Source organism: Zea mays, chromosome 2 (genome assembly GCF_902167145.1).
Source record: "Zea mays cultivar B73 chromosome 2, Zm-B73-REFERENCE-NAM-5.0, whole genome shotgun sequence".
Classification (NCBI taxonomy): domain Eukaryota; kingdom Viridiplantae; phylum Streptophyta; class Magnoliopsida; order Poales; family Poaceae; genus Zea; species Zea mays.
In genome coordinates this window covers 210,541,667-210,612,361 of record NC_050097.1, presented here as the reverse complement: position 1 = coordinate 210,612,361, position 70,695 = coordinate 210,541,667, and the positions used below count along the sequence as shown (strand labels likewise).

Below are 70,695 nucleotides of genomic sequence, written 5' to 3'. Positions count from 1 at the left end.
CCAAAAAACACAGGTGAAACAGAAATATCATATTAAATAATATAGAGCAATACTAAATAAAGGATCTAGACAGCCTAAGGGAGCTTTTGGAACTCCAAGTCTCCAACTACCAATGAGTTTAATGCAGAGAAGCAGTACCTCCACGATAAGAGATTTTGGATCAATCTCCTTATAGCCCTTAGTGCCTGATTCCTACCAATGGTGAACTTTCCCAACCAACTGCCTAGGTTTTTTAGCAAGGAGCGCTCCTCGGAACTAGATTTGATAAGGTCTGATCTTAACAAGACCTGCAGCAAAAGTATCCAAGTTTAAACAAAATGGCTAGCAAAAAATAAAAAAGGGCAGACGAATTGGAGAGAACAAAAACCTTGCAGTTCTCATATGTGGCTTTCAGTATTTCCTGAGTGAATTTGTAAGTAAAGAGAAGATAATTGTCAGAATTGGTGATGATTGCAGAGTCACTATTCCCTAAAGCCAATTCAATCACAGGTTTCTTCTAACAGGATACATCAGACATACCGAGGATCATCCTCAAGGTGTTCTGAAGGAAGTAGAAGCATGAAGTTGCGGAAATGGCCATATGAGATTGATCCTTATGAATCAGCATTTAGATACCGTAGCATGGCAGCGGCATTATCTTCATTGACTGTCGTCGGAGGGAGGCAGGGAGCTAGGTGAGGTCGCGCGGAGCACCATGCGCGGGTTCACCGCTGGAGGGAGGCAGGGAGTTGGACGAGGTCTCATGGAAAAAGCTGCTCTTGTAATATCTCAACCTCATTTCATATCTGTCTGCAGTTTAAGTTAGATGGAAAGAAAAATTTATTACTGCAGAATAGCTTATATTATTACTTGCACATTGCACTATAGCTGATAGTAGTCAAATACATAAACTTAAATTTCTCAACAGTAGTTCCTTTTTATTATATCTGAGAGCATAGTAGCTCTTTCGCTAATACATCGATCACCCCTATACTAATTTCTCAGGTCGGAGCAGCAGATTATATATTCCATGAGCATGGAAAGAAATTATAGCAAAAAATAGCATGGTCTTTTCAACATGTAAATCAAAAATATTATAGTCACAAAAAATAGAACATACCATTCGTCCAGAAGGCGAGCTTGGAGAAGTTCCACATCCTTGGCTGAATCTTCTAATACCGAGGAGCTCCATCCGCAGATTTGCTAAGGAAGTCTTTGGCAAGATCCTGAAAGATAGCAACAATGGTCCCATATTGCTTTATCCAGTGAACAAATCGAAGTAACTTGCTTTCACTTGCAAAAAATTACCGTCACAAATAATAAGTTAATCTAGTTTCGGTTAAGGTAACTGAATTGGTCTATTTCCTTTTGATGCAGGTGGGACAACAGAACGTCAGTAGTCATACCAGATGAGGAAATTTTCTACCTAGTGGGGTTCCTTTCTTCAGCGTCGTCTCTCTCAGGTTACGGCAGCATTGCACATTCAATGAACCTGAACAAAGAGATAGTGGAGTTCTGTGAAGAGGCTGGTATTGGGATGATACAGTATCTGGCACCCTACACCACACAGCAGCAGTGGAAAGCCCACTTTGGAGCAAGGTGGGAGACATTTGAACGGAGGAAACACAGATATGATCCCCTAGCCATCCTAGCGCCAGGACAGAGAATATTCCCAAAGGCGTCACTGCCATTGCCTTTGTGACAGTTCCTGCTACTTGAAGGATTCTGTAGAGCATATGTTGTACAAAAGTGTAGGTAAAAAGTATCCCCTGTAAAGACAATATCTACGGAAGGTAGCTAGCCTGAAGAACACAACATAGCGACTTTTTTATAGTGGCCAAAGATACCTCAGAGCAGTACTTCAAAGTGGAGCAATGTCACCTGAACTCTGACACCTTTGGAGGCAATCACTGGAGGATCGTAGCGGTCCAAGAAACATGTCTGTTGTTACAGTGTTGATAATTGAGACGAGCTGTGATGATGAACTGATCACTAACCAGTATCCCCGTTATCAACAGTGCAGAAAGTTGCATGAGGGTAGTAGTGCCTTGATTAACAAATAACATTGCCTGTTATTTCACTTGTAACTAGCATCTCATCTCACTCAGCAGTGCCTGCGTAAATGTAGCAGGTTTACATTACTTTCCATGAGTCAGAATATTATATGCTCATGCAAAAACAGTAAAGTCTCTTATCAATCATGGTACTCAGAAACAGAAAATGTTTTGGAATTCTCTCAAGTTGTCCATTCAACCTTAGCAACTTGCGGTGTGAATTTGAATAACAAATAAGAAATCAATATCATAGATACTGAAACAGAAGGTTGGCAAGTGGTGGTGGTGGTGCGTAGTGCATGCAACAAATCAATTTTAATGCTGAGATCATTCCTCTGGTAACACACAATAGTACAACGAAAAATCAATGTATGAAACATAATATCATATATAATTTAATTGCAAACATGTGAATCAATTTATGAAAGAAGGCAACAAAATAAACTGACAATATCCATTACATGATCTTAGTAATACAAAATCAACATAATCAAAATACTTGCTCAATGGAGTTCACATATTGATGAATGATGATTAATCATATATGTCTGAATAAAACAGTTACCTGCACTTTGGATGAACTGGATGTATATTTTTTGTGATATCCATTGTCCATCCCAAATTGAACAAAGAAGTTCGATGACTTTGGGGGTGCAACATGTCCACTCATGACAACTATAAGTAGAGAAACAGGACCAAATGGCAGTGTGTTCTCAAGTCAATGAAGTTTAGACTAAATAACGCGTACCTTTGATGTAAGCTTCAGTACAACGATGAGGATTCCCTGCCACTCTCCACGCTCCCACCTCGTCGGGCGCCACAATCCGGATCGACACCTAGCCCTATGTACTATATGCTGAAACTTGGAGAAAAATCTAGATGCATATGTGATGTCCATCAAATATATGAAAGTAGGATGATATCATTCATAATTACCATTATATATCTCATAAATAAACATTGTGAAATAGCTCATGCATAAGCGTACTCTATATCCAAACTAAAATACTAATTAACAAACTTGGTAATCAATTGTTTGCGCTATCGTTGTGCCTAACTAAATATATATGAAATCAAGTGTCTAGTATACTCACTCATATCTACGACGATTTTTATAGTCTAGACGACTCTAATAGTATCCTTATTTGAGATGGTTTCAGACATAGACGTGTCTAGAATACTCACTACCATCTAAGCCAGTTGTTAAAGTAGTGATGACTCAAATACTATCCTTATTTGAGACGGTTTACAATAACAATATGTCTTAAATCAATATAAGACATTTGTTATGACATAATTGTCTCAAAAAACTTTTCTGTTTGAGACGGATTTTCAAAAAAATGTCTTATCTTGCTCAACACCGTATGATATAAGACACTTCTATAAAATATACTTATATCTGTCTTAAATTGTACGTCTCAATTAGTCATATATGTAGTAGTGGAAGTATGGTTTGATTTTGTCTCTGTGTTCTCTTCGTTTTAGTGATTTTTGCTTCAAATGTTTATTTGTGTCTGTGTGGCCACTATAATATAGGTCCTAAATGCCACCAAGGAATCAGCACCGACCGCCGGCAACACTACTCAGGAAAAGAAAGAAGATAACACGAAGAAAAGGAAGGAGATTGCACCTAGATCAGAAGTATGGTCTCACTTTGTCAAGATTTGTGTTGATGGACACTTGAAGAAAGGGAAATGCAAGTATTGCAGCCGTGAGATCAAGTGTGACCCAAATTTGAATGGTACATCTGCCCTACGTGCTCATTTTAATATTTGCAAGTGCAATCCTCATAAAAATAGAGACCCAAATCAAAGCAATTTACAATTATCTCATGGTGAAAACGTTGCAATCTATAAGTTTGATCCTGAAGCAATTAGAAAAGCATTTTGTGAAATGGTCATTGAAGATGAGCAACCATTTGCATGTGCTGAAAAGGCAGGCTTTAGAAAGTTCATGTCAATTGCTTGCCCACGTTGGAATGTGCCATCTAGAAGAACCCTCACTAGAGACACTGTGTCTACATACTTTGAAGAGAAAGCAAAGCTCAAAACCTTTTTTAAGCAACAATGTGAAAGAGTTTGTCTTACAACTGATGCTTGGACTTCTCAACAACAAGATAGTTATATGGCTGTAACAGCACATTTTATAGATTCTGATTGGAAATTGCACAAGAAGGTTATTAGTTTTTTTATTAGTGAAGGGTCATAAAGGTGATGATATTGGAAAAACATTATGAGGTGTTTGGTTGAATGGGGGATTACAAAAATCATGACAATTACAGTTGATAATGCTAGCTCTAATGATTCTTGATTATGTTCGAAGACAAATGAATAATCAAAAAACTAGCATTGCTATGGGCAAGTTTCTTCACATGAGGTGTGCTGCACATATACTTAACTTGATTGTTTCTGATGGATTAAAAGAAATGGATGACTCAGTTAAACGTGTAAGGGTTGCTGTTAGGTTTATTAAGAATTCACCTTCTAGGTTGGCATGAAAGTTGCCTAGAGGGGGGGTGAATAGGCAAGTTAAAACTTTTTCAACAAAAACTAGAAGCAAACTGGGTAAAACTGAATTGATCTCAAAATTCACCTAGTTAACTTTGGAAATGAGATGATCTAAATGATCCGCAGGGTTCAAAGTAGTAGATCTGAGAAGGGCACTTCTCAAAATCCACACACCAAAAAGATATAAACAAATCTTCCGCGGGATGGTGAGAGAACGAAGAACACAAACCAACACAATGAGCAAGAACACAAGAGACAAAAGATTTATCCCGAGGTTCGGTCACACCACCAAGGTGCCCTACTTCCTCGTTGAGGCACCCACAAAGAGTCGGGTCTCTTTCAACCCTAATCCTCCCTTTGCCGACCACAAAGGTCAAGTCCACACACTAATCTTTGCTCAAACCAGCGGGTAATACAAACTTTCTTGTGGTCTTCCACAAGATTTGGAGACTCACAAGAGACACCTAGTCGTCTAGGAGCTAGAAACTCCAAGAGTAATGAATCCACAAAGAACTCGATGTAGTACCAAAGCTCGAATCAAGAAGAGCAAGAGGGATTTAGAGATGAAGCACCAAAATCGTAGCTCTTCAATCTCACTCAAAGATTTCTCTCCAAAGATTTGAAATGGGAGAGGCAAGAGGTGTGAGAGAGAGAGTGGGAGGTGTTTCTCAGGTTGGGAATGAAGTTTTGTGCGTGCTCTTCTGTGGGGAGAGAGGTAGGAGTGAGTATATATAGGTGGGGCTCCAAAACTAGCCGTTTTTGACTTTTCTGCCCAAAAACCGGTTGAACCGGTCCCAAAACCGGTTGAACCGGTTTTCAAAAAGCTGCGCACAACTTTTTGGCTGACACAGCAGACTGGCAGAAAAAAAAAGTGAACAGTGCAAAAACCGGTTGAACCGGTTTTAGAACCGGTTTCCACCAGACAAAAACCGGTTGAGTGTCCGGTTGAGTGTCCGGCTGAACCAGTATTTTCAAAAAGGTGAACAGTGCAAAAACCGATTGAACCTGTTTTTTCCAAAGAGCAATTTTGGCCAAGATAGACTTTAAAAGGTTGTACTACATACTTTCACTAAGGATTAACAAGGGTAAAATGGAAGTTTTGGATCAAGGATTTTTGAGCTTTAGTACCAACACCAACCTTCTTTTTGGATCCCCCTTGATAGTACGACGATTCCTATACTCAAGTTAAATAAAATATAATTAAGTAAACTCCTTGAGTCATTGGTGTCTCAAGTGAGATTTCTCCATGGTGTTGCTTCATAAGGATCACAAACATCTTTGTCTCACCTTTTGAAGCAAACACAAATCGAGCCTATGACTTGTGCCATTTCACCATATATGAGTTCAAATCATGGCTTCAAGTCACCTTACTGATGCATCAACATGTTGTAACTCTTCATAGCTGATTAGTTCATCGACTTAGTGCAAGTACTCTCTTCTTCACCTTAGCCATGGTACCTTGGTCTACAAGCCGTCGCTTGGCCTTCACCTTCGCTTAGTTCCTTGAAGCCCTTTCCTTGCTATCTTCACCCTATCAAGCCATTCTTGAGTCACATCCTATTGAGCATCCATTGAGAGAATCATTTCTTCAATATTGTGAACCTTGCTTGAATGTCATCTAGATATAACTGCTAAGATCAATCAAGCTCTAGTTTGATTCTCATATATTCATATATGGACTAATAGTAATATGGTCAAGCCAATTCACGATTCCTCATATCTTATTCACTTTGGCTTGACCAATCCTCTTAGGGCCTGTTTGGTTCAGCTTTTTTCTGACCAGCTTTTCTAAGAATCTAGCTGTGGAGAGAATCTGGCTGTGGGAAGAATATGAGTATTATGTGGATTACGTGCGGAGGAAGATAAAGTGGTCCAAAGGGTTCAGGATCTAGAAAGGAACAGATTCCTACTATCGTGACGATTCGACCGATTTTGTGTTCATATTGATTTTGGAAGGTTTTTACCAAAGCGATTCTTATAGAAGCTGGCTGAAAAGCTGGAGCGTTTAGCGATCTGCAGCAGCTTTTGGTGGCGAGAAGCTGGAAAAAGCCGAAACAAACAGGCCCTTAATCACTTCAACCTTTATTATGATCATATTTATGCATAGTGATTTCTCAGGACTTGTCCATATATTCAAACCAATATAGAGACCATATTATATCCATTTGCATTGTCTCACTGGTTATTTGACCTTGTGTTGAACCTTGTTCACTGATCATTATACACTATTCAAGTATGTTCATCATACTGAATTCCCTGTTCAACACTTAGCAAACTTGTTAGACCTTTAAATGCGTTGTTATCCAAATCACCAAAACTCACAAAAGGGATTAATGCACTTTCAATCTCCCCCTTTTTGGTGATTGATGACAACACATTTAAAGCTTACATAAGATTTGATAAATAAGATTTTGAATCCTATGATATAGTTTCCTCCCCCTAAATATGCGCATTTCAGAAAATACCAGTTTTGTACTCAAATACCAAAAGCACATATTTGGGTCAAAGTATGGAGATAACTTATATCATACTATTCATAGGGTGCAATGCGTCATAAAATAAATGTGATGCTCATGACATAGTATGCACTCATTAACTTTCTACATCTTATGTTTTTCTTATGGTTCCCCCTTTTTGTTAATTATTTCTCCCCTTTTCAAAAGTCTTCTTACACTTAGTTACATAAGACTAAAGGTAAGCTTTAATGCACAATTTCTCCCCCTTTGTCATAAATTTCCAAAAAAAGATATAAAGAGTTTAAAGGGTAGAAATTATGATTAATCAAGATTTGAACACACTATCATGAAAAGGGTCCTTATATGGCACAAAGGTAATGGAGAAGTGACATAAAGTGATGTACCTTTGCATTTTACCTTTTCAAGGGGAGTTCCAAACTTGTGTTGGATTTACAATTCATTTGCAAGCTCTTGTTGGTATAGTTGTGACATAGGTCCAAGATATCAACTGAATATTGTCATACTAATTGAAAGATAAATCTTGATACCTGGAGCCTAGATGTCACCTAGCATTTTCTTATCATAACAAGAGGCAACATGAAAATTGCACAAGTATGGATTATACAACTAGTGATCATGTTCGAAAAATATCAATTGAAAACCACCAATTGATACAATTTGATAGATAATCAGATCACTAATTGCATATTACACTAAGTTCTCCTCAAGTTTTAGTGCACACATATATATGAATTCAATTGATACCTGTTGAGAGTACTTATTTGCAACTTAAAGTACCATTGGCATAAAAGGAGTATCAATTGAACATAATCATGCAACATAAGAAACATGTGCACTATTTAATCAATTAAGTTCTAGACAGGAGAATCTATAAGCTATGCTACTTCAGATATTTGTAATCCAAAAAGATGTGATACATATTTACCAATTTTAGATGACGTTGGAGTAGCATATACAAGAGAAACTCATTCTCTTATGAAATGTATAGAAGATACATTTATTGGAGCAAAGAATCTTTGATACCCATCAAATTTTGCAGTGGAAGCGATTGTCTTTGCTTGAAGATTCCTTTCTAATTTGAGACTACACACATAATAGACTTGAAAATAAAGTTAGTCTCAAAGATTTAAATTATAGACCATTCTCCCCCTAAATGTATGCATACAAGTGATGAATACTTGTTTAGCTTATGCACTTGGACTTGTGAGGCCAGGGGATTAAGTTCTACAATTTGAACCTTGGTACAAATAAAGTATGAAAATATGAAATTGCACCAATTTAAAGAATTACTCATAATCAAAAGGTATACTAATAGACATGATATGCAATATTTTAAGCCAAGATTCAAGTGCAACCTTATGATGTGACTTAAGATATTGCATTTACATGCATACACTAACTTGTAAGAGCCTAGATACACAAATATAATACAATAGTTCATGGAGTGACACACCTTTGTTCCATGCCATATGGTCTTCATTATAATCATGAATTTCTATCTTAGCTTTTGATAGGCTTGACATTTCAAAGAGAAACTTATCCTCTTTAAACGATCAAGAGAAACTCATTCTCTTCAAAAAACTACACAAATTCACTAAAAGAAAATGTTAGTCTTTAAGGACACAAGATATAGAATGAGCTCCCCCTAAATGTATGCATCAAGTACTCGAATTACTTGTAACATGCACTTGATTCAATTAAGATTCTTATAGGAGTTCATCATATATCTTGGTCAAGGCATAATATATTTGAAACAATTGAATTTATGCTAGAGAACACATATCGTTCCCTAATAGAACTAATCCATGGGGTGACATGTGGTAAATATTTGATCATTTCCTTGGAACCACTCGTACTCATTTGATGTTCTCCAAGGTGTGAGACTACACAACATGAACTTGAAAGAAATCATTAGTCTCACAAGATATAGGCTAAACTCTCCATCAATTTGTGCATGCAAGAGTACACAAAGTACACTTATGCACATCAACAATACGAGGTTAAAGGAGATGTTTGCACTATATCTTGGTTTAACATAACATGCTTTACATAGATGATGAAAATTATACCAATTAAAAGTTTAAGAACTAAAAGTATATCAATTGAAATCTTGAAGGGTAGAGCATGCTAATATGAACCTCAAACCTCATAATGAAGGATATCATATAAATATGTCACTGCATCTTCATTATTTGGTTGACAAAAAAATGTAACTCCCTTCTTGAATCATTGTGATCTCTTTTCTCTTTACGATTTCATCCAACCAAGTGATCTTGAACTTCTTTCATCTTTTCTTGATTCGATCATATTTGATATGAGATCAATTGAAACTCAATGATTGAAACAACCAAGACTCTTATATCCGTAGATTTTGAATCCATCTTGAAAGCACTTGGAAGGACCTTATTGAAACACTTAGAAAAGAGAGCATTAGAAACACAAGGGAGAGTTTCACAAATGATGATCCTTATATACGGATGACAAATGAATCATCATTATTGAAACCCAAAAGGATAGACTAAATTCCTTTAAATAAGTGCACACATATAGTTAACGTCAAAGTTATATGCACTATTGAACATTTTATATTGCGGGGAATTTATCCTATACTATGGTACATTCCACTAAGGATAAAATACTAAAACAACTGAAGGAGAGGAAGTTTTCATACCTTGGCCTCTTATCAACTTCTTCTTACTTTAGTTGAATAGTATCCTTTAAGCTTGTGATTTATCCAATTTAAAACAAGCACCATCTCTTAACATAGATTTTCTATGGATAAACTCGACACAAGAGATGGCATTAGTAGCACAAGCACTAGTTTCTTATTTAGCAACCCTTTATATGTGGAAGACAAGCGTGTTGCTAAAATAGAGAAACATCATAATATGGACTAAATTTCCTTGAACCCTCATGCACAATATATTTTGAATGACATGGATAATATGCATGGTTATTCAATGAAGTCTAAAGGGATGACTTAATCCATATTATGGTGAGTGTCTAATATAGAAGAATCAAATCCAAATTGACTAGATAGAGAATACGTCACATAATTTTGGATTGTTCACCATATGATAATATTCATTCAACTTCCAATTAGACCTTTATTTCATAGTCAACAACTGATGTATATCCTCAAGTGCTTCTTCTTCCTTAGTGGCTACAAAAGTCACAAAAGATATAAGATTTGAAAATAATATGCACTTGAGATTCAGTTGTTACCACCCTTGCTACTATCTCCAAATATGATTTATACATCCATTATCGAGCACCCAACTTGATCCATTGAAGGAGTGATCCTGTAAAACAAGTTTAAGCTTCATATCTTGGTACCCAATTTGAATTGGGTCCTTTGAGATTAGTAGTAAGAGCCTTGAGTACCCACACAATCCTTATTGTGGCCTTTCTCTTTGTGTAGGCACCCACATATACTTGACAACCATCTTACATGGTTTCAAGTCAATATTTAATCACACAGATAAAAGCAAGAGTTAAGAATAGGAGCCTTTTCTCCTTTTCTTGATACATTGTTGTGTTGCCTTCTCGATGATGAACCTAGCTTGACCTTGGGTGCACCTAGCTTATCAAGGTTAGTCACACAAGCATTCATAACATGAAGACATGTTATGCATGGAATTTACAACTTAGTGATCCAATTCAATGTGAAGCATATAGATACCGATTTAAGTAGATTTCTAAGATATGAAAATATGGGTTTCCAAATTTTAGAGAGAATGGATCACTAATTGTACCTTTTACAGTTTAAAAATCATATCCATGTTAGTGCATATGTATGTCATGAATATCAACAAAAAGATTCTTATGCACTTTTAGATTTAACGATAAGGGAATTTTAAACTGCATCAAGAGTAGCTATTTAGAAAACAAAGATTACAATTCATATGAATGAGATACAAATTTACCATTTTGGATTGTCTTAGTATAGCTTACTCAAGGGAAACTTATTCTCTACGACACAAGATATATATAATGTGCTCCCACTAGATATGTGCATCAAGTATTTGAATGACTTATCAAATGCACTTTCAATTCAATGAAGATTCTCAAGAGGAGTACATTACATATATTGGTCAAGGCATGAAAAATTTACAATGAATTAACTTATGCCTAAGAATACTTACCACCATATAGAATGTACCATTTGTTATATCAATTGAAAGATCTTACTATATGAGATGGTGTCATCTAAGTATTTTTCTTTTCTTCGATTGTGGAGACTTCCTTCTTTAGCTTGTTATCTCTTTTCCTTTTAAAACTAGTAAAAAAAGCACTTTGAAAAGAGGTATTAGTAGTTTAACGAAGTATTTAATGAATGATGATATTTATATATGTGTCGGCGTTTCGAGACCGGGGGGTCCCTGAGCCAACGAGTGAAGTGTCGCCGCGTGCCCCAGCCCAGATGGGTCGACGCGAGGCCGAGCGCGAAGGGGGGAAGTGAGGTGGCCGGAGATGGGCGTGAGAGAGGTGGAAATCCCGCGGCCTTCGTGTTCGTCCCGCGCCCAGGTCGGGTGCGCTTGCAGTAGGGGGTTACAAGCGTCCACACGGGGGAAGGAGCGAGCGGCCTCACGCGAGCGCCCGTCTCGTCCTCGTCCCCGTGCGGCCAACCTTCTCTAAGAAGGCCCTGGTCCTTCCTTTTATAGGCATAAGGAGAGGGTCCAGGTGTACAATGGGGGGTGTAGCAGAGTGCTACGTGTCTAGCGGAGGAGAGCTAGCGCCCTAAGTACACGCCATCGTGGCGGCCGGAGAGATTTTGGCGCCCGGTTTGTGTGATGTCGTGGCCGTCGGAGGAGCGCTGGAGCCTGGCGGAGGGACAGCTGTCGGGGCCGTCGAGTCCTTGCTGACGTCCTCTTGCTTCCGTAAGGGGGCCGAGAGCCGCCATCGTCAGGGAGCGTGTGGGGCGCCATCATCGCCTATCTGGCGGAGCGAGCTAGATGGGACGCCGGTCTTGTTCCCCGTAGCCTGAGTCAGCTTGGAGTAGGGTAATGATGGCGCCTCCTGTTGACGTGGCCGGTCCGCGCCCTAGGTTGGGCGATGTGGAGGCTCCTCCGAGGTCGAGGTCGAGTCTGTCTTCCGTGGCCGAGGCCGAGTCCGAGCCCCTAGGTCGGGCGAGGCGGAGGCCGTTGGCTGAGGCCAGGGCGGAATTTGAGTCCTGGGGTCGGGCGAAGCGGAGTTCGTCGTCTTCTGGGGCTGAGCCCAAGTCCGAGCCCTGGGTCGGGCGGAGCGGAGTTCGCCGTCTTCCGGGGCTGAGCCCAAGTCCGAGCCCTGGGTTGGGCGAAGCGGAGTTCACCGTCTTCCGGGGCTTAGCCCGAGTCCGAGCCCTGGGTCGGGCGGAGCGGAGTTCGCCGTCTTCCGGGGCTTAGCCCGAGTCCGAGCCCTGGGTCAGGCGGAGCGGAGTTCACCGTCTTCCGGGGCTTAGCCCGAGTCCGAGCCCTGGGTCGGGCGGAGCGGAGTTCGCCGTCTTCCGGGGCTTAGCCCGAGTCCGAGCCCTGGGTTAGGCGGAACGGAATTTCCTATGGTGCGTGCGGCCGGGCCTGACTACCTGTCAGCCTCACTCTGTCAAGTGGCACCGCAGTCGACGCAGGCGCAGGCGACGCTGTCTTTCTGTCAGACCGGTCAGTGGAGCGGCGAAGTGACGGCGGTCACTTCGGCTCTGTCAGCTGAGGGGCGCGCGTCAGGATAAAGGTGTCAGGCCACCTTTGCATTAAATGCTCTTGCGATTTGGTCGGGGTTGCTTCTTGGCGAAGATAGGGCCTCGGGCGAGCCGGGAACGTGTTCGCCGCCGGAGGGGGGCCTCGGGCGAGGCGGAGATCCTCCGGGGTCGGCTGCCCTTGTCTGAGGCTAGGCTCGGGCGAGGCGTGATCGAGTCCCTCGAATGGACTGATCCCTGACTTGATCGCACCCATTAGGCCTTTGCAGCTTTATGCTGATGGGGGTTACCAGCTGACAATTAGGAGCCTTGAGGGTACCCCTAATTATGGTCCCCGACAGTAGCCCCCGAGCCTCGAAGGGAGTGTTAGCACTCGCTTGGAGGCTTTCGTCGCACTTTTTTGCAAGGGGACCAGCCTTTCTCGGTTGCGTTTTGTTCCGGTGGGTGCGCGCGAGCGCACCCGTCGGGTGTAGCCCCCGAGGCCACGGAGGAGTGGTTTGACTCCTCCGAGGTCTTAACGCCTCGCGCAATGCTTCGGCTGGTCTGGTCGTTCCCTCATGCGAGCTGGCCGTAGCCCGGGCGTACAGTCGGGTCCCAAGTTCTCGGGCTGGTATGTTGACGCTGTCAACGGTTTGGCCGGAGCCGGGTTTGCGAGAGCATCCCCCGAGCCTCTGCACAGGGCGAGAGGGCGATCAGGGACAGACTCGACTTTTTTACATACGCCCCTGCGTCGCCTTTCCGCAAGGAGGAGGGGGGGAGAGCGCCATGTTGCCCTCGGTGGGCGCCGAACATGGTGTCTCCGGTGAGCTGCAGGCGGGTGATCCGAGCGGACGTCCGTGCCCCATTCGTTAGGGGTCGGCTAGAGGCCTAGAGGCGCGCCCAAAAGTACCTGCGGGTGATCTGCCGGACCCAGTCCCCTGGCGACGGGGTCCGAGGGCTCGATGCCTCCCTCTGATGGGATTCCGTTACAAGATCATTCCCGCTGGTCTCGAAAATGTCCTAGGGTACCTCGGGAGCGCAGCCCGAGCCTTGGTTATGTATCGAACGTACCCATGGTCATCCCTCGCTCTGTGTCTGAGGCGGCTGTGAACCCTTCGGGGGCCAGCCTTCGAACCCCTAATCAGTAGTGTGCGCGGAGCCCGAGTAGCCTGAGGCAGCCGTTGAACCCTTCTGAGGGGCCGGCCTTCGAACCTCTGACCAGTAGTGGGTGTGGAGCCCACGTGCTCTGAGGCGGCTGTTGAACCCTTCCGAGGGGCCAGCCTTCGAACCTCTGATCAGTAGGGAGGCTCGGAGCCTGGTTCCTTCACAGGGAAGGATCCTTTTCGGGGTATCCCCCTTTCCCGGTCCCTGTTGCAAGAGAGAGAAAGAGGAAAAAAGGAAAAGGATATGAAATCGAACGACGCGACGTACCTTTTTTGACGCGGTCATTATGGCGAAGGCGAAGCGTCGCTCGCTTCTCCTGCCAGAGGCGCCGCCTGTCCCGCCGCGGAGTTAATGCGACGGGGTGAGTGGTTCGCAGGGCAGCCGTTGCGCGTGCGCGAGCCGTTCGAGGAACGGAACACGGGCGCGTTGTCTTCACGCCGTGAGAGAGGGTTCTCTCGCTGCCCCCGGATGGGACGTAAGCTTGGCTGACGACGTGACCGCTGCTCCTGCCCGCCTGCCACCGCCATTACTGCCGACCCGTTTTCGGCCGCATTGACCGTCGCGCCAGGCTGGAGTCGCTGGGTCGTGCGCTGGGTCGCCTCGAGTCGCAGTATTGGTTCCACAGTCGAGGAGGCGCGGTGGTGGCGCAGGTGGCGGTGCAGTTGCATGCATGAAGCATTCGGCGCGTCGGTTGCATGACGCGTGGGTCTGGGCCTCCATGCCGGGCGTGTTGGGAGTCGGAGAAGCGCGCCCACTTGGCATGGTTGCATGCCGCCTGCATGGCTGCCCGCCCTTTCGCCCGCTGGTCTGGGCAAAAGTGGAGAGCCGCTTGTAACCGCTGGGCGGTTGCACGCACCGCGCACGGCGGTTTGGCTTCTTCTGCTCTGGGCCGGCTTGCATGACGTGTGGGACCCAGCCCCCACGCCGTAGGGGGAGGACCTTGGAGCGTGTTGGAGAAGACTCAGCCCACGACGGCTGGGGACGCAAGTAGGGAGAGTTGCCTTTAAAAGGAGGGTGACCCTCTTGGAAGGCGACCGTGTCTTCGCGCTCCCTTATGCATCATGTCTTTCCATCTTCCAAGCCCCCGGATGGGGGATATCCGCCGTCTTTCCGCTTCGTCGTTGGAGGAACGCAACTCTACGGGAGTTGGTACCTTTCAGCCGTCGTTCGGCTTCAAGGATTTTCATCATGCAGTCTGGCTGCACCCCTCCACCGACGGTCACCCAAGACGGTGACCTCCAGCCCCTGGATGGGGAGAGGCAAGCTGGGCTGCGATCTTGGTCCCACCCTCAGCTTCAAGGATGTTCATCATCCCCGCTGGGGTGGAGGCTGGGTTGAGCCGGAGCTCTACCTCCCGCGCGGGTTCGTGGGTCGGCCTCTCCTTCGGCGTTCGAGGGAGAGGGCGCTCACTGGCCCTGCGGGCGGGTCGAACTTCGACAACGCGGGGCTGGTCGACAGCGGGCGTCGTCAGCCTCAGCACGTCGGGCTCGTCGGCTTAGCTCCTGGTGCCCCCTCCTGTCGGAAGGCGGCTACCGCGCCGTGTGCACGGGAGGACTGCCCAAGATATCGCGCGCTGCCAGGGCGGCGTTCGTGTTCTGGGGCAGTTCTACCTTTGCACCGGTACGGCGCCTCCACGCGGAGGTCGGTGCCTCACTCGCCCGGGAGGATCTGAGTGGGGATCTGCTGGAGGGCTGATGGCCCCTGTCGTTAGTGCCGAGGTGGAGGCGGCTCGAGAAGTCCCCGTTGCCGACGGGATCACCGCCACCATCCGCGCTTCGAGCCTCTGGCTCTTTGTACTTGTCCTCGCCCCTCGAGCGTCGGCGTGGGCGAGGGCAAGATTGCAGCAGCATCCGCCCTGAGGCCCTCGCTGCTGCAGTTCGGCCACCCGGAGCGGGGGTCGTTGTCGTTGCTGGCGTAGCGGACGACGGCGAGCCGCCCGTCGGTCTTCTGCTACTCCGCAGGCCCCTCCCCCATCGAGTGGGGTCGTTCGTACCTGCGGAGGTGGAACCGGAGTTCCATTTGTAATGGCACTTCGAATGCCAGTGTTTTTGTTCATTGTGGCTGTCGAGGCCTGAACATGTATGTAAATTCGGCACGGAGCCGTGTTTTTTCCCCATTTTCGAGCACTAAGACTCGCCTGTTGGTTGTCTGAACCACTTCACCAAGCGTGAGTTGCCCCGTGTAAAGGTGACGAGTGAGGTATCTGTATCCCGGAGGCGTAGGAGTCCCTCGGCTCGGTCAGCCTTGTTGTCCGAGGCTTCCCTTGCTTAGTTAGAGGAAACCCTCGGCCGCTCTTCGATGAGCCGAGGCCAGGGGTAGCGGTGCCAGCGCGAACAGAGGCAGAGTTGGCTCGAAAAGAAGACCAGGTCGGCCGGAGCCTGGCCGGGTCGTCCGTTAGCGGGACCGACGCCGGAATTGACCTGCCGAGGCCTCGGGCCGGGCTGATGTCCTTGGGGGACAGCTAGCCGAGGCCCCGGGGTGACCGGCCGAGCCGCCTGCTCGGGCCGGATTCTTGGAGAAGACCCTGGCGGCGATGGCCTGGGCTTGGTGATGACGTTGTCCTTCAGAGCGGAGACCCTTGGACTGCGTCACCGTCCGAGGCTAGGTCGGACCTCGCCAAAGGTGTTGTCGACGCCGAGGGTGCTGCTGCTCCCTTTAGCCGTCAAGATCCGAGCCTGCAGGATTGGATTATCTTGCAGCGTGTGTTTTCTGCGGCCGCCGAGGCCGAAACACACCCTCGCCGTATTGTAAAGCCGCGTCTCCTTTCCTCTTGTTTCGAGTATCTGGACTTTTTTTGTCGGTAACAGAACTATTTGTGCGAGCGAGAGTTGCTTCTCACGGAAGGTGATGAGTGAGGTATCTGTATCCCGGAGGCGTAGGAGTCCCTCGGCTCGGTCGACCTTGCCGCTTACGCGCACTCTTACCCGTCCATGGGGTTCTGTCACCGACGCAGTCGAGAAGGCTCGAAGAATCGCTCCGGCAGAAGAGCTTCCGAACGTGATGTTCGGCCCGCGGAATCACTTATCCGAACGTGAGTTACTTATGGCAGAAGGTGATGAGTGAGGTATCCGTATCCCGGAGGCGTAGGAGTCCCTCGGCTCGGTCAGCCTTGGCTGCTTACGTGCACTCCGTCGTTTTCAGGATCCACTTTCGAAGTAGTCGAAAAGCACGAAAGACATTCCGGCAGAAAATATCTTTTTTCGAGGAAAATTTTGACGCAGAGGGGGTTCCCCCCTTTTAGCCCCCGAGGGAGGGTCGAGCTTTGCCGAGGCAAGGTTGACCCTTCCTTGACGACTAAACTTTGCGTGAGAGCGAGGTATATGAACAACTTGAAAACATCTTAAGGGTAGAAGCGACGTAGCTGTTGGATGTTCCAAGCGTTGCTGTAGACCTTGCCTTGACTGTTGGCCAGCTTGTATGTTCCGGGTTTTAGAACTTTGGCGATGATGAACGGCCCCTCCCAGGGGGGCGTGAGCTTGTGTCGACCTCGGGCGTCTTGTCGCAGCCGAAGCACCAGGTCACCCACCTAGAGGTCTCGGGACCGGACCCCTCGGGCGTGGTAGCGTCGCATGGACTGCTGGTACCGCGCCGAGTGTAGTAAGGCCTTGTCCCGAGCCTCTTCCATCTGGTCCAGCGAGTCTTCTCGACTAGCTTTGTTGCTTTGGTCGGCATAGGCCCTCGTCCTCGGGGAACCGTATTCCAGGTCTGTGGGCAAGATGGCCTCGGCCCCATAGACTAGAAAGAACGGCGTGAAGCCCGTGGCTCGGCTCGGTGTCGTTCTCAGGCTCCAGACCACCGAGGGGAGTTCCTTCATCCATCACTTGCCGAACTTGTTGAGGTCGTTGTAAATCCGAGGCTTGAGTCCTTGTAGAATCATGCCGTTGGCACGCTCTACTTGCCCATTCGTCATGGGATGAGCCATGGCGGCCCAGTCCACCCGGATGTGGTGATCCTCGCAGAAGTCCAGGAACTTTCTGCTGGTGAACTGGGTGCCGTTGTCGGTGATGATGGAGTTCGGGACCCCGAAACGATGGATGATGTTGGTGAAGAACGCCACCGTCTGCTCGGACTTGATGCTGTTCAGGGGTCGGACCTCGATCCACTTGGAAAATTTGTCGATGGCGACCGACAGGTGCGTGTAGCCCCCGGGTGCCTTCTGCAAGGGGCCGACGAGGTCCAGACCCCACACAGCAAAAGGCCATGTGATGGGTATCGTCTGCAGAGCCTGAGCGGGCAGGTGGGTCTGCCTTGCATAGAACTGACACCCTTCGCAGGCACGGACAATTCTAGTGGCATCGGCCACCACCGTTGGCTAGTAGAAACCTTGTCGGAAAGCATTTCCGACAAGGGCTCGAGGTGCTGCGTGGTGGCCGCAAGCCCCTGAGTGTATTTCTCGGAGGAGTTCCTGACCTTCGGTGGTGGAGATGCATCGCTGGAGGATGCCTGAAGGGCTGCGGTGGTAGAGCTCCTTCCCTTCTCTCAGCAAGACGAACGACTTGGCGTGCCGCGCCAACCGCCGAGCTTCGGCTCGGTCAAGGGGTAGCTCTCCTCGGTGGAGATATTGCAGGTACGGGGTCTGCCAGTTTTGATCAGGCGTGACCCCGCTTTGCTCCCCCTCGACGTGCAGCGCCTTGCCCTCGGGGGCCGAGGGTACCTCGGGCCGAACCGAGGGTGCCTCGGGCCGAGCCAAGGGTGCCTCGGACTGTGCCGAGGGTACCTCGGGCTGGGCCGAGGGTGCCTCAGGCTCGGGCGCGTCGTCGATCTTGACGGAGGGTTGATGCAGATCTCGGGAGAAGACGTCCGGGGGAACCGTTGTTCGCCCCGAGGCTATTTTAGCTAGCTCGTCCGCAGTCTCGTTGTAGCGCCGAGCGATGTGGTTGAGCTCGAGCCCACAGAACTTGTCTTCCAAGCGCCGAACCTCATCGCAGTAGGCCTCCATCTTCGGGTCGCGGCAGTGGGAGTTCTTCATGACTTGGTCGATGACGAGCTGCGAGTCACCGCGAGCGTCGAGGCGTCGGACCCCTAGCTCGACGGTAATCCGCAACCCGTTGACCAGAGCCTCGTACTCAGCTATATTGTTGGACGCCGGGAAGTGGAGGCGTAGCACGTAGCGTAGGTGCTTCCCGAGGGGCGAGATGAAGAGTAGGCCTGCGCCAGCTCCTGTCTTCATCAGCGACCCATCGAAGAACATGGTCCAGAGCTCCGGTTGGATCGGAGCTGTTGGTAGCTGGGTGTCGACCCATTCAGCCACGAAGTCCGCCAAGACCTGGGATTTGATGGCCTTCCGAGGGGCGAACGAGATTGTTTCGCCCATGATTTCCACCGCCCACTTTGCAATCCTACCCGAGGCCTCTCGGCAATGGATGATCTCCCCCAGGGGGAAGGATGACACCACAGTTACCGGATGAGACTCGAAGTAGTGTCGCAACTTCCGCCGCGTCAGGATCACCGCGTACAGCAGCTTCTGAACTTGTGGGTAGCGGATTTTGGTTTCGGACAGTACCTCACTGACGAAGTAGACTGGCCTCTGAACGGGCAATGCATGCCCCTCTTCTTGCCTCTCGACCACAATCGCGGCGCTAACCACCTGAGTGGTCGTGGCGACGTAGACCAAGAGGGCTTCTCCGGCAGCTGGGGGCACCAAGATAGGCGCCTTCGTAAGGAGCGCCTTCAGGTTCCCGAGGGCTTCCTCGGCCTCAGGGGTCCAAGTGAAGCGCTCGGCCTTCCTTAAGAGGCGGTACAGGGGTAGACCTCTTTCGCCGAGGCGTGAGATGAAGCGGCTCAGAGCCGCGAGACATCCCATGACCCTCTGTACGCCTTTCAAGTCCTGGATGGGCCCCATGTTGGTGATGGCTGCGATCTTCTCCGGGTTGGCTTCGATGCCCCGCTCGGAGACGATGAACCCCAAGAGCATGCCTCGGGGCACCCCAAAGACACACTTTTCGGGATTGAGCTTGACACCTTTCGCCTTGAGACATCGGAATGTCACTTCAAGGTCGGAAAGGAGGTCGGAGGCTTTCCTCGTCTTGACTACGATGTCATCAACGTAGGCCTCGACCGTGCGGCCAATGTGCTCGCCGAACACATGGTTCATGCACCGCTGGTGACATAGCAGTACATGCCGAAGGGTGTGATGAAAGAAGTCGCGAGCTGGTCAGACTCTTTCATCCTGATTTGGTGATACCCTGAGTAGGCATCAAGGAAAGACAGGGTTTCGCACCCAGCAGTGGAATCCACGATCTGATCGATGCGAGGTAGAGGGTAGAGAACCTTCGGACATGCTTTGTTCAGACCAGTGTAGTCTACACACATCCGCCATTTCCCCCCTTTCTTTCTCACAAGCACAGGGTTGGCAAGCCATTCGGGATGGAATACCTCTTTGATGAACCCTGCCGCCATTAGCTTGTGGATCTCCTCGCCTATGGTTCTGCGCTTTTCCTCGTTGAATCGGCGCAGAGGCTGCTTGACGGGTCGGGCTCCGGCTCGGATGTCCAGCGAGTGCTCGACGACATCCCTCGGTATGTCGAGCATGTCCGAGGGACTCCACACGAAGACGTCGGCGTTCGCGCGGAGAAAGTCGACGAGCACTGCTTCCTATTTGGGATCGAGCCCGGAGCCGATCCGGACTTGCTTGGAGGCGTCGCTGCTGGGGTCGAGGGGGACAGACTTAACCGTCTCCGCTGGCTCGAAGTTGCCGGCATGACGCTTCACGTCTGGCACCTCCTTAGAGAGGCTCTCTAGGTCGGCGATGAGGGCCTCAGACTCGGCGAGGGCCTCGGCGTACCACGCACTCCACGTCGCATTCGAACGCGTGTTTGTACGTGGGGCCGACGGTGATGACCCCGTTGGGGCCCGGCATCTTGAGCTTGAGGTAGGTGTAGTTGGGGACGGCCATGAACTTTGCGTAGCAGGGCCTCCCCAATACCACGTGGTAGGTTCCTTGGAACCCGACCACCTCGAACGTCAGGGTCTCCCTTCAGAAGTTGGAGGGTGTTCTGAAGCAGACGGGAAGATCGAGTTGTCCGAGGGGCTGGACGTGCTTCCCGGGGATGATCCCATGGAAAGGCGCAGCGCCCGCCCCGACCGAGGACAGATCGATACGTAGAAGCCCGAGGGTCTCGGCGTAGATGATGTTGAGGCTGCTGCCTCCGTCCATGAGGACCTTGGTGAGCCTGACGTCGCCGATGATGGGGTCGACGACGAGCGGGTATTTCCACGGGCTCGGCACATGGTCGGGGTGGTCGGCTTGGTCGAAGGTGATGGGCTTGTCGGACCAGTCTAGGTAGACTGGCGCCGCCACCTTCACCGAACAGACCTCCCGACGCTTTTGCTTGCGGTGCCGAGCCGAGGCGTTCGCCGCTTGCCCGCCGTAGATCATGAAGCAGTCGCGGACCTCGGGGAACTCTCCTGCCTGGTGATCTTCCTTCTTGTCGTCGTCGCGGGCCCTGCCACCCTCCGCGGGTGGCGCGGCCCTATGGAAGTGGCGCCGAAGCATGACGCACTCCTCAAGGGTGTGCTTGACAGGCCCCTGGTGATAGGGGCACGGCTCCTTGAGCATCTTGTCGAAGAGGTTGGGACCTCCAGGGGGTTTCCGAGGGTTCTTGTACTCGGCGGCGGCGACAAGGTCCGCGTCGGCGGCGTCGCGTTTCGCTTGCGACTTCTTCTTGCCCTTCTTCCTGGCGCCGCGCTGAGCTGACGCCTCGGGGGCATCTTCCGATGGGCGGCCCTGGGGCTGCTTGTCCTTCCGGAAGATAGCCTCGACCGCCTCCTGGCCGGAGGCGAACTTGGTGGCGATGTCCATCAGCTCGCTCGCCCTGGTGGGGGTCTTGCGACCCAGCTTGCTCACCAGGTCGCGACAGGTGGTGCCGGCGAGGAACGCGCCGATGACATCCGAGTCGGTGATGTTGGGCAGCTCGGTGCGCTGCTTCGAGAATCGCCGGATGTAGTCCCGGAGAGACTCTCCCGGCTGCTGTCGGCAGCTTCGGAGGTCCCAGGAATTCCCGGGGCGCACGTACGTGCCCTGGAAATTGCCGGCGAAAGCTTGGACTAGGTCGTCCCAGTTGGAGATCTGCCCCGGAGGCAGGTGCTCCAACCAGGCGCGAGCGGTGTCGGAGAGGAACAGGGGGAGGTTGCGGATGATGAGGTTGTCATCGTCCATTCCACCCAGTTGGCAGGCCAGACGGTAGTCCGCGAGCCACAGTTCCGGTCTCGTCTCCCCCGAGTACTTTGTGATAGTAGTCGGGGGTTGGAACCGGGTCGGGAACGGCGCCCGTCGTATGGCCCGGCTGAAGGCCTGCGGACCGGGTGGTTCGAGCGAGGGACTCCAATCCTCCCCGCTGTCGTAACGTCCCCCACGCCTGGGGTGGTAGCCTCGGCGCACCCTCTCGTCGAGGTGGGCCCAAAGATCGCGGTGATGGTGCTCGTTGCCGAGGCGACCCGGGGCCGCAGGCGCTGTGTTGCGCGTGCGCCAGGTGTAGACCGAGGCTTCCCGCATGAATCGGGAAGTCGCGGCATGATGTTCCGAGGGGTACCCCTGCCTTCGGAAGGCGGAGCTCTCGGCCCGCCGGACCACGGCGCCTTCCAGGAGATCCTTGAGCTCTCCCCGGATTCGCCGCCCCTCGGTGGTTGATGGCTCCGGCATCGCGCGGAGGAGCATTGCTGCTGCTGCCAGGTTCTGGCCGACCCCACTGGATGCGGGTGGCGGCCTGACCCTGACATCGTTGGCGATGCGGTGCTGGAGGCCCTGGGGTAGATAACGCATTTCTCCGGCCGGAGGTTGGCCCGCCCATGCCTGCCCGACGTCCCGGCGGATTGGCTCAAGCGCTCCTGCTCCCTCATCGAGCTTGGCCTGCACCCCGCGGATTTGCTCGAATTGTGGGTCATGACCCCCCGCTGGAACAGGGACCACAGCTAGCTCCCGCGGGATGTCAACGCGAGGGACCGGCCTAGGGAGATCACCGTCCTCCACATGCCGAGATGGTTGCCTTCGGAGGGACCCCCTAGATCGACGTGGAAACATTCGCGGCTCGGGCCGCACTCCTCGTCACCGAGGCTACGACTACCGTCGAAATAGTCGGAAAGGCAGTAGTCGCATGCGGTCATGAGGTCCCGCATGGCACCGGGGTTGCCAAGTCTAGAGAAATCCCAACAAAAGCTGGGCTCGTCGTCTTCCTCGGACCCAGAGGGCCCGTAGGTCGAGACGTCCGTCAGCCGGTCCCAAGGTGACCGCATATGAGACCCCAGAGGGTTCGGATTCGCCTCTACGAAAGCGTCCGCCAAAGCGGAGCCGCTAGGCGGGTTGAGGCTAAATCCGAGAGGCGTGGGATGGGAATCGGTCGGTACCTCTTGGTCGACGGGCGGTGATGAGGTCATGTCGGGAACTGACTGCACCGTCGTCTCAGGTACGAGGGTGACACCCAGCAAGCCTTTCGCGAGCGTGCTGGCGTCGTCCGTTTGCTCGGGATTGACGTGTCGCGGGGAGACAGCGCTCGTCTTCGTCTCAAGCGCGAGGCCGATGCCCGGCGCGCCCCCCATTGGAGTGCTGGCGTTGTCGACTCGCTCGACGGCCGACGAGGCGCCGCCTCCTGCTTGGCCTTGGTTGCCCCGCCTCCTCCTCCTCCGTCGACGGGGAAGAGGACGGGGCGAGCTCGAAGGTTGTTCTTCCACCACGCGGGGAAGACATCGTCGATCCCGCCGCCGGCGGGCGGACTGTCGGCCGCCATTGTCGCTGTCGCCCGGCGGTGGAAAGAGTATCATGTCGTAGCTGCCGTCGAGGGACATGAACTCAAGGCTCCCGAAACGGAGCACCGTCCCGGGCCGGAGAGGTTGCTGGAGACTACCCATCTGGAGCTTGACGGAAAGCTGTTCGTCAACACGCAGTAGGCCCCTACCTGGCGCACCAACTGTCGTCGTTTCGAGACCGGGGGGTCCCTGAGCCGACGAGTGAAGTGTCGCCGCGTGCCCCAGCCCAGATGGGTCGACGCGAGGACGAGCGCGAAGGGGGGAAGTGAGGTGGCCGGAGATGGGCGTGAGAGAGGTGGAAATCCTGCGGCCTTCGTGTTCGTCCCGCGCCCAGGTCGGGTGCGCTTGCAGTAGGGGGTTACAAGCGTCCACACGGGGGAAGGAGCGAGCGGCCTCACGCGAGCGCCCGTCTCATCCTCGTCCCCGTGCGGCCAACCTTCTCTAAGAAGGCCCTGGTCCTTCCTTTTATAGGCGTAAGGAGAGGGTCCAGGTGTACAATGGGGGGTGTAGCAGAGTGCTACGTGTCTAGCGGAGGAGAGCTAGCGCCCTAAGTACACGCCATCGTGGCGGTCGGAGAGATTTTGGCGCCCGGTTTGTGTGATGTCGTGGCCGTCGGAGGAGCACTGGAGCCTGGCGGAGGGACAGCTGTCGGGGCCGTCGAGTCCTTGCTGACGTCCTCTTGCTTCCGTAAGGGGGCCGAGAGCCGCCATCGTCAGGGAGCGTGCGGGGCGCCATCATCGCCTATCTGGCGGAGCGAGCCAGATGGGACGCCGGTCTTGTTCCCCGTAGCCTGAGTCAGCTTGGAGTAGGGTAATGATGGTGCCTCCTGTTGACGTGGCCGGTCCGCGCCCTAGGTTGGGCGATGTGGAGGCTCCTCCGAGGTCGAGGTCGAGTCTGTCTTCCGTGGCCGAGGCCGAGTCCGAGCCCCTAGGTCGGGCGAGGCGGAGGCCGTTGGCTGAGGCCAGGGCAGAATTTGAGTCCTGGGGTCGGGCGAAGCGGAGTTCGTCGTCTTCTGGGGCTGAGCCCAAGTTCGAGCCCTGGGTCGGGCGGAGCGGAGTTCGCCGTCTTCCGGGGCTGAGCCCAAGTCCGAGCCCTGGGTCGGGCGGAGCGGAGTTCGCCGTCTTCCGGGGCTTAGCCCGAGTCTGAGCCCTGGGTCGGGCGGAGCGGAGTTCGCCGTCTTCCGGGGCTTAGCCCGAGTCCGAGCCCTGGGTCGGGCGGAGCGGAGTTCGCCGTCTTCCGGGGCTTAGCCCGAGTCCGAGCCCTGGGTCGGGCGGAGCGGAGTTTCCTATGGTGCGTGCGGCCGGGCCTGACTGCCTGTCAGCCTCACTCTGTCAAGTGGCACCGCAGTTGGCGCAGGCGCAGGCGGCGCTGTCTTTCTGTCAGACCGGTCAGTGGAGCGGCGAAGTGACGGCGGTCACTTCGGCTCTGTCAGCTGAGGGGCGCGCGTCAGGATAAAGGTGTCAGGCCACCTTTGCATTAAATGCTCCTGCGATTTGGTCGGGGTTGCTTCTTGGCGAAGACAGGGCCTCGGGCGAGCCGGGAACGTGTTCGCCGCCGGAGGGGGGCCTCAGGCGAGGCGGAGATCCTCCGAGGTCGGCTGCCCTTGTCCGAGGCTAGGCTCGGGCGAGGCGTGATCGAGTCCCTCGAATGGACTGATCCCTGACTTGATCACACCCATCAGGCCTTTGCAGCTTTATGCTAATGGGGGTTACCAGCTGAGAATTAGGAGCCTTGAGGGTACCCCTAATTATGGTCCCCGACAATATGAATGTCAAATAAATCATCATTTATGATGCATAAAGGCATAAATTAAATTCCTTTTAAATTAATGCACATGGATGAGTGAATTAATAATATGCACCAATTTTCAAATTTAAGCCAAAAGGAATTTAACCTTCATATTGACATTTCTTTCCATAAAATAGATTATTACCAATTGAAAGAATGCCACTTGGAAGGAACTACTATTGATCAACTACCAATTGAAGCAATTTGTTCCATACCTTTGCCTTGAGCATTCCTAATCTTTCTTTTAGGTGAAGATTAACCTTTAAAGCTTGTGATTTTATCAATTGAAAGAGCACAATCTCTACTTATGAATTTCCACGAAATATCTTAAAAGAGATTGTATTAGTAACGCAAGCAATAGTTTCCTATTTAGCAACCTCTAGTATATGAATGACAGGAAGGTTACTAAAACAAGGAAACCTCATGATATGAACTAAATTACCCTTACAAGCATCATGCATAACATCAATTGTAAAAAAGATGAAAGTAGTGTGATTATTTAATTAAGTTTTACATGGCAAGTTTAATTCATAGCATGGTGAGTGATTAATGTAGAAGACTCAAAACCAATTTAAACAAGAATGAATACTTCACATAGTATTGGTTCAATCTTCTTTGAATGTTGAATGGCACACTCCATTTGGGAAACACATTCTCATGTTGTGAAACTACATAAATCACTTAGATAAAAACATTAGTCTCACAACTCTAGTCATATAGAGAATTTCCCTTTTGGTAAGTGCTTTAAGAATTCGAATTTCTTACTTAGCACTCTATTCATTTAAGAACATGGGATAATCCTCTTTATGCCTAGGTCATGGCAATAATACCATAATCAATTTGAAATATGCCACAAGACACATACAACCAATTTAAAGCATGTAGATTGTCACGATATAAACATATAAACTTGCAATCTACCATATAATTGGATCTTTTCCAAGGCAAGGTAAAATCTATTAAGTTCATTCTCAAGTGCTTCATTTTTCCTATGTGGCTACAAAAGACACAAAGGAATATACCAATTAAAAGCAATGTGCACTTAAAAATTAATTGTTACCATCCTTTGGATATCACTTGGTTATAGGCCTTTTGCTTGATTCCCACAAAGGTTAATTCTTATTCCCTACAACACAAGTTCTTGCTAGAGATGAATATGAAGTTAGTGATATAACAATTCAATTCATCTTTGGGTCAATCTTAAAGGATAGACAATGTAAGATTGATAGCTTGAGATAAGAATTGAGTTAAACCGCTCAAGCACCCCAAAGCTTCATATCATCTCTAAGTACCTGCAAAACTTATTAAGTACATTTTGGTACCCATTTTTGGATGGGTCCACCAAGGTTAGCTAATAAGTACTTAGGCACCCAAATGGCCCTTGTGCTAGTTTTAGGTGAACTAATTTCCTTTCTAGCACAAGTGTCATTTTTGGGTCTCCTAAGCGAGTATGAATGAATTGACATGGTAGGCTTAGGATACTTACTCATGGGACAATCCTTGCAAAGGTGTCCCTTTCTTCGGCAAGTGTAGCAAATATGATTTTTAATTTTGCAAGACTCCTTCTTGGTTCTTGCCTTGCTTCTTGTTTGCTACATGGTTAGTGAGCCTCTTTCTTTCCAAATTTAAGCCACTATCTTTTATGTAGGGACATGACTTAATCTCATGTCCCTTCTCATGACATTGATAACACTTTCTAGTGCATCTTCTCTTATTTGAAAGAGTGGCTTGTTTGTTACCTTGTGTGGAGCATGTGGAGGCGTGGTTGAGGCACTTGTCATGAGCTTTGTCTTTCTTCTCTTGATGTTTGCTCATGCCTTTCTTGGAAAGCTTGATATTCTTTTGAAGGGGTTTTGTGCATGCTACGGTTGTCCCTTTCTCAAGCTTTTTCACCATATTATCACGGTTATCTTGAGAAGGTTGAGCATGACATTTTCCCTTCAATTGAGTCAAGCTCCTTTTTAGCCTCTCATTTTCTTCCTTGAGCTCATTGTTTTCTTTTGCATAGGAAACATTACTTGTTCCTGAAAATTCTAGCTCAATGGAAGATTGGCTTTCTTGAGAGCAACATTTGTTAGCACATGATAATATAGTTTCTATATGAGTACATGTGCATATGTGAGGTTGGTATGATTTCAAATTAGTTAACACAACCTCATGAGCCATTTCTAACATGATATGTGAATCCATAAATTTATTATGAGAGCACACAAGCTTATCATGTTTTTCTTGCAAAGCTAGATTTTCAATATTTAGCTTTTCTACCGTGTTCTTGAGCATAGCATTTTTATTTTCTAATTGAGCAATATATGATGAATGATCAATAACTTTAATTTGCTCAATTGAAATGTCTTCATACCTTTGGACCAAATCATCATGAGAGCACTTTAGCTTCTCATTCTCTTTGGTCAACTTCTCCAAGTCTTTGATTTTTTCGATGAGGATATCTTCTTGCTTATGAAGCATTTCCTTTTGTTCTTCCGCTCTTTTCATGAGTTTGAGCAAGCTCATCCGGTTCTTCTTGCTTAGTTGAGCGAAGAATTTTTGAAGATCTTCCTCATCTTCACTATCATTTTCTTGCTCCTCCTCATCCTCACTTTCGCTTTCACTGTCACTCCCATTAGCAATAAAGCACATATGAGAAGTGGATTTGAAAGACGAACCTTGTGAAGTGGTGGATTCGTCGTTTGGTCTCCATCGATTATTTTCTTCTTCAATTTTGTTCTTTGCCTCATCTTCCTTCATTTTGAGGAACATCCTTTCGGCGATTCTCATGGCAAGATCTATTGCCCTAGGATCAACATCTGCAACAAAAGATGATGTCGAGGCAACCTCAACTTTTTCAAGCTTAGAAGCACTTTCGTTTCTTAGTCCCCCCGACATGATCTTTCCTCACGCGGTTAAGCGTTAGAACGAGGATTAGGCTCTGATACCAATTGAAAGTTGCCTAGAGGGGGGTGAATAGGCAAGTTAAAACTTTTTCAACAAAAACTAGAAGCAAACTGGGTAAAACTGAATTGATCTTGAAATTCACCTAGTTAACTTTGGAAATGAGATGATCTAAATGATCCACAGGGTTCAAAGTAGTAGATCTGAGAAGGGCACTTCTCAAACTCCACACACCAAAAAGATATAAACAAATCTTCCGCGGGATGGTGAGAGAACAAAGAACACAAACCAACACAATGAGCAAGAACACAAGAGACACAAGATTTATCCCGAGGTTCGGTCACACCACCAAGGTGCCCTACTTCCTCGTTGAGGCGCCCACAAAGAGCCGGGTCTCTTTCAACCCTAATCCTCCCTTTGCCGACCACAAAGGTCAAGCCCACACACTAATCTTTGCTCAAACGAGCGGGTAATACAAACTTTCTTGTGGTCTTCCACAAGATTTGGAGACTCACAAGAGACACCTAGTCGTCTAGGAGCTAGAAACTCCAAGAGTAATGAATCCACAAAGAACTCGATGTAGTACCAAAGCTCGAATCAAGAAGAGCAAGAGGGATTTAGAGATGAAGCACCAAAATCGCAGCTCTTCAATCTCACTCAAAGATTTCTCTCCAAAGATTTGAAATGGGAGAGGCAAGAGGTGTGTGAGAGAGAGTGGGAGGTATTTCTCAGGTTGGGAATGAAGTTTTGTGCGTGCTCTTCTGTGGGGAGAGAGGTAGGAGTTAGTATATATAGGTGGGGCTCCAAAACTAGCCGTTTTTGACTTTTCTGCCCAAAAACCGGTTGAACCGGTCCCAAAACCGGTTGAACCGGTTTTCAAAAAGCTGCGCACAGCTTTTTGGCTGACACAGCAGACTGGCAGAAAAAAAAGTGAACAGTGCAAAAACCAGTTGAACCGGTTTTAGAACCGGTTGAACCGGTTTCCACCAGACAAAAACCGGTTGAGTGTCCGGTTGAGTGTCCGGCTGAACCAGTATTTTCAAAAAGGTGAACAGTGCAAAAACCGGTTGAACCTGTTTTTTCCAAAGAGCAATTTTGGCCAAGATAGACTTTAAAAGGTTGTACTACATACTTTCACTAAGGATTAACAAGGGTAAAATGGAAGTTTTGGATCAAGGATTTTTGAGCTTTAGTACCAACACCAACCTTCTTTTTGGATCCCCCTTGATAGTACGACGATTCCTATACTCAAGTTAAATAAAATATAATTAAGTAAACTCCTTGAGTCATTGGTGTCTCAAGTGAGATTTCTCCATGGTGTTGCTTCATAAGGATCACAAACATCTTTGTCTCACCTTTTGAAGCAAACACAAATCGAGCCTATGACTTGTGCCATTTCACCATATATGAGTTCAAATCATGGCTTCAAGTCACCTTACTGATGCATCATGAAAGTCGCCTAGAGGGGGGGGTGAATAGGCGGAACCTGAAAATTAAAACTTTATCCCCCAACTAGATCCCTTGATTAGTGGTTAGAGCAAGATATACAAATATCGGAGAATAGAAACTAAGTTCTGCTGGTAAAGAGTATAGCTTTCAAATAAAGCGGAAGTGATAAATCAATACAACTAATAATTCTATGATAACAAAGCAAGAAAGCTTAGATGAAAAAGAGCACTAACTCAAGTTCTTTTCTTGCGGAGTGTTGCTTCACTTAAATGAGATTTTAACTTGAAGCAACACTAAATGATACGAGCAAAGAATAGTGCAAGAGAACTTAGAGTAAGGGAAAGCAAACAAATCACAAGCAAAAGCACAATGAACACGGGTGATTTGTTTTACCGAGGTTCGGCCCTCGAAGGCCTAGTCCCCGTTGAGGAGTCCACTTAAGGACGGGTCTTTTTCAACCCTTTCCCTCTCTCCCGATCACACAAGGATCGGCGAGCTCTTCTTCTTCTCAAGGATCACTCTCGATCCCACAAGGACCACCACAATCTTTGGTGTCTCTTGCTAGCTTTTACAAGCCTCCAACACTTTGGAGGAAGTTCGAATGGGAGTCAAAAACTCCACGCGCAAATGAACACAAAGATGTAGAACACACTATCTCTCAATGAATCTCACAAGGCGCTAGGGCTAAACTCAATTGAGTAGCTCTCAATTGCTTGCTCTCTCTTTTGTGGCACTTGTGTTGGTTGTAGTGGACTAAATCTTGTGTATAGGATGGATCAATGAATATAGGTGGTTGGGAGGGCTTGAGTATGTCAACTAGATGACTTGGAATGTTGCTTGGACTCCCACCCCTTGAAGTGGCCGGTTGGGGTGGAATTTATAGCCCTCAACCATCCATATAGCCGTTGGGGCGCATCTGCCAGGAATTGCACTGGCGGACGGTCCGCGGCTAGGGCCCGGACGGTCCGCGACCCTCCAACGGTCGATTCTGACATCTTCAACGGATACTTCTGACAGATCAACGGCTAGATCAACGGCTATCTGCCTCGGTGACACCACGCGGACGGTCCGCCCTTGGTCCCGGACGGTCCGCGCCAGCTATATAATTCCTTTTGCTCAACTTGTCACCTTCGGGCTGAACCATGTCTTCACCTGCGGACTGTCCGTGAATTATAGCCGGACGGTCCGCGCGTTCTAGCTGGACGGTCCGTGGTTCATTCGGACTGTCCCTGATTTATGGTTCCTGGTCGAAGTCAAAGCGGTGTCGCGGACGGTCCGCCGCAAGGGCCCGGACGGTCCGCGCGTGGCCTGATTTTCCAAAAAGCTTCTCCTGTCCGGAATAATCTACGGTATTCCGGACAGTCGATTTAGTATAGTTGTAGATGAACCTTTGGCACCTGTAGAGCATATAATCTAGAGCAAACTAGTTAGTCCAATTATTTGTGTTGGGCAATTCAACCACCAAAATCATTTAGGAAAAGGTTTGAGCCTATTTCCCTTTCAATCTCCCCCTTTTTGGTGATTGATGCCAACACAAACCAAAGCAAATAAATAAGTGCAGAATTGAACTAGTTTGCATAAGGTAAGTGCAAAGGTTACTTTGAAATTAGACCAATTTACATTTAATGTTTTAGACCATGCTTGCACCAATTGTTTTGTTTTTGCAAACTCTTTTGGAAATTCTTTTCAAAATGTTTTGCAAAATAGTCAAAGGATAAATAAATAAGATTTTGAGAAGCATTTTCAAGATTTGAAATTTTCTCCCCCTGTTTCAAATGCTTTTCCTTTGACTAAACAAAACTCCCCCTCAATGAAATCCTCCTCTTAGTGTTCAAGAGGGTTTTAAGATATCAATTTTGAAAATACTACTTTCTCCCCCTTTTGAACATAATAAGATACCAATTTGAAATTTACCAATTGAAAATCATTAGTTTTACCAATTTGAAATTAGGAGGTGGTGGTGCGGTCATTTTGCTTTGGGCTAATACTTTCTCCCCCTTTGGCATGAATCGCCAAAAACGGATACTTTGAGTGAAATATAAGCCTTCGAATAACTACTTTCTCTCCTTCGGCAAATAAAACATGAGTGAAGATTATACCAAATACGGAGAGACGGCGGGATACCGGCAAAGAGTGGATAATACCAATGGAGTTGAGTGGAAGCGATGTCTTTGCCGAATACTCTATTTCCCTTTCAATCTAAGACTTAATACATGAGATGCTCATGAAAACATATTAGTCTTAGCCTTGGCACACAATGAAGATAAGAAATATGCAAATGTACCAAAGGAAAGAGACATGATTAAAAAGGATATGTCAATTAAGCTTAATCAATTCTATACAATATAGATTGCTCCCCCTAAATATGTGCATAGAGAGGAAAACAAATTTTTGGTCTAAAATGCCAAGTGCACATAATTAGGTTAATGAGACCATGTCTATATCATAAAGAGTGTAAAGTGCATTGTGTCATAGTATAAGTGTGATGCTCATGACATTTTATGCACTTATGAAAGCATGTTATAAATATCCCAAGCATTTACCCTTAAGGATTTCAAGGAGACTTAAGGACCATCCACCTTTGGAACAAAAGGTAGCTTATCCTCGTTACAAGGTTAAGCTTTAAGCTCCTTGACAATAAAATTACTTCACCCAGTTTAAACAAAGATGTAAAAAAGAATGTTTGAGAAGTTAAACTAGGTATGAAGCAGGGTTAATGCATGAACATGCTTTCTCTTCCTTTTATACAAGATATGCAAGGAATGTAGGAAGATTTTAGGTACATGTATGAATGAGATAGAGTAGTTTTACCTTTTTGTACCTTTACATAGAGATGCTCTCTTCATTGTGCTTTGTCCTTAGTCTTAGTCGCTTAAGACCTATACTCAAGATAATATATGGAAACATTTTGCACACGAGAGAGTTCTACAACTAGTGATCCTTTTCTAAGTCATGTTATTATATACCAAGTAGATCACAAATTGCAAAAATACATCATGAATTCTCCTTTTAACTTAGTGCATATCAAGACAGATGTCGATTGAAATTACTAATTGAAATCAAATTGAAATTGCATGAAGCACTAAGAAGCATAAGTGATAATTGAAGTTATTCAATGATCATACAACAGATGCGATCAAAAGAACAACATAGGCATTAGATTTTCAAACATGCTTATAAATAGGAGAATCCGATAAATATGCTACTCTGACATTGAAAGCTCCAATCCTTGATAAAGGTGACATTATTTTACCAAGATGAATTGAAATGTAGTAGCATGCCTTATGAGAAACTTGTTCTCATACAAGAGACTATATGAGGTTACTAAGGTAGCGTGCTAGTCTCAATATAACAAAGATATAGAAATAGGCTCCCCCTAGAGATATGCATCAAAAATGAAAGAATTGGGATGCACTTATTTTTAAGGGCAAATGGGGAGAAGCACTATTTATCTTTGATCAAGGCTTATAAGATTTGCAATAAACAACTTAAGCCTTGTATTCTCACAATGAAAAAGATTTAGAATACTCACAACCACACCATTGATGCTCTTGACAAACTTATTGTCCAAGTAGGTGTTGTTTCACTTAATGTCTTTCATGTGAGTGTCCTCCCTTTATAGTTGACTCTTTTTCCTTCCAAACTTAATGAAAATACTCAAGAGAGATGTTAATAGCACAAGGAAGTAAAAGATGAATGATGATTTCTTTAGATATAAAATAAAGAGAAGTCATCATCCATAGGTCACACAAACATGAAGTAAAATCCTTGATATTAGTGCACATTTCTTGAAAAGAGGAACATGCACTATTTAAACATTTGATCAAGCTTAGGAATTTACTTCTTCATATTGAATTTGTTAATTATTACTTAAAAGCAAGTCAATATGAGAACATATATAGCAAAGGTATGAAATAGATTCTAATGGATAAGTGTATTAATGAAAATGAGATTGGATGCATATCTTAGCCAATCTAAATTCAATAAAGAATGTATTTCTTCACAAAGATAGAATATGATAATTTGGAGTGAATAACTATTGATGGGAACTAAATCTGATAAATAAGGTGAGTTCCCATACCTTTGCTTTTACCTTTCTTCTTTTGGGTGAAGATCAACCCTTTGAGGCTTGTGGCATTAAACTTGCACTTACTTTCTTGTAGATTTTCATAAGTAAGCTCAATAGAAATGTTAGTAGCAACACAAGCACTAGTTTCCCTTTTTGTAATCATTTTTGATAAGGAATGAAAAGTGGATTACTAAAGCATGGAAACTTCATAGCATGAACTAGATTATCTATAGAAGATGTTATGCTCAATTTTAACTCATAAAATAAGCATAACCAATCCTTTAAGATTATGGGAATAAATCTAATCCATAACATGGAGAGCGATAAATGTAGAAGAATCATATCCAATTTAAGCAATAGGACATACAACATAAATTATTGGATTGATTTGTCTTGTCATGATAAATTATGCATCTCCAACGAGAAACATATTCTCTACTAGTGAGATTACATGGGTTACTTAGATAACAACATTTAGTCTCACTATTCTAGACATAAAGAAGGATTCCCTTTTATAAGTGTCTTTAGGATTTGAATTCCTTATATGACACCTTATTCTTTTAAGAACATGGAATCTTCTTTCTATATCTAGAACATGGCAATAATAGAATAATTAATGTAGAAACATGCCATGAGAGCTTGCAATAATTTAAAGCATGTAGATTGTCATAATATAGAATTTGATAAATACACAATCTACCATATGAGAGGAATTTCTTCAAAGAATGATGACATAGTTTTAAAACATGCTTTAGTGCTTTCTATTTCTATGTGACTACACAAGGCACACGACAATTTAAGATAATTGCACTTAAGAATATAAATGTTACCATCCTTTGACTTTCCTCCATGTTGTAGGCTTTGATATTCCGCACATGATAATTCTTTAATTCCTACAACATCAGTATCTTCCCCGAGATGATATGGGTTTTGAATAACATATTGAAATAACCTTGGGTCAATCTTGAATATGTAGATCATTTGAAGATTGATAGCTTGAATTGATAAGAATTGAATTAACTCCCTCAAGCACCCCATAGGTTCATACCATCTCCTTTTCCTACAAATCTTGTCAAGCACATTTTGGTACCCATCGCTTGATGGGTCCATTAAGGTTAGTAAACAAGGATCTAGGAACCCAGATGTCCTTTGTGCTAGCGCTTGGTAAACTTGTTACCTTTCTAGCACAAGTTGCAATCTTGGGTTGCCTAGTTTTATATGAATCAAATGACAAGTTAGGAGTGGGATTTTTACCAATGGGACAATCTTTGCATTGATGTCCCTTCTTTCGGCATGTGTAGCATAGGCGTTTTCCAAGTTTTGAAGATTTCTTCTTTCCTTGTTTGTTGCTTGCTACATGGTTAGTAAAAATTTTCTTTTCTAACCCTATGCCTCTTTGTTTTAAATGGGGACAAGATCTAAGTAAGTGTCCCTTCTTGGAGTATTTAAAACAAAGTCTATCATCCTTGTTAATAATCAAGCCATTAATATAGGGACATGACCTAATCAAGTGCCCCACTTCAAAGCATTTACTACACCTCTTAATGTGAAGTGTGGCTTGATCATTACCTTGGATGTTACCTTTTGTGGAGGCGTGGTTGAGGCTTTTGGAGGAGGTGTTGAATTTCTTCTTTTGTTTATTCCTCTTGGCAATCCTCAAATCCTTGACATTTTCTTCAAGGGATGTAGTGCATGCCACGGTTGTTCCCGTCTCAAGCTTCTTCACCATGTGATCACGGTTATCTTGAGAAGGTTGGGCAATGCATTTCCCTTTAAGTTGTGTCAAGCTCTTCTTTAGCCTCTCATTTTCTTCTTTGAGCTTTTGATATGAATCATCATTTGTTCCTGCAGATTCTAGCTCAAAAGAAGATTTGCTTGTCGACGAACAACAAGCATTAGCACATGGTAATATAGTATCAATTTGAATACATGTGCATGAGTGAGGTTGTTGGGATTTTAAATTTTCTATCACAACCTCATGAGCAATGTTTAATATGATATGATCATCTATAAGATTTTCATGAGAACATAGAAGCATATCATATTTATTTTGAAAAGCTAGATTTTCAACTTTTAGCTTTTCTACTTGGTCTTTGAGCAAGGTATTCCTATTTACTAATTGAGCGATACAATGTGAAGCGTTATCTTGCTCAATTGAAATAGTTTCATACCTTTGGACCAAATCAACATGAGAGCACTTTAGCTCCTCATGTTCTTTAGTCAACTCGTCAAAGTGTTGCATCTTTATGGAGAGAATATCTTCTAGCCTTTGACGAGCTTCGCTTTGCTCTCTCGCTCTTTCTAGAAGTTTGAGCATGACCGCCTTATCTTCTTGGCTTAGGCGAGCGTAGAGATGCACAAAGCTTCTTTCTTCCTCCTCATCCTCATTTGTGCTTCCGCTATCATTTTCATTAGCCACACAACACATGTGGGAATCGAAATGGGAAGACAAACCTTTTGGAGAGGTGGATTCATCGTTTGGTCTCCATCGTTCATTTTCTCCTTCTTCCTTGCACGGGTTAGTATCACAAAAACTAAAGGAAGTAGAGGCATCAAATGAACTATTATGTTTGGACTCATCAAACTTGATTTTAATTCTAGTCCAAATATCATGCGCATCGGGAATGGATTCGTCATAGTTTGATATGAAGGCACGATAATCTTCTTTGCTAAGAGAATTGTTTAAGATGTCAAAAGCTAGGTAGTTTAAGCGATAACATCTTTGATCCTCCTCGGAATTAATTTTTCCATTAAAACTAGAGGGAAAAATACTCTTGTCAATAATTTGTTCTAATTGAGGATGTATGGTTCTAAAGGCATTTATCACACTAGTAGACCATGAATCATAATTAGAACAATCATCACATAATATCTCAAGAGTTACCTCCTTTTGAGTTGCGTTCGTTGGAGGAGTCTTCTTGTTCTTTTGGGATCTTCTACGAGCCATCACTTCGAGTTGTTAGACTCAAGATGAAGTGCCTAGCTCCGATACCAATTGAAAGTCGCCTAGAGGGGGGGGTGAATAGGCGGAACCTGAAAATTAAAACTTTATCCCCCAACTAGATCCCTTGATTAGTGGTTAGAGCAAGATATACAAATATCGGAGAATAGAAACTAAGTTCTGCTGGTAAAGAGTATAGCTTTCAAATAAAGCGGAAGTGATAAATCAATACAACTAATAATTCTATGATAACAAAGCAAGAAAGCTTAGATGAAAAAGAGCACTAACTCAAGTTCTTTTCTTGCGGAGTGTTGCTTCACTTAAATGAGATTTTAACTTGAAGCAACACTAAATGATACGAGCAAAGAATAGTGCAAGAGAACTTAGAGTAAGGGAAAGCAAACAAATCACAAGCAAAAGCACAATGAACACGGGTGATTTGTTTTACCGAGGTTCGGCCCTCGAAGGCCTAGTCCCCGTTGAGGAGTCCACTTAAGGACGGGTCTTTTTCAACCCTTTCCCTCTCTCCCGATCACACAAGGATCGGCGAGCTCTTCTTCTTCTCAAGGATCACTCTCGATCCCACAAGGACCACCACAATCTTTGGTGTCTCTTGCTAGCTTTTACAAGCCTCCAACACTTTGGAGGAAGTTCGAATGGGAGTCAAAAACTCCACGCGCAAATGAACACAAAGATGTAGAACACACTATCTCTCAATGAATCTCACAAGGCGCTAGGGCTAAACTCAATTGAGTAGCTCTCAATTGCTTGCTCTCTCTTTTGTGGCACTTGTGTTGGTTGTAGTGGACTAAATCTTGTGTATAGGATGGATCAATGAATATAGGTGGTTGGGAGGGCTTGAGTATGTCAACTAGATGACTTGGAATGTTGCTTGGACTCCCACCCCTTGAAGTGGCCGGTTGGGGTGGAATTTATAGCCCTCAACCATCCATATAGCCGTTGGGGCGCATCTGCCAGGAATTGCACTGGCGGACGGTCCGCGGCTAGGGCCCGGACGGTCCGCGACCCTCCAACGGTCGATCCTGACATCTTCAACGGATACTTCTGACAGATCAACGGCTAGATCAACGGCTATCTGCCTCGGTGACACCACGCGGACGGTCCGCCCTTGGTCCCGGACGGTCCGCGCCAGCTATATAATTCCTTTTGCTCAACTTGTCACCTTCGGGCTGAACCATGTCTTCACCTGCGGACTGTCCGTGAATTATAGCCGGACGGTCCGCGCGTTCTAGCTGGACGGTCCGTGGTTCATTCGGACTGTCCCTGATTTATGGTTCCTGGTCGAAGTCAAAGCGGTGTCGCGGACGGTCCGCCGCAAGGGCCCGGACGGTCCGCGCGTGGCCTAATTTTCCAAAAAGCTTCTCCTGTCCGGAATAATCTACGGTATTCCGGACAGTCGATTTAGTATAGTTGTAGATGAACCTTTGGCACCTGTAGAGCATATAATCTAGAGCAAACTAGTTAGTCCAATTATTTGTGTTGGGCAATTCAACCACCAAAATCATTTAGGAAAAGGTTTGAGCCTATTTCCCTTTCACATCAACATGTTGTAACTCTTCATAGCTGATTAGTTCATCGACTTAGTGCAAGTACTCTCTTCTTCACCTTAGCCATGGTACCTCGGTCTACAAGCTGTCGCTTGGCCTTCACCTTCGCTTAGTTCCTCGAAGCCCTTTCCTTGCTATCTTCACCCTATCAAGCCATTCTTGAGTCACATCCTATTGAGCATCCATTGAGAGAATCATTTCTTCAATATTGTGGACCTTGCTTGAATGTCATCTAGATATAACTGCTAAGATCAATCAAGCTCTAGTTTGATTCTCATATATTCATATATGGACTAATAGTAATATGGTCAAGCCAATTCACGATTCCTCATATCTTATTCACTTTGGCTTGACCAATCCTCTTAATCACTTCAACCTTTATTATGATCATATTTATGCATAGTGATTTCTCAGGACTTGTCCATATATTCAAACCAATATAGAGACCATATTATATCCATTTGCATTGTCTCACTGGTTATTTGACCTTGTGTTGAACCTTGTTCACTGATCATTATACACTATTCAAGTATGTTCATCATACTGAATTCCCTGTTCAACACTTAGCAAACTTGTTAGACCTTTAAATGTGTTGTTATCCAAATCACCAAAACTCACAAAAGGGATGAATGCACTTTCATGGCAAAGTTTAAGAAAATTGCAGAGGAGGAGAATGTACAAACCAATGTTTTTTTGAAACTAGATGTTTGCACTAGGTGGAATTCAACATATCTTATGTTACACAGTGCAATCAGTTATGAGAAAGCTTTTGCAAAATATTTGTTTGAAGAAATGTTTGGTGAGGAAAAGGGAGAAAAAGTTTGGAATGCAGTGAGGCAATGTTTCTATGATTTGTTTGAAGAATATAGAAGCATGTATTCTCCAAATGATGATTCGATGGCAGAAGTTAATGAAGATCAAACTCAAAAAAGAGGGGGAAGAATGATGAGATCGTTGATTGCTAAAAAGATGAAGGTTGGCAGTGGTTCCATAGGCATTACCAAATCTGAAATTGACAAATACCTTAGTGAGGACAATGAAGATGACAACAACAAATTTGATATTCTTGCATGGTGGAAAGTGAATGAATCTAGATTTCCTATATTGGCACGTATAGCTCGTGATGCGTTGGCAATTCCGATATCAACGGTTGCATCTGAATCAGTTTTTAGTACAGGTGGGCGGATTTTAGATGATTTTAGATCCTCTCTAACTCCGTTCATGGTCCAAGCTCTTATTTGTACACAAGATTGGTTGCGACGATCAACTCCGATCAACATTGAGGAAGATGTGGAAGAGGGGAACGTATCTGGTGCAAACCAACCCCTCTGTGCAACCGTGCAAACTTTTAATCTGAACCACATGATGTTGATCCAAGGGGGTGTGCGGGGAGAGTGGGAGGGGGATTTGAAAAAATGTGATTAGCAGCGGGTGGTTATGTGTAAAATTATCCACGTCCCTATGTCCCTTGGATCAACATCATGTGGCCCAGATTAGAAGTTTGCACGATTGCATGGATGGGTTGGTTTGCACCAGATACGTTCCCGTGGAAGAGCTAACTAAACTAGAAGAAGGCAAGCTTGTCTACTTCTTTGTTTTTATTTGTTACCTGCAAATAACTTACACTTTTATTTGTTTTTATCTTGTATTTCAGAATTAATTGCAGAACATAATGATGCAAAGGCTATGGAGAAAGCTGCTAAAAGTAAATCCGTAACCAAACCAAGTTCAGATGCTATTTCTCATGATTAAGGTATGTGTTGCTGTTATGTGCATGGTTGTTTTACTGCTCTCATGATTAAAGTTTGTGTTCTCATGATTAAACAAGTCGTAACTTAGTTTACTACTGGTTTGTTATTATATAATCTGAATTTCTTTTTTTTGAAAGGAAGGGGCAAAAGGCTTGCCGCTCCGTCTATATTAGATGAGGAAGAAAAACAAAGGGGAACAACAGACTCGAAGAACCGAAGAGAAGAAGAAAAAGGAACAACAAGAGAACCAGAAAGAAATCAAAAAAGGGGGAAAAACAGGGTAAAAACAAAAACAAAAAACAGCCACTAGGAAGACTCCTAACAAGACCTCAGCTACTAGCAATGCCCAAGATAGCCAAAGTAACTTGGTCTACACCCCTATGCTGTCCTTGAAAGATTCTGAAATTTCTTTCTAGCCATAGATTCCACCAGAATTGAATTAGCAGGCCGTCGAAGTCCCTTCTTATCTGTCTGCTGCAAAGACTACGCAGATCTGTCCACCAATCGTACAAGGAAGAGCCACTAGGGAACCCAGTCAGGAAATGAAGGTTGGCCCAAGACAAAACTTTGCTCCATACCTCTCTACTAAAGGGGCAGTCCATGCATAAGTGTAGAATTGTTTCCGGGGCTGAGTTGCAGAGACAGCAGATTGGGTTACCAGGCCAGCCTCTTTTTTGAAGGTTATCAGCAGTCAGTATTCTCTTGTGCAGTAACGTCCAAGCAAAAAAACGGCACTTCGGTTCCACTTTAGCCTTCCAAATGGGGCAGAGATTCATTCTGCTGAAATTGGAAGCGAATTGAATTTTGTATGCACTGCTAGCACTGTACTGCCCATCTGCCGTCCATCTCCAAGAAATGTTGTCCTCTAACCTGTTGAGCTCTGGCATGCTACCAATGGCCTGCCAAAGGGAGACGAACTCACTAAACTCTCCCTCACCCGAGAATGGGTAGCATAATCGAATCCAAGTGTTGTTAGTGAGCGCTTTGGCGACCGTGATGTTCTTCCTCTTTGCCTTCTTGAACAGTGAGGGCGCAATATTTCTAGGGGCTTGGCCTTGGATCCAACTAGAATTCCAGAATCCCGCTATCTTTCCATTGCCTACCGTAACAGTTGTGGAGGCATTGAAGAGGTCTTCATCAATTTTGTCACACGGTAGTCTCATGGCGGTCCACGGCCTGTCTTTGCTCTTCCATCGTAGCCACAGCCATCTTAGTCTTAGCCCCCTCGCAAAACGATCAAGATCAAGAATTCCAAGACCCCCCTTGTTCTTCGGAAGGCAAGTAATGGACCAATTGATGAGGCAGTGACCCCCGCTGCAAGCTAGTGGATTGCTACCTCTCCAAAGGAAGTTTCTTCTTATTTTGTCAATTGCTTGCAGCAGCCATTTTTTGGGACGAAAAACCGTTAGATGGTAGATTGGCTATGCGGATAGCACCGCTTTTACAAGTGTTTCTCTTCCAGCATTGGACAGCAGCTTCCCTTTCCAGCCAGCTAACCTGTTATTAATCTTTTCAATAAGGGGTTGTAGATCGATCCTCTTCACATTCTTGTAATGAAGGGGAAGCCCAAGGTACTTCCCGGGAAGACTAGAGTATTTGCCCGGAAACACCTCCTTAAGTGCCGGCCATGATGATTCCGGGTGCCGAATTGGGAAAATTTCGGTTTTGTCATAGTTGATCTTTAGTCCTGAACATCCCTCGAACGCATTGAGAATCTCTTTCAGCACCACCAAGTCTGATTTGTCAGCTTTGATGAATACTCCCGCATCATCCGCGTAGAGGGAGCAGCGAAGCTTAGCCCCTCTAGGCAGCACCTGTCCCAGCAGTCCCACGTCAGCAGCTTTCTCAATCATCCGATGTAGCGGGTCCATTGCTAAAATGAAAAGAAAGGGGGATAGCGGGTCTCCTTGTCTCACCCCACGCCTGTGTATGATAGCGTTTGACCGCTGTCCGTTGATAATTATTCTTGAGGATGAAGATCTCAGAATATCTGCTACCCAATTGCGCCATTTCAGGGAGAACCCACAGGCTCTTAACACATCTAGGAGATATGCCCAATTTAGGGTGTCGAAGGCTTTAGAGATGTCTAGCTTGACGAAGAGAGCTGGATTACCTTTCTTATGCAAATTCATAATCACCCTTTGCACGTATAGAAAATTGTCATGAATTGAACGGTTCTGGATGAAAGCGTTCTGAGCACTGGAGATAATTTCGTTCATTCTTGGAGCTAGCCTATTTGCCATGATTTTTGTTATAATTTTCATGAAGCTATTGATCAGGCTGATCGGCCTAAATCTATCAATTTTGTCCGCGTTTTCCCCCTTAGGTATGAGGATGATGCTTGCTTCATTGACCCGAAGCAGGCTTTTGGATCTGTGATGGAAAAATCATTTATTTCCATGGAGAGGTCATTTTTGATCAACTCGAAACAACTTTTGTAGAACAGCCCAATGAACCCGTCCGGCCCGGGGGCCTTTTCAGATTGAAGCCCCATTACAACACTCTTGATTTCACTGTCATCAATCAAGTTGTCCAACTCAGATAGCTCAAAAGGGGTGTACCCCAGATGGTCCCAACGGACAGCCCTGCACCTCCTACCTGTCGTGCCTAGCACCTGGCTAAAGTGATGTTGGACCTCGTTCATTTTGTCTTCCTGACTCGTTAGCAGTTTGCCATCACTCATTAATGATCTGATTAAATTTTTCCGCCTTCTATTATTGGCTGTCATGTGAAAGAACTTAGTGTTAGCATCGCCCAACCGCATCCAAGTGAGCCTGGAGTGTTGTCTTGCTCGTGCCCTCTGTGCGGAGGCCATATCAAGAATCTTGGATTTAAGAGACCTCCTGAAATCCATTTCTTCCAAGGATAGCTGTCTAATCTCTTGCGCTTTTTCCAGGAGAGTGAGGATGATCTGAATGATGGCCATCTGCACTTTGAAGTTGCCAACAGTGTTGCGCCTCCAGGCCAAAAGAGCCTTGGCTGTGCGAGACATCTTTACATGAAGTCGAAGGATGGCATCATCAGAGTTCACAGCAGAGTTCCATGCTTGATTGACAACCTCTTTGAACCCCTCAATCTGAGGCCAAAAATATTCGAATCTGAACCCATGGTATGGGGAACCCAAGGAGTGGCTTTGCATTATAAGAGGGCAGTGGTCCGACGTCATGGTGCACATGGAGCGAAGGTCAGCCGAGGGGAATAGATCGTGCCACTCTGTTGTCGCTAAGAATCTGTCAATCTTAGTCATGGTTGGGTTAATTTGTTCATTTGACCAGGTGAATGTTCTATCGGTGAGCTCTAGCTCAAGGAGGTGTAGGTAATCAATCGTGTTATTAAATTGTCTCATGACTCTTCTGTTGATTGATCCTTTGTTTTTCTCCCTTGCTCTCCTGATCATGTTGAAGTCACCTAGTAATACCCATTCTGGTCTGACCACGGCTTGGATGTTACGGAGTTCAGAAAGGAAAATCATTTTTTCATTGTCCAGCTGGGGCCCGTAAACCCCCGTGAGGTCCCAAACCTCCTCATGTGATCTAGAGCTGATCCTGACTGATAGAGAATATGCTGCTGAACATGGCAAGAGAGCCATGTCAAAGAAATCCGAATCAGCAGCAATAAGGATGCCGCCCGAGGTGCCCAGAGAAGGCAGGTGAAAAACTTGATTAGCAAGCTTGGCGCCTACAGTTTCCTTTAATAAAACATTGGACCAATTCGAGATCTTTGTTTCTTGTAGGCAAACAATGGAAGCACCGGTGGACAGAATTGTATGTCTAACACTTGCTCTCTTCGCATGGTCATTTAGCCCCCGAACATTCCAAGAAAAAATAGCACATTTTTTATTCATAAGGAAAGGACTGCCACTCCACTTAACACAGCAAGTTGCCACCACACATGGATCAGCAGGAGAACCTCCAAACCAGGACTCGCCGAGCAAAAACACAGCCCGGCCACAACCGACAACTGATAGAGTTGTCTTTACCTAAAGCTTACTTTTAAATTTTAATGATTCGTCCCACATATCTGCCTCCTCCACTTCTGCATATTTTCACGTGATTGATGGCTCCCGCGCACAGTCTTGTTTCGGTGAAGGCATCAATCAGGAAGCGGTGGCAGCTGCTTGGAGATAACAAGACTGAGTGCAATGTGGGCTGCCTGGATGACGTTTTTTTTAAAAAAAACTGAGTGCAGTTTTTGGGTTTTTTAGTTTTGTTTAAGAAGATGTTGGAGTAGAGACACAATATTTCACCTCTAAAAAATTTTAGCCTCCCTCCAATAATATTTTTATTTGGTGAAAACTTTTTAGCATTCTTTTGGACTCTTTAAAATGCATTGCACACAGTCTAAAATGTCTGGCCAGACAGAACACTCACCGGCCACCACCTTCGTCTATAAAAAATCTTCGGCTACTCCTAAGTTTCCCCAGCTCAATCAAAGCAAGAGTGCCAGTACTTTTCGCAGCTTGAAAATATAGGTTGTTTTGCACAATGTGTTAATCCAGATAGGTACAGTAGCACTTATAATTTTGAGTGACTGTTTTTCATAGCAAAATTTGTTTTCTTTATTAACAGGAGGTAGTTGTGGCGATGACAGCTGCGGAGTGGAGGATGGAAGAAAGAGCTTTTGGTCATTCTGGGCATCTTGCTTAGTCCGGTTCCATTGTTCAAAAGTGGAAACATATTTTAGTCCAAGAAAAATAACCATTGTTGGCACTGGGAGAGTAGTAGTTGGTCTATTAGGAATATATGTGCGTGTCTTATCAGAAATGAAATTTTAGTATTTTCCAGTTATGTAAGGTCCAAACTTCAGAAAAGGTACCTGTTTTAGCATTGGGGGCATACCAATTGGTCCATTAGGCAGTGCCATAGCACTCTGGTTTTTCAAATCACTCTGGATCTTCTGGTGCTCAGTTGTATGACTGTATTGTGTATTCACATTTTTATAACCAGGATGGACTAAGTTGTATTTGTATAACCAGGGAAACATTTGTATTATGTATTTGTATGACTGTATTGTGTATTCACTTTTTTATATTTCCAGGATGGACTAAGTTGTATAATAGCACCGTAACAGTTTTATTCTATTCGGTTTTTTCGGTTAAACCGAAAACCGAACCGAAAAAATCGGTAACTGAAGGTTCGGTTTTTGATTTTCCGCAGGAGGTTTCGGTTACCGTTTTCCAGAAACCAAATTTATAAAAAAACCGAAAAACCGAACCGAAAAAATACGGTTAACCGATTGCCCAGGCCTACTGGTGCTTGCACCCTGCTATGGATACGGCGGCGGATTACCGCCGCGACCTTCTCCGGCTCCAGGTTCACCCGGGTGGTGACACAGACATTGCGCCAAATGAACTGAGGTTCGGCCCTACGAGTCTGCTCTTTTCGCTTTCGCTTTCGATTCGAGTCAGGGATTCGTAAGAATTACCTCGTGCGAAGTGTCGTCTGCTGCCCAAGTTAGTGCTTGTTTGGAAACCCAAATCCCCTTGGGATCCCCTTCGCGAACTCCCGATAAAGGGCGCCGATCGTGTGCTGTAGAAGGTGACAGTGGATGCCGTGAGAACAATATCGTCGACGTAGAGTAGGAGGTAGACAATGTCGTTGCCACGCCACTAGATGAACAGGACGTGTTCGACTTGGCCTCGACGAAGCCGATTGAGGTCAAGTAGGAGGCAAAGTGACTGTACCAGGCCCGTGGCGCTTGCTTGAGGCCGCATAGGAGCAGTTCAGCCGACAGACCAAGATCCGGGCGAGCGGAGTCGACGAAGCCGGTGGGTTAGCTGCAGTAGATAGTCTCCGTTAGAGTGCCGTGGAGGAAGGCATTATTGACATCGAGCTGATGAATTGCCCAGTCCCGGGAGAGGGCGAGGGAGGGAACGGCCCGAGCGGTGGCGAACTTGACAACAAAGCTGGAGGTCTCGTTGTAGTCCACTCCGAGGCGCTGGGTGAAGCCCCGAAGGACCCAATGGGCCTTGTCGAGGGAGCCATCCGAGGTCAGCTTGTGGAAAAAAATCCACTTGCCGCTGACCACGTTGGTGCCTGTTGGACGCTGCACTAGATCCTAGGTGTGGTTGGCCAGCAGGGCCCGTACTCCATAGCGCGACGCCAATGGGGGTCGGCGAGGGTGGCGCAAACGGAGGGGATCGGGGAGGTGTTCGGAGGAGCGTCGACCGTCAGTATCAGCCAGTTGACGGGGCGGAGAATGTCGGCTGCGTGTAACACTGCGCGACGAGTCACCATCGGTGGATGTGACGGGGTCACGGTGGTGGCGACTAGGTGGTACACAGGAGGCTTGGTGCGGGCCGGCGGGGCGACGAGAGCCAAAGGAGTGGCTCGCTCGCGGTGGCGGTAGACGAGGGCGAGGTTGGTGAAGCGAGCCACACTCGTCGACGGGGCCGCGCATGGCAGGGGAGGGATCGACGGAGCTGCGCGTGGCGCGTGAAGAGACGCAAGCAGAGGCGTTGTGGCTGTGCGTGGCGCGGGTAGAGGCGCGAGCGGTGGCGTCTGAGCCTAGGGGAGAGCGGTCGGGAGCAACCGAGGTGGAGGGGGAACCAGATCAGACTCAAGGAGAGAGTCGAGATCAGTGGGTGGGGAGGAGCCAGCAAGGGAAACACATCTTCGTTGAAAACAACGTGACGAGAGATGAGGATGCGGTGGGAGAGGAGGTCAATACAGCGATACCCATTGTGGTCAGGGGAGTAACCGAGGAAGAGGTAGTGAGTGGAACTGGGAGATAGGTTGTGGGGAGCGGTGGTGGAAGTGTTGCGATAGTAGGCACAACCGAACACACGAACATGGTCGTAGGAGGGGGCTTTGCCATACATGGCAAAGTGGGGAGTGGGGTAGCTCACGTCCTTCGAGGGGAGGCGGTTGAGGAGATGTGTGGCGGTGTTCAGGGTCTCTGCTTAGTTGCTAGGAGGGAGAGACGCCTGAAAGAGAAGGCAACAGATCATGTTGGTGGTGGTGCGAATGATGCGTTCGGCCCGAACGTTCTGGGAAAAAGTGTAAGGGCACGAGAGATGCAACTGAACGTCGTGGGAGAGGAAGTAGGAGCGAGAGGCGATGTTGTCAAACTCTCGGACATTGTTACACTGCAGGGCACGAACCGCGCGACGGAACTGGGTGGAGACCCAGGCGAAGAAGTGGGTAAAGGTGGAAAAGGTGTCAGACTTTAGGCGCAAAGGAAAGGTCCAAAGAAAGTGAGAAAGCCATCCAGAATGACCAGGTAGTATTTGTAACCAGAAAGGATGAAGACGGGAGAGGTCTAGAGATCACAATGAACTAGATCAAAGGCCTGAGGAGCCCTAGACGTGGAAGTGGGAAAAGGAGGACGAGAAGACGACCGAGCTGACAAGCATGGCGGAGATGTCCAGAGGGACCCCGACTGCAAGAGATATTGGAGCGACTGGAGACTTGGGACATCACGTCATGTCTAGGTTGATCGAGGCAATGATGCTAAATAGCGGAGGTGGTGGTGGCAGTAAGGGCATGGGGGGAGGATACACCGGTGGGGGAAGTGGAGGGCAAGTGAATGGAGTAGAGGGGGCCAGAGCTGTCACAGCGAGCGAGCACATCACGAGTGGGAAGGTGGCGTATGGTGAGTCCCTAGGGATCAAACTCCATAGAAAAGTGGTTGTCGTTAGTGAAGCGATGAATCGAGAGAAGGGGATGAGTCAGATGGGGAGCAACAAGAACGTCGTTAAGGTAGAAGGTCCCGGAAGAACCGACGCACCTACTGAGGTGACCGGGAGGGTGGAACTGTTCCCCACCACGATAGAGGGAGGATGTGAGGGGTGTGGAGGATGGGAGTGAGATAACGATCTAGTGATAGGAGTGGTGTGGAAGGAGGCTTCGGAGTCGTCCACCCAATCGGTAGGAGAGAGAGGGGTGGCGAAGGCACAGTGTACGAGGAGAGAGCGAAGGGAAGGGAGGGAGACAACAAGGTCTCGATCGTCAGGGAGGTAAGCACAACTCTAGGAAACACAAGTGGCCCACACACGCGGCGACCTGCCTGAGGGTAGAGTTCGACGCCGTCACAAAGGAGCGGATTCATGACCTGATCGAGGGCCACAAAGGTGCCCCGAATAATCCGACCGTCGTGAAGGGTGACATGCACAAAGGTCGCGACGAGATTGGGCGAAGCCGGGAGGGGGTGGCACCGACGACTAGGGCAAAGGCAGGGCCCCCGGCGGCAGGAGGAGAGACGTCATGTGGAGCCGGAGCCATGCGTGACGTGGCCGTCGGGATGAAGCCCGGGGGGGCGTAGCGATACTGCAAGGCGAGGCAAGGTTCTAGCCGGTGGGTCAACAGGGTCCGACGGGTGACGTCGATGGTGCAGATGCTGACATCAGCAGGGGCCGACGAGTGACGTTGATGGAGCAGATACTGACCTCAGCGCATGCTTGGGCGAGGAGCAGGGAGGGGCGAGCTCCACGATGCAGGGTGAGGCAAGCGTGATGGAGATCGGCAGCCCGACGAGATGAGGTCGAGCAGGGACGATGGCTCTGGCTGGCGTTGGAAAGAGCAGGGACGAGCGCAGCTTGATCTTGGGCGCGATGGAGAAGTCCGGCGACCTGGGGAGGTATGCCAGGTGGCGCCCCACGTGGGTCCAGGGTGAAGGCAAGCGCGACCCACCAGAGAGAGGGCGCGCGATCAGAAAGAGCGTGTGACCAATGAGAGGGTGTGCCGGCGTGGGGAACGGCTGGGCCGGCGGCCGGCCAAAGGGCTAGCCCGTTGGCGGCTGTGGGGGTGGAAGGAATGGGAGAAGAGAGACAAAAACTAGCCCTGATACCAAGTTGGAGAATATAACCCTAACCCTGACTCAGGGTTGTGACTTGTATTAATAGACCAATAGATGTTGGGCCTGACCCATTATATAGGGGTGTGAAGGTAATTACAAGGGGCTACCCAAAACCCTAAACATGTTCTAACATTGAGAAAACTTCTATTGGTGCATTTGTTGAAACAATTTATTGTTAACCAAAGAGAAGTTTTGACATATGATATAGGCGCTTCAAGAGCTGGTCCTACCGTCCTATGATTGATTACCCTTACCGTAGGCTGCTTCAGACTTGTGGAACCTAACTTACCCTTGTTTGGTTGCTCGGAGAGTACTTTACGCAAATTTGCACATTGCTCGATGTAGGCCCAATGCTGTATTACCTAGTAACTACATTTGGTCGCTTGCACAAGTCAATGGGATAGGGGTGGATAACAAGCCAACTGGACCTTTTTTTAGCTTTCTTCGAAATTGATATTTCTTATTTATTATAGTATCTTGTGTTGTTTGAGACCGACGTTATCCCGAGCTTGACGAGATAAGCCTAAGTTAAAATTCATTCAGAATCATCTAATTTTGATTTAAAAGAAAAACAAGTACGATGAGAGCCTTTTTTTTAAATGAGCCATCGAACTGCAGCTGAGTGCACCTCTACTGCACAAGCAAACTGTGTTTTCGCATGGGAGGTTAGGTTAGATTTGTAGGTGCTGTTTGGCATGTACCTGGCATTATAAACACTGCAGAACGTCTGGCCAGCCAATGGTGCTGCCGTGCTGGGCAGGAGAGGAAGACACATAGGAGAGATAACAGTTTCATAATGACTGGAAACTGGAGCGCCATGGCCTTTGGTCACATATGAGTGCCAAGTGTCATATTCGTTTTGTCTTCAAAGAGGTAAAGGAATTCAATGGTCAAGCTTATATTCCATCCATACTCGTTCTTTGCAACCGAAATTGAAAGATGGTGACGTGTCCATATTTTCCACGGTAGACTGGTCTAGAGAGCTGCCTCTTGTGGATTTTTCCACGTGATGTGAAGTTTACTTCGCTCTCTTGTGAGCAGTGAACTTGTCTACATTCCAGGTGCTGTTGTACTTCTTGATTATGTATTTGTGCTTCCGAATTTCTCATGCTGATGTCTTGACTGTGAAAAAGCAAAGAAAGACTAAAAACAGTCATGGTTAGATTTACAATGTCCAAATAAATGATATCTATTGTGGGGGCCTATCTAACAAATGCTGTCTATTTTTTTAGGGAAATGCTGTCTATTTTGGGTGTGTGTGAATATGTAATTCATCATCAACACCAGAACATGGCTTATGTGCCAGCGCCCAGTGGTAGACAGTTTGGGACTGAAATACAAATTAATGCTATCTCAGTTTATATATAATAATAGGGAATAAATATGTAAAATAAATAGTCAAATCAGCCTAACTGGTTTACTGGGGAGAAATAGCAGAACACAATGCAATTAGTTAACACAAGGAGGATGACCAAGACCTGTAGCGCACACTTTATTAACAGTATTACATTCTATTATCTGCCATTTGTAGTAGTGATGGTAACATCATTTCTGCTACTCAACACAGCGACATTTACTGACACATCTACTTTCGCATAGGAGTAAGCTGGCTGCTTTGGTTCTGGCAAAGTGACGCCATCGCTGCTAAGAACTGCAACAACATCAGGCATTGTGGGACGATCTACTGTTTTTTCTTGAACACACAGCAATGCCACAGCAAGGTATTTCATCAGCTCTTCCAGTTCGTAGTCATCACCAAAGGATTGATCAATGAACTCATTCCATCTTCTATCCTTCCACAGTTCCCAGGCCTGAAAAGAAAATTGATTCTTTACATGTGTATGGTGGTATATCTTTAGCTGTTAGATGTATCTACAACTGCTAGACAATAGCAATAAAACAGGGAGGTACAGGAAAACACCCTGTGCTTTGAGCCCTATACTTCATGGAAAGAAATAATGTACAACACCATACAGATACACCATCAATAGTTACTGATATGTTAGTATAATGCAATCTTGTTATAAGGGAAAACATATCTGTTTTACCAATTCTACAGATTGTCGAGTCCTTGGTTGCTTACGTATTCAAGAAGGTTGTAGAACTCTCCATTGTGCTGAAAACCTGAGCTCCTCTTTCCACTTATAATCTCAAGAAGCAGGACCCCGAAACTGAAAACATCTGACTTGATCGAGAGAAGGCCATCAGACACATATTCAGGAGCCATGTATCCACTAGAGGAGAGAATGCATGTAGTCAGAATGCAAATGCTTTGATAGAAATATTAGTAACAGAACTAGTAACTATAATACCCTTACTATGTGCCCACGAGTCTGCTGGCTGTTGCTTGAGTGGCATCCGATGGAAATATCCTCGCCATCCCGAAATCAGAGATTTTCGGGTTTAGGTCAGAATCTAACAGGATGTTACCTGCTTTCAAGTCCCTGTGGATGATGCGTATTCTCGAGAGATTGTGGAGGTACAGGAGTCCCTGGGCTATACCATCAACTATTTTAATCCGTCTCTTCCAATCAAGCGATGCCTGTCTGATTGGATCTACAAGCAACGCAACGCGAGACTGTAGTGTTAATTTCTGCATACGAGAACGAATACAGTTATGAAATGATGAGCATTTTGTAGTGAGGGCATGCCAAAAATGAAGTGGTCCAAGCTTTTGTTCGTCAGGTATTCGTAGACCAGCATCTTCTCTTCTTCATGGATGCAACAGCCAAGGAGCCTGACGAGGTTTCTGTGCTGAAGCTTTGCTATAACCTGGATCTCATTCTTGAACTCTACTAGACCTTGTCGTGACCGAGCAGACAGTCTTTTTATCGCTACCTCTTGTCCATCAGTAAGTACTCCCTGCAAAGTTCATCATATATGGAACTTTTTTTTTCATAAATTGATGCATGGCATACTGATACAATTATAGCAAGGAAATACCTTGTAAACTGGGCCAAATCCGCCCTCCCCTATCATATTTTTGGGTGAGAAGTTGACTGTGGCATCAGCAATCTGAGAGAAATCATACAGCGAGAACTCTAAACTAGCATCTTCAATTCTCCATGACCTGAGTATTTCATCCACATTCTGGGGCTCCTCCGTCAAGTCCATTTTCCCTGATTGTGCATCCCCCCATAGTTACATGAGATTGGAACAAAGTATTTGTTTCCCCTTTTTCTTTTTCTTTTTTTTGTTATAAAAATAATGAGCTTACTTTTTTGTTTCCTCCAGACGCTTAGCAGCCAGAAAAGCAAGCGTGTACAGAGGATTGCCGAAGCGTAAGCTGTTGCAACGATGACGAACGCACGGTCTTTCTTCTTCCCAGCTGGACATGATACACGAAATGATCAGGGATGTGATTTGACAACTTCGCAAGAACTTTGCAGTGCCGATATGCACTAGTTCAGATTGATTAGCTCTACTTCGGGGAGGCAGCTGAATTCTTGGTTGCAGAATAACAAACATAACGCGACCTTCAGGTTCGTAATGCTAGAAGGAAACTTGTTTTCTTCTTCTTCTAGATTGACGTGCTTAGGCAGGAACTTACGCAGGGACAGCATCTTGCTGTTGCCAGTGACGTTGAAGAACTGCAGATCCATCTCATACCGCAGGGTGCACCGCGCCCCGAAGACTGCCGCGCCCATCTTGCCGCCGCCGACCTTCCGTCGCCGCTCTGCCATGGCGCCATCGAGGCAGGCCCGGCAGTGGTCCGGCGGCATGTCCAGCGTGCACTGCGCCAGCGCGTACACCGCCCGGTCCCTGCCCCCCGACGACGACCACGGCGCTTCGCCGACGGCCCACCTGCCCGGTCGCCCCGCCGCCGCGTCAGCGAGCGCGCTCAGCAGCTCCGTGACCCGCTGGTCGAACCGCGCGGCCACGGCGAGCGGCACGGGGCCTGGGTTCGTGACGTCGACCCATTCCGGCGCGTTGCTGAAGTCGGCGAGGAAGTCCCTGTCGGAGAAACGGAGCTGGTACAGCTCGGAGTAGACGGCCACGTCCCTGTGGAGCGCGCAACGCGAGCGGCCGTCCCCGTCGGTGATGGCGGCAAGGGCGTCCCGGAGGCGCCTGGCGCAGTCAGCACCCGCTGTGTCCGCCCGGCAGAGCACGGCGCCGTAGACCTTGTCGGGGCCCTCCCCTGCAGCGCCGGTGGACGAGTGCAGCCTCGCGGCGTCCCCGGTCAGTGCGCCGGCTACCGACCTCAGACTGGACTTGTATGTGCTGTTTCGCTCGTACGTGGCATCGCTGCAGATGGTCTGTTCACCGGCCGTCGGCGCCGGCGTGGTGGAGAGGAGAAGAATTGCGAGCGCTAGAAGATTTGACATAGACCACTATGCAAGTCTACATGCATATCGTAGGCCAATTATTCGCCTCGTATTCCAGGCCAAACGGGCGGAACGGGTCTGTCACGGCACAGCCGCACAGCCCGTTCGGCCGGACTAGCAATCGGGCCGTGGTGGATCAGCCCAAGTGCCGCTGCCGTGACTCAGGAATGATATGCCAGTCTGATAACCGTCTTGGGTCGGTCCGTTAGTCCGTCAGCTTACCGAACCTGACAAAAAAACACCATGATTTTTTTTATAATAGAAAATAAATTTTAGTCTTTTACACTTTCATGCATAGTTACAAGTAAAAGAAACAACTCCACATACAACTATGAGAAAATAAAAAAACATCTATTTGGAACCATAAACAAATTAAGCAGCTATAATTCTAACATTGGATCGCCATTTATGGTTTGTGAAGATCTTTATGGCCACCGGTTCTAAGGATTGATAGATATTGAGAGGTTTTAGGTATGATTATTTCTTCTGCAGCAGTCTCTAATTAAATTCGAAGCTAATGCATTCGTCTGAAATAACTTGTAGAATTGACGTATTGGTTTGTGATTAAAAACAACGTTATTGTGGCAAAGCAAATGGACCAAAATATTGTTGTGACTCCAATAAAAAGTTTCTTTTTTTGTGCACTTTCTTTGTTGAATTTTTAAGCCCCCGTAATAAATATGATTTATACTAAGGGTCCGTCTGTATGAAAATAAAGAAAATGATTCTTCATGTATTTAATAATCAAAGAAAAGATGCCGTCATCATGCCCTCGTGGATGGTGCCGAGGTCAGAGATGGCCGTCATAGGCTTCACTGCAACAGCCCTCAGGCGCCGGAATGCCTCGTAAGCCACCACTATCTCCGCCCCGCCGTCGCGCCAGCGCCGGCACGAGAACGGCAGCCCGTTGCGGCGTGCGCGCTGCCCCATGGAGATAGCCGACAACCGTTCCGACAGGTCGACAAGGTGCATGGCGTACATGGTGAGCACCGTGAGCTTGCTCCGCCGCGTGCCGCGGGAAGCCTCCATCTGTCCATCAGAATACCAGATTGTCGTCCTAGCTCGCTGTCGTGCTTGACTGCTTGTACGACGCCGCGCCGCGCCGGCTTGTACACCGCGGTGAAGGCCGGGTGGCCTTGATCAAGGTAGTTGTGAGCGCCATGAGCACGAGGAAGGGAACCCCTCCTCGTTGAGCACCTTGTGGAGTTGTGGTCGCGGCCGATGTTGAGCACTATGAGCTCCACGAGATCCGGTAACTCCTATATTATACTCTCCAATGTCATCTAAATATATAAAACGTTTATACATCTTCTCTATACAGAGACTCATCTTCTCTATCGATTTTTACACTTCAAATAAGAGATTAAACAAAACTAAAATGAAAAAAAATCCATGTAACCCCTTAGAGGGTAGTCTAATTCATTCTCTCATTTTTAAAACTAGTTGTTTAACCCCTAACTTTATAGAACCAAATAAATAATCACTGAACAGTTTTAGTGAGTGCTTTTGCTGATGTAGCATTACCATCGTGGCTGTAACTGATGCTAGTGGTATGTTAGCCACCAATTTAGCAATGCCACATAGCACCCATTTTGTCTATTTCAGCTATGTGATCTATCAGTATCTAAAGTTTATATAATTTTGCACGCTTGCACACAGGGCCCGGTCTAGCCATGTGCGAGTCGTGCGCTCGCACAGGGTCTCCAAAAATTGAGGGTCATAAAGCTTAGCAGATCTATTATAGTTTTGTGATTTTCTACAACACATGTTAATATATGTAGCACCTGTTTTCCTCCTTACCATATCACTGCGCTGAAGCAGAACTATCGAGCGCTTCACAAAGAATGAATCTTCATGGGATCTTAACATGTCTGTCCGCATGAACGAAGTTCTCTAAATTAAAGTTACTAAATTCATATTTATGTTCTACTACGACATATAAATGACACAAAAGACGTAATATTTAGCCACAATAGCTCTCGAGAGTGAAGCTTTGGAGAAGATCGAATATACGCGTATTATACAAGATTTTCTTTAAAACACACCAAAAGAACGATGTTATTCAAATAAAATAGATATGTTTCTTTAGATATTATATTACAATATATATTACTGTAACTTGCAGATTGTTATTAATGATTTTTAATAAAAATATAGATTACGCTGTTTTAGATTTGGCACAGAGTCTCAAATTTCTCTGGTCCAACCTTGCTTGCACCTAACGGGACCAAGATAGTGAAAAAGAGGATTTGGAACTAACGGATCAAAAAATTTGCTTCAATGATTACATCTACTGGCTGTTTGTATAATAGTTGTTGCAGTATTTCAGGTGCGGCCATAATTCACGTCCTCATCGACTGTACGTTCAAATTCGGGAATGGTGGAGAATTGCGTCTGCGTCCTGATGCTGTCCCTGGTTGGTTCATCTACACGTGTACAGAGCTTTCTTCTTCCAGGACGGCGTCCGTCCTGGCTTGCCATGGTCGGTTGTGTTGTGAACGCACACGGCACACCTGAGTACTTTGCGAGCACTCGTTCAGGCATGACCTTTTTGACGTCCATGCATGGAGACCAAATACCACACCTAATCGGCTAATCCATTTGAAATTCGACGCCCATGAAACCGTAGACGCCACCGTGTTGATGTTGAGATGAGAGTGACAACGATGGCAGGACAACATAAGCCGGGTCGCAAAACTTCTTCGGCTGTTTCCAGGCAATTCGTTCACCAAATAATACCGGCCATGTGCTCCGACCAGGTCAACATCACCATCGTGTTAGAGAGAGCTAGCCGCCACGACGCAGAGCATGATCTCACTAGCTTATATAAACGCGAGCGATCCAACGCCATTCTTGTATACTCCTGCGGCTTCCAGCTTGCTTTCCATCGTTCGATGTCACCGCCGACGCAGATGGCTTCCCTCGCCGTTCTCGTTTGCCTCGTCTGCGCAGCGCTCGCCTCCGATGCGGCGGCCGTCCGCGTGGAGCTCACGCGCGTACACGCCGACCCCAGCGTGACCGCGTCCCAGTTCGTCCGCGCCGCCCTGCACCGCGACATGCACCGGCACAACGCCAGGAAGCTAGCCGCGTCGTCGTCTGACGGCACGGTGTCCGCGCCGGTCTCGCCCACCACCGTCCCCGGTGAGTTCCTGATGACGCTGGCCATCGGCACGCCGCCGCTGCCGTTCCTGGCCATCGCCGACACGGGCAGCGACCTCATCTGGACGCAGTGCGCGCCCTGCAGCCGCCAGTGCTTCCAGCAGCCGACGCCGCTGTACAACCCGTCCAGCTCCACCACGTTCAGCGCGCTCCCGTGCAACAGCTCGCTGGGCCTATGCGCGCCGGCGTGCGCGTGCATGTACAACATGACGTACGGCAGCGGGTGGACGTACGTCTTCCAGGGGACCGAGACGTTCACGTTCGGGTCGTCCACGCCGGCGGATCAGGTCCGCGTCCCCGGCATCGCGTTCGGATGCAGCAACGCGAGCAGCGGCTTCAACGCCTCGTCCGCGTCCGGCCTCGTCGGGCTGGGCAGGGGGAGCCTGTCGCTCGTCTCCCAGCTCGGCGCCCCCAAGTTCTCCTACTGCCTCACGCCGTACCAGGACACCAACAGCACGAGCACGCTCCTCCTCGGGCCGTCGGCGTCGCTCAACGATACCGGCGTCGTCAGCTCCACGCCTTTCGTCGCCAGCCCTTCCAGCATCTACTACTACCTCAACCTGACCGGCATATCCCTCGGCACGACTGCACTGCCCATCCCTCCCAACGCCTTCTCGCTCAAGGCGGACGGCACCGGCGGGCTCATCATCGACTCTGGCACCACCATCACAATGCTGGGAAACACGGCGTACCAGCAGGTCCGCGCAGCGGTCCTCTCCCTGGTGACGCTGCCCACGACAGACGGATCGGCAGCCACGGGGCTCGACCTGTGCTTCGAGCTGCCGTCCTCAACATCGGCGCCGCCGTCCATGCCGAGCATGACGCTCCACTTCGACGGCGCAGACATGGTGCTCCCGGCGGACAACTATATGATGTCACTCTCGGACCCGGACTCGGACTCCAGCTTGTGGTGCCTGGCCATGCAGAACCAGACCGACACTGACGGCGTGGTAGTAAGCATTCTCGGCAACTACCAGCAGCAAAACATGCACATCCTCTACGACGTTGGGAAGGAGACATTGTCGTTTGCTCCGGCCAAGTGCAGCACGCTGTGATCAGAAATCTATTCCAATTCAAATGCTGAAAAAATCGAACTAGACTACGACAATGAACAGGTAAGCGCCAGACTTGTCGATCGGGCAGTCGCAGTGCTACTTCCCTTGTGACAGTCTAGCTGTACTTTAGTTTGATGTTTTTTTTTTGTTTTAGAAAAATGATTTTTTGGGACGTTTTACCTTTGTTGTGTTGCTAGGGTTGTGATGTAAAGCAGGAAATATTTAAACTTATCAGTTACTGTGTATGTTATTTCATCCATATTCATATTTTCCCTCTCTCTACAGAGCACTTACGTGTGCATTATTCATCAAGTATTTAGTTCAACCTTATTTCTGCAAATATTTGTTTTCAAGTTCAAGTTCAAACTATTGTGCATATTGTGTTTATCAAGGCTCTGTAGAGGTTTGGAACATGATCCTATCTTAGGCCAATCTCAGGGCCGGCCCTGAGGGTATGCGACCGATCAGGGCCCCATTTGTCCAGCTTATGTCCAAATACATATACATTATAGATAATTTCTATTCTTGTTCATTTGTTACATCTCTCTGATTTTCTGGCAATCATCTCTTCGAGGTAACGCGCAATAATCTGTTTGATGACGAATACTAAATATTGATTGGTGTGGGAAGGACGAAAGGTGTTGTACACATGTGCCTGTCGCGTTTCTTAATTCTAGCTTACCGAAGGGCTGACCCCGATAACCTACGTTGCTTAATTTCAGTTTAATTTGCTGATTTTTGTTTTCAGAAAATTTGATCAATGTATTTAGATTTAGTTTATTGTGCATTTTAAGTTTTAGGTTAGTTTGACAAATTAAAAATAAAATACTCACTCTCAAAATAAATGCAGAGTTATATTATATAATTTATATAATTTTACGACTCATAAAATATTGTAATATTGTAACAGTGTTTCTAGTCATATCATTTAGAATAAAATTGTATAAATCATCAACTTCTTTTATTCTTCGGATATCATTTAAAAGTTGAAAAAAATTAGCAGACTCAAACCTCCGTATAAGGCCTCTACATATATTTTCGCTTAGGGCCCCCGAATTGTCAGGACCGGCCCTAGCCAATCTGTCCTTTCTAAGTGGCATTTCTAACCTCGGCTCGTTGTATGATTGGTGGAAGAGATTAAGAAACCGTTGCTGCAAGGAGTCAAAGAAGATTTTCAATGGACTTCTCATCTCTTTTTGGTGGAATATATGATTGGAAAGAAATAACAGAATCTTTCGGAGACTTCAAAGATCTGCTATCCAGGTTACGCAATTGGTGAAAGATCAAATTGGGAGTTGCAGTGTATGTTAGATTGAATTAGTGTATGTTTTTCTCCTTTTTGTTTTTTCTTTTGCTCCGTCTTCAGACTGTTATCTATTTCTCTTCTAATATATTGAAGAGGCAAGTCTTTTGCCGCTTCCTTTCAAAAAAAAAGGCTCTCGTTTAAGTATGTACCGTAATGCTCAAGATAGTCTATAGTTTGGACTTTGAAGCGTGAGATCCAAAAGAGGGCCTATGTGTTATAATTATTATGAGAACATTATAATTAAGTCAAATCTAGAAAACTAGGAAAATCTTAGACAATTTTGGTTTGCACTAATCTTTTTCACGGCTGAAGATATTGAATCGTCTTATCAAGAATTACATGTGTAACGGTATTTTTTTATAAAATAAAATAGTACTACCTTCTTCACAAATAGATGACACCGTTGATTTTTTTTTTGAAAACTTTGACTATTCGTCTTATTCAAAAATGTAAAATTTTAAGCCAAGCACAAACTACCTTAGGTGATAAAACAAATCACGAAAAAATAAATAATAGCTAATTATTATTTTTTGAATAAGACGAGTTGTCATTTTTTAAAAAAAGTCAACGGTGTTATATATTTATAAACGGAGGGAGTATAACATTACTATCAATATAAATATTTTATAATTTTTAGTTGATATATATGTGTGTATCCAACCTTATTAAGATGTTTTGTTAATTCCTTGTAAAATCTGCCTTCTACCTCGGGTCAGCCCCATAAACCCAAGCCTAGGTGTGGTCGTGTGGAGCTTAGTTGAGGCCAAATTGGACCATAGCTCTCCTTACCCAACTTAGGGCATGCTTGGTTTGTGTCTAACTATGTCACACTTTGCCTAAGTTTAGTCGTTCGAATTAAATAACTAACCTTAGACAAAAAAGTTAGACAAAGTGTGGCAAGTTTGGCAGTGAACCAAACAATTAATCCCCAGCGGGTAAATAGTAATTTTTGGTACTCATATAGGTATTTAGAGCTAAGTTAGCATATCCTATTTATTTAGTCAAGCGGATTAGTTCATGAGATCAGCCTAACTAACATATCACCATCTTTGGATGTCTTACTCACAAGCTTTTCTCTTAAACACTCTTGCATCAACCCTCTAATTAAATAAAGGTGTTTGTGGTAGAATCATCAATTTAATCTAATCCCACATGCACTCATCATTCACTTGATACTAAGCACATCAGAGATCAAGTTAAACTAGGTAGTCTGTTGAGCACATAAGAAGGAAGAACTAAAAAAATTGTGTGTTCATTAATATCATAAATAAATAAATAAAGCCTACAATATTCTTAACCATTTTATACACCACATATCTACAAAATCAAAATTATCATAGAACAAGTTTCATAAAAATAGCAGAAGAAGACCGAGTTTGACGGCGCGCAAGCACACAACACCAGAAACCTTCCTCAAACCCTAGCTCCACCCCATCGCCGCCGGCGTCCCCATCTATCGACGGTGGCGAAGGCGATGGCGACGCCTCAAGGTTCACCTCCGCGTCCCTCCTTTCCTCCCCATCTTGCCCCCATGTTGTCTTTGGCATCATGTCGCTTTGGGGCTTCTACGAGTGCCGTCGGTCCGGTCTCCGTGGACGTAGTTCCCTACCAGCGGACTGTGGGCGCGACTGGCATTGCGGTCACGAGCGTCTCGGGAGACAGGTGTCATCGACCCCACCGCTCGCTAGTGCTGCTCCCCGTCGGTGGTCGACACCGCCGTCTTTGCCCCCGCTAGCGCTGCTCTTCGTCGACAGTTGACGCGGGCGCCGTCGGCCTCTGCGGATGTCCTCGGCTGCTTCAGGGTCCACTCCCCTTCATCATCGTTGGCCTCTTCTGGCGTTTTGTGCGTCGACAGATCTAGGGTCCACGCCTTCGAATCTTGTGCCCTGGCGTTAGGACGTGATGGTTTAGGTCGTTCGTTCTCTCGGTTGGTGGTCGGCTTCCATTGTCGTCTTGCGGAGGTCTTCATTGTGGCTTTCGTGAGGTGACTGGATCTCCTCCTCGCAATGGCGTCTTCATAGCAAGTGTTGTCCATACCTACTTTGTGACTTGTATCATTTTAGCATCGATTGACGAATTCGCTTACTTAGACGACACATCATCTTTAGATGGATCCTACGGATTGATTTTGTGTGCCAATTGGCATGTTCGCGAATCAGTCATCGTAGATGTTCTCATCTATGGGGTGTTGTGTCTGTCATAGACTTTGTGGTCGTTATTATGGGCTAAGACTGAATGGTATGCCTGCACTAGCTCGGTTTGGGGGTGGTGGTTGCATTTTGGATCTCTGATATGGTAGTACTGTATGTATATGTTTCTTCGATTTTAGGGAGAAATCCCTAGGTATGACCTTAGCTGGTTGTACCTAGCAACGGTCTCGTTGGAGCCATTGTTTGAAATTCAAGGAGTTGTTCTCTATGGTGAAAACCAAGGGTCTGGCCTTAACTGGTTGGATCATACAACGATTGTGCGTGAGCGTATCGTTCTCTTGGGAGACGTTGTTTTTGGAGAGCCTTCGCATGATCCAAATGTTGCTTTGTTAGGGGTTGGTTCTGAATATTAAGTTGTGTGGCGTTGGTTACTGTGATTATGGCATGATAGCTGTTGGTACGTCTTTTTCTTTTGTTTTTCGTGGTTGTGTACACCCCAATTGTGTAGAGGCCGGAAGAGTTCTTAGTGTAATTGTATCACTCAATGTAATTGGCTAAGAGTAATGAAGCTTCCTTGATTATCACATAGCAACAAAAGTTATTATGTTTTAATATTCAAACGGAGGTAGATTGATTTCGGGTACCTTGTACAAATTGTTGGGCCACAAGGCCTCCATTTTTTATTTTGGTTATGTTAGGTTGGTTTGGTTCACCTAGAATTTGGGGTGGAGCAGGCCAACCCAGTTAGCGCCAGGGTGCTTGTGCCCCTAATTTTGGTGTTGGAAGTCTTCAGTGTAGCAATGGATCTTTGATAGAGAGAGTAAATTCATTTCACTCACTGTCCCTTCCACTCTCTATTGCTTTTCACTTCACCCACCTTGAGACAAAGTGTTCTTGCTCTTTCCATCTCCCACACTCTTTCTCATTCAATCTTAGATCCATGTATCTGTGAATGAGATTGAAGTGATGTCTTGTAGAATTTTGACTTCAGGAGTAAGGTCCATTTCTTTAACAATTGTGGCATCCACTTTGATTTAGTTATAGCTTTATTACTCTTGGATTCTTTAAACCCCGGCCAAGATAGGTGTTGCCTGTTGAAATCCTTGATTATTCATGCTTGTGTGGAGCTCCGAGAAGTCTTTATTACCCATCTTGTTCTAGTGGAAATTCCTGACTTGACCTTTGTAGTCTCTTAGGAAAGTGAGGAGTTGAAAGAGACTCTTGTGCTCACGTCAACAACGGGACATAGGAACAACTTCATGATATGCTTGAACCTTGGGATAAATCTTATGCTTTTGTGTGCTTATAGCTTGTGATTGTATTATTTGTTGTGGTGGCTTGATTTTTATTATGTGTGGGTTCTAGACCAAGCAAAATGTATGAAATTCACTAGTACTACTACAACACATATGTGGTGGACTCAATTTAATACTTAAGGATTTCACTTTATAATTAGTTAGTTCGTTGCTATCTCCGAGATTCTAAATTTTAGCCACCACCAGATTTTGTGGACAAGTCCATAAATTCCACTTGGGACCATATATTCAAATACCCATTATTTAATCCACTAAAGTTTAGAGCATTCTTAAGTCAGATGAGCATAACAAAGATATTTCCAAACATGAAAGGAGAAGCAACACGTCAAAGGGTGAAATATGGTATTAATTGTTCTTAGATCAACTACCATTTCTTTCTCGCAGAGACTTGCTTGTGAGTTGATCATTATGAACTTTTAGAGACAAGATATAGTTTGACATAAGTTAGTTAGATGTGGACTTTTGCACCCATGTTATTCTTGAATCTTGGTGCCCCTAGACCCGGACGGTCCGCTGTGCAAACACTTTAGACCACTCAAAAAACTGCAACCCTTTTGACCTCTTTGAGATGATCACGAACTGTCTGGCCACCTGGCCCAGACGGTTCGCGACACCGACACTCAGCCCACTTTTCAAAACACGCTTTTAAAAAAGCTTTTAACTTGCAAACTCGGAAGCGGTGTTAGTACTCATGCACATGCAACATCTATAAGCTCTATGAGGCACTAAGTTTCATATAAGAAATTGTCATTGATCCCTCTTAATAGTACGACTGTCGAGCCTGCTAACCCGGTCAATTTTCTTCTCTAAACACCTTGTGACCGACAAAAGTAAAATCCTACATAATACCTTTGCCTTTATCCGTTCCATAACCAATGTCGAAGTTTTCAAGACTTTCAATCACGCTCCTGTTTATGTGGTCCAACCTGCATTCTTATTTCTCCAAGAATTCGTTAGTCTACATATTGTAGTCATTAATTACCAAAAACAACAATTAGAGGCCTAGATGCTTCACAGATGGCGATGAGACTGTCATTGGATTTGTACGCACACTCCTCGTATTCATCATGTGAGGCGGAGGCTCTGGGCGAGGTCACAAGAGTTGTGATGGAAGTTGCGTCCGAAAGTGGAAGCTGTGGTGGATTGGAGAAGACCTTCGCTCACGAATATTTGAGGGAGAGTGGAGCTCGGATGCGGTGGGTTGGGGAAGACCCCCCCCCCCCCCCCCCCCCCCCCCCCCCTCCCCCCCTCCACACCCTTTTTTATTTCTCCATCTCCATGCTCCGATGCCGCTGATGATCTTGCCAACAGAGGTGGAAAATTGCAGTCAATGGATACCTGCACGGCGGTTCTATTCTGTAGAACGTTCTTCTGATTATGCTGCTGCTGCTTGCTCAAAAAAGTGCCTAACAATTATCCAACAACGACCCCAGCCAGGCCCACGTTGAATTTAGTAGAAGCATGTTTGAACCCTTATTGCCCGCACGCCGAACAAAGAGGTCACCTAACCACTTAAAAATTCAGCGCCCATACAACCGTAGGCGCCATCTTCTTGGCGTGAGCGCGACAACAATGCTAGCGAGCGCTGCAGACTGTTTCATCTCTTCCAGGCAACTCACCAGCTGAGACTGAGACCGGCACAAGATGGCGGCTCTGACCAGGTATTAGAGGCAAGCCATAGGTCATCCATGATGAATGATCACCGTATATGAAGCTCACATTTCTCAATGGCATTCCATTCTTGCACAATCATTCCAGCCAGCCACCATAGCTCCATGTCGTCGTCGACCTCACAAATGGCGTCGCTCGCCGTGCTCGTCTTCCTGGTGGTCTGCGCAACGCTTGCGTCCGGTGCCGCCAGCGTCCGCGTTGGGCTCACGCGCATCCACTCCGACCCGGACACCACCGCGCCCCAGTTCGTGCGCGACGCGCTGCGCCGCGACATGCACCGGCAGCGGTCCCGATCGTTCGGCCGCGACCGCGACCGCGAGCTCGCGGAGTCCGACGGGCGCACCACGGTGTCCGCGCGCACCCGCAAGGACCTGCCCAACGGCGGGGAGTACCTCATGACGCTGGCCATCGGCACGCCGCCGCTGCCGTACGCGGCCGTCGCCGACACGGGCAGCGACCTCATCTGGACGCAGTGCGCGCCCTGCGGCACCCAGTGCTTCGAGCAGCCGGCGCCGCTGTACAACCCAGCGAGCTCGACCACGTTCAGCGTGCTCCCGTGCAACAGCTCCCTGAGCATGTGCGCGGGGGCGCTGGCGGGGGCCGCGCCGCCGCCCGGGTGCGCCTGCATGTACAACCAGACGTACGGCACCGGGTGGACGGCGGGCGTGCAGGGCTCCGAGACCTTCACCTTCGGCTCGTCCGCCGCCGACCAGGCCCGCGTCCCCGGCGTCGCCTTCGGCTGCAGCAACGCCAGCAGCAGCGACTGGAACGGCTCGGCGGGGCTGGTGGGGCTGGGCAGGGGCAGCCTGTCGCTCGTCTCGCAGCTCGGCGCCGGCAGGTTCTCCTACTGCCTGACGCCGTTCCAGGACACCAACAGCACCAGCACCCTCCTCCTCGGCCCGTCGGCGGCGCTCAACGGCACCGGCGTCCGCTCCACGCCGTTCGTCGCTAGCCCGGCCAGGGCGCCCATGAGCACCTACTACTACCTCAACCTGACGGGCATATCCCTGGGCGCGAAGGCGCTGCCCATCTCTCCCGGCGCATTCTCCCTCAAGCCCGACGGCACGGGCGGCCTCATCATCGACTCCGGCACGACCATCACCTCGCTGGCCAACGCGGCGTACCAGCAGGTCCGCGCCGCGGTAAAGTCCCTGGTCACGACGCTGCCAACGGTCGACGGGTCGGACTCCACGGGGCTCGACCTGTGCTTCGCGCTGCCGGCCCCGACGTCGGCGCCGCCGGCCGTGCTGCCGAGCATGACGCTCCACTTCGACGGCGCCGACATGGTGCTCCCCGCGGACAGCTACATGATCTCGGGGTCCGGCGTGTGGTGCCTGGCCATGCGGAACCAGACGGACGGCGCGATGAGCACGTTCGGGAACTACCAGCAGCAGAACATGCACATCCTCTACGACGTCCGGGAGGAGACGCTGTCGTTCGCTCCGGCCAAGTGCAGCACTCTTTGACGATGCGATAGTTGTACATATGTATATGTGTGCATATATAGGATTCATGATTTTTTTTGTATACAGTGGATTGTTAACCGAACACACTAATTAATTCCATTATTGTTGACTGCTAGAATTTGTTCAGAATTCTTTACTGAATACTGGAAATGTGGCTTAAAATACAAGGGCGCCATAAGGGTTTAGACAAGTAGGCATGAAACCGATGACTGAAGCAGCATACGTTGATTCAATTATTGAAAACTGAGATGTGGCTTAACAATTACAGGAACGAGACGAGACACTCGACGTACGGGGTTCAACAAGCAAACACGAAATCGATGACTGAAGAATACATAGGTCGTCTGACAACGACAGACGACCAAACGATATAAATTCCCTAATCTGCAAACCTCCGACCCCGTCTTCTCTTCCCTTCCTTTTGAAAGACACCAAAATTAATAATCGGAATCAGCGCAGCCGATGGTTTCCGAAATTAAGAACCGATCGGTCATGCGCATGGAATCACCTGATGACGGACGAGCTGAGTCAGCTCCTTGCGACACACCAAACCCTGCGTAGTATAGGCTCGGACAGTACGACGAAGTCAAACAGCGCATACGTGTACGTGGTTCCAAGATTGAAGGAGAGCGATCGATGGAAGAGATACATGAAATTCACACGCTTTCGTCGATGATGGACAATGCAGCAAATTATTCTGGAGCAAATGACGGCATTTGCTGTCATCTTGCAGAACCATCCTGGATGGGTTGGTGAGTCCCCAGTTCTCCAGAAAATTCTCTGCTGATCTAAGTTTTAAATGATTTATTCATTGTTTATGTATTTGACTGTTTGTTGGAGAAATATGCATTTTCAGTTTTAATTTAATCCAAAAAATCACAGTGATGTATGTGACCACATGTATGTACATATGTATATCACTACTCACATAATCAGTAAACAACAATAAAATATGCACAAATACAAAAAAAGATTGTACCCTGCGGGGGATCGATACTCAAGGCATCAGTGACTCCATTCACACGAGACATATCATATGTATGTTCGATGTAGTCGTACGCAGTCGACGCAGACAGATGTACGCAGTGTAGTCCCACGAACGGCGTCGGCGACGAGGAACTTGATCAGCACTGGTCGAGCGAACGAAGCGAGTAGTCGCGAGTACGCTCCCCAAAAACCTGATCGCCCGCACACCCGTGCAAGTGTCTCTCTACGAACGGCGATTTCAGAGACTTGTTCTCCCATACTCTCTGTGCTCGCAGAAGGTGGGATAGGGATGGGCTGGGCTGTACGCAACGCGTCTGAGAATTGTACGTGTACTCTCGTAACCAGAAGCAACATCTCCTCCTCGTATATATACACGCGCAGAGAGAGGGCAACGAACATTAACGGTCACCATTACAGCTAACGTTACAGCCAGCTAGAAATTGATGTCATCAGTGACGTACGTTAATGGCTGATAATAGTAATGGACGTTCATCACTCTAGGCACTTTAGGCAAAATACGCAATCGTTAGAAAGGAATATTCGGACCAAGGTCCGATCTACCACGACTCGGCCAGCGGCGCGCGCGTGTTACAATCCTTCATCCTTTTCTTAGCTTCTCAATAGATGCACTAATGGTCCACCTATTTAAGTTGAGTGAATTGTCGCTTTAACTTTCAGTATGGTACTAAAGTAATAGTACACCGTAGTATTAAAGTGGACTTCTAAGATTGACTATTATTGAATATTAATATGAGATAGTCCCACATTAATTTAACAAGTAGTTCACATCCTTTGTATTTTAAAACATTGGATTGGACGAGCATGTCAGATTTTGAAAATATTCTCTTGAAGTGACACGCGTGTGTTACAAATAATGGCACCACAACAATCACAAACATCAGCCAAATGCAGGGAAAAAGCACACAGTAAATACAACCTTGAAATCAAGGTTAGTTGAAAGGGGTCAGCCTGCACCAATTCAAGAAGCAGGGCGATCACGCTAGAAGTAGAGCGTGCACTGGGAGTCCTTGTCCTGCTTACGGAGCGTCCCATCCCCTTGCATAGTGAAGTCGCACTCCACCTTGATGTGGTGATTCTTGCTGTCCCACATCTTCGCCTGGAACTGCAGCTTGGAGCTGAGCTCCAGCCGCATGCCGACGCTCCCCGCCGACACCTCGCCGGCGAACCGCCCCCACGACGGGTCCGACGGGACGGGGCCCCTGGCGGTGAGGGTCCCCTGCACGGGCGTGTCTCCCTTGGGCACCTGGTAGAAGGGGTGCATGACGGACCCCGTCGCGACGAGCTGGTCGCCGTAGAACACCGACGCGACGACCTCATCGTAGTACATGCCGATCTTCTGGTTGGGGTTGTGCTCGTTGACTGTGAAGCGCACCGGCAGGTTGGCCAGGCCGGAGCTGGACTGCCGGTTAACGTTGGGGATGGAGAAGTCGGCGAGGTAGAACCTGGGCCGGTGCGGCCGGAGGCTCAGCCACAGCACGAAGAGGATGACGCCGGCGATGAGGACCAGGGTGAGCAGCACCGCGCACACGAAGTTGGCGCACCGCGCCACCGGGCTCTGCCGGTTGTACAGCGACTGCCCGTAGTTCCGCATTCTTCTCCTCTGCTAGCGTTGCTTCGCCGCTGCCTTAGTGTTCGTGTCTATCTTGCGCCGGCACCATGCATGATGGTGTCGCATGCGATCCACGTCTTATATACAGCTCAGCTGCAGGCCCGGTTCGTTGTGCACGCATGCAAGGCAAGACAGTAATGTTCGTGCCTTGAGCACAACAAAGGCGAGATGCTTCCGAATTCTCTCTGGAATTCTTGATCTTTTGAGAGGAAATGAAGATACCTTTGGAGTCCTTTTTTTCCTTTTATTTAGTTTCGCTCCTCTTCCCTCTCGTGTGTTGGTTCAACTCTCTCCGTTTTTTATTTATCACGGTTTAGTTCAAAAATAGTGTGTTGGTTCAACTCTCTCCGTTTTTTATTTGTCGCAGTTTAGTTTAAAAATAAACTAGTGGACGATAAATATTCGAATACATCTGTAGTGTGTATGTAAAGGCAGTATTATAATGTCCGTCAGATTTACTAATTCCACTCTTAGGTTCCTTGCTTGAAGTTTTTACGGATAACGGAAGAACAATTGCCCAAACTTCGCTAAAGGGCAAATACAAAGGCACAGATGCTCACCCTATCACAGAGACCAAGTATTATCTTCGGATTCCTTCGAAACAACTACAGCTTACCGTATGTATATTCAAAACAAATATATTTTTTGATAGGAAGCACAGAAGGGCTAAATAGTTGACCAAAAATCTTAATTACTGAAAAAAGAATGCCTTTTTGCTCTGTTCTTTCCACGGACTACCATGACTTCACGAGTTCACGTACGCGCGAAGCCAGCCCAAAGTCGCAACCTAGATATCGTCACTGGGCCGAAGCGGCGCGGCCTGTGGCCTACCCGTCTTACTCTAATTAGGAGCCTCACTCTCCTCGCCATCTGCTAGACCCTGCGGCCCACGGACTTCGAGCCAAAAATGAAGAAGTAGGTACTCCAACAAAACCAGGCTTTTCAAAGTCACTAATTCCACCAGGATTTTTTTCTGTAAATATTACATGCTCCGACTATTGAAAAGAAAATTGTCATCTCCTTAGGCTGAATCATCCTCCAGGATAAATCCCAAGTCCTCTAGCACTCAACAGGCTGAGATTATGGTCAACTCAGATTGGCGTATCCCCTTCACTGACTACCTCCAGCACAAGATCTTGCCATCTGATAAGCCATTGACATTTCATGTTTAATGCAAGGCTGAGTCATATGTACTGGTTGACAATAAGCTCTACAAAATGAGCGCCTCGGGGATTATTAGTGATGTCAATGAATCAGGTTCGGTCGGGTGGAGCAATATCCCGTCCACGATGACATCCGTGAAACTTACCTAAACTCGCTCGCAATCGCACACACGAGTGCAATATAAAACCTGCATTCGAACCCGTCGAGTTTCATGTCACCTGCGGACCGCGATTCCGCGAAGCTTTAGGTTAGGTGCAGGTGTAATCGTGGGTCAAAATTCTCACTCATACTCGTCAGATTGGATACCCGTTGGGTTTAGGGTCGGGGATTCTAATAAAATGTATCTTGGCCGTGGAAGGAACCAAGTCATATATTTTAGACGGTGAAGCAGGAGCATATATACGGGGGCATTCCTATCTGTTGACACCTTTTTCGGGTGCCAAACACTCAACAAGAACCGGCGGCGATGCTCTCTGCACAGGCGCGGACGGTCCGCGACCAGAGACCGGACGGTCCGCGACCTGGAGCAGGGGCAAAGGTTCCCTGCCTGACGGCCGGACGGTCCGCGCCTACAGGCCGGACGGTCCGCGCGTGCGCAGGGGGTGGCGAAGGTCGCCGGCGGCGCCTGGATCTCGCTCCCGGGAGGGACCCCGTCGGGGAGGAGAGATCCTAGGTGTTGTCTAGGCTCGGCAGGCCGACCTAGACTCCTCTAATCGACGTAGAGTCGAAGAGAGGCGGAGAATTTAGAGATTGAGAGGCTAAACTAGAACTAGACTAAAACTATTCCTAATGCGTAAGGTAAAAACGAGAAATAGACTTGATTTGTTCGATTGATGGGGGTTCAATCGGCCGTAGCCCTTCATCTATATAAAGGGGGAGGTCTGGATCCGCTTCCAACTGATTTCCGAGTTAATCCCGTGGTTTTAGGTAACCAATCCCGCGAGAAACTAGGAACCCTAACTGATTCTGCGCACGCGCGGACCGTCCGCGCCACCACCGCGGACAGTCCGGACCGCGGACCGTCCGGCCTCAGGGCCAGACCGTCCGCGAGACACATTTGGTGTCCAACATATGCCCCCCTGCCTTTTGGTGAAGGTTGACGAACCAAAAGCATATGAACTAAACCTGATGTAAGTCACCGACTTTTCAATATTGAGATCATTTAATAAAGCATCAATGTATAACGGCCGTTTCAGATTTTATCTTTCTCGACCATGACCGTTTGATCACTGAATCAAAAGGAATAGAATGGAGGTGCCCCCCAGTATGGATAGACAAAGGGACTATACATGTATCATGGATTCATCATCGTACCATTCCATGTTTGAACAGGATAATATACTGACGATGAGTAAACGGGTGGAAAGTACCCTGGTCTCATAGGATGAATAGGCGATGCTTGTTGTGTCGCCTTTCGGGCCGTTTTGTTTACCCGTTTCGTTTTAGTAGGTGACCGAGGTTTCTTCGTTGACCGATCATGTAGAACGGTCTTCTTGCTAGTATTCTTGGAGAGCAACTGATCAACAGTAGAGTCAGCTTTGATCAGCCGACCATTTGTGCTTCGCCGTTGTGTCTCCTTCCCTTTTAAGGTTTTGTGTGGAGGCTGACACCTTTGGGCATAGGCGGACTGTCCGGCAGAGTTA

At 47.2% G+C, this 70,695-nt stretch overlaps 4 protein-coding genes across 5 annotated transcripts; 2 read left to right on the top strand and 2 right to left on the bottom strand.

The window, feature by feature from the left end:
* Nucleotides 1–50,219: 50,219 nt before the first annotated feature.
* LOC100279706 (uncharacterized) lies at nucleotides 50,220–53,286 on the bottom strand. 2 transcript variants are annotated; one of them, NM_001152666.2, is made up of 7 exons: nucleotides 52,374–53,158; nucleotides 52,041–52,151; nucleotides 51,767–51,942; nucleotides 51,475–51,685; nucleotides 51,142–51,379; nucleotides 50,907–51,057; nucleotides 50,220–50,634 (listed from the first exon to the last, which is right to left on the bottom strand). In NM_001152666.2, exons 1-7 carry the CDS (start codon nucleotides 53,146–53,148, stop codon nucleotides 50,338–50,340), a joined length of 1,959 nt encoding a protein of 652 aa, NP_001146138.2. In that variant the 5' UTR covers nucleotides 53,149–53,158; the 3' UTR covers nucleotides 50,220–50,337. The 2 variants fall into 2 exon arrangements, with proteins under 2 accessions (NP_001146138.2, XP_008667806.1); XM_008669584.3 differs by lacking the exon at nucleotides 50,220–50,634 and having other exon boundaries at nucleotides 50,912–51,004; nucleotides 52,374–53,286.
* A 2,734-nt stretch (nucleotides 53,287–56,020) lies between these two features.
* On the top strand, nucleotides 56,021–57,606 carry LOC100273195 (Eukaryotic aspartyl protease family protein). The gene has a single exon (NM_001147639.1). It carries the CDS (start codon nucleotides 56,043–56,045, stop codon nucleotides 57,360–57,362), a length of 1,320 nt encoding a protein of 439 aa, NP_001141111.1. The 5' UTR covers nucleotides 56,021–56,042; the 3' UTR covers nucleotides 57,363–57,606.
* Nucleotides 57,607–63,820: 6,214 nt separating this feature from the next.
* On the top strand, nucleotides 63,821–65,314 carry LOC100284558 (aspartic proteinase nepenthesin-1). Its single transcript, NM_001157453.2, has one exon. The coding sequence runs from the start codon at nucleotides 63,862–63,864 to the stop codon at nucleotides 65,269–65,271; it is 1,410 nt and encodes a 469-aa protein (NP_001150925.2). The 5' UTR covers nucleotides 63,821–63,861; the 3' UTR covers nucleotides 65,272–65,314.
* Nucleotides 65,315–67,085: 1,771 nt separating this feature from the next.
* On the bottom strand, nucleotides 67,086–67,944 carry LOC100285319 (harpin-induced protein). The gene has a single exon (NM_001158212.2). The coding sequence runs from the start codon at nucleotides 67,868–67,870 to the stop codon at nucleotides 67,259–67,261; it is 612 nt and encodes a 203-aa protein (NP_001151684.2). The 5' UTR covers nucleotides 67,871–67,944; the 3' UTR covers nucleotides 67,086–67,258.
* Nucleotides 67,945–70,695: the final 2,751 nt, after the last annotated feature.

Excerpts from the sequence above, each read along its gene's own strand:
- LOC100285319 (NM_001158212.2), bottom strand. The coding sequence starts at position 67,870 with ATGCGGAACTACGGGCAGTCGCTGTACAACCGGCAGAGCCCGGTGGCG.
- LOC100273195 (NM_001147639.1), top strand. The coding sequence starts at position 56,043 with ATGTCACCGCCGACGCAGATGGCTTCCCTCGCCGTTCTCGTTTGCCTC.
- LOC100279706 (NM_001152666.2), bottom strand. The coding sequence starts at position 53,148 with ATGTCAAATCTTCTAGCGCTCGCAATTCTTCTCCTCTCCACCACGCCG. Across the intron at positions 51,058-51,141 it reads AGCAGACTCGTGGGCACATA|TGGATACATGGCTCCTGAAT; the intron begins GTAAGGGTATTA and ends TCTCTCCTCTAG. Across the intron at positions 50,635-50,906 it reads TCTACAACCTTCTTGAATAC|GCCTGGGAACTGTGGAAGGA; the intron begins GTAAGCAACCAA and ends TTTTCTTTTCAG.
- LOC100284558 (NM_001157453.2), top strand. The coding sequence starts at position 63,862 with ATGGCATTCCATTCTTGCACAATCATTCCAGCCAGCCACCATAGCTCC.